We start from the raw sequence: 52,580 nt of genomic DNA on the forward strand, positions 1-52,580 counted from the left end.
AGAGGGATTGAAAGCCTAAAAGTCTACCTTCAGGTTGGATATGTTGTCCCTTTGAAAGGAATATAAAGAAAGCTGGAGAGGGATTTCTTACAAGGGCATGTAGTGATGGGACAAGGGGCAATGGCTTTAAACTGGAAGAGGGTGGATTTAGATGAGATATTAGGAATAAATTTTCCACCATGAGGGTGGTGAGGCACTGGAACAGGTTGCCCAGAGAAGTTGTGGATGCCCCATCCCTGGAAGTGTTCAAGGCCAGGTTGGATGGGGCTTTGAGCAACCTGGTCTGGTGGGAGGTGTCCCTGCCCATGGCAGAGGGGTTGGAACTCGATGGTCTGTAAGGTCCCTTCCAACCCAAACCATTCTATGATTAATAAAGAGTCATTTTCTTCCTGTATTTTGAATTTTATGGCATGAAATTAAGTCTTAAGACTTCTTTTTAAATGGTTTTCCAGTATTCTGGAACTTCTGCTATTGGAAAACAGTGTTCTTCATTAGAATTCCTATTAGACTGTGCATTTTTTTGTCTCAATTACCATTATGAAACCTTATTTTCAGCTTTTATCTTACCCTTATTTGGCAATTCTATTAGAGAATGTTCTTGGATGCTTATGGTGCTTTTCAACATCAAAAAGCAAATGAGAGAGCACAGTTTTCAAAATTTTTATAAACCCACCTAGAGTGACTTGGGGTCCTTCCTAAAGAAGGCTTGGACCGCAAAATCACTTTTCCTATTATGCCAGCTTTCACAGAAGATATAGAAAAGCCAAGTCAAAAGGAAGATGTACAAAGTCAGGTGACTTTGCCAGAGTCACACCAGCATTTTGTGACAAAGGAGTGAAGGAATGGAGCACATATATTTGGGATCTATTCGGTCTGTATTTGACTGTGGAACTTTCCTTCTAGGAGTGCTGTCTAATTACTATGGTACAAGAGTATATATCAATTTTTATGGCCTGAAAGATTAATATAAGAAATTATTTTTTAAGATAAAAAACTTTTCAACCTTTAAAAAAATCTGAATTAAACATGCAAAGACAAAAATAAGCTCAGAAAATAGTGTAACAGTATGCGCACTGTGCACTTCTTTGCTTCTTTTTGCTTGTTTGTAAACTTGTTCCTTGTTCCTAGCTTGTGAGAAGCAGGTAGGTAAGCCTAGATTCCCTTGTAGGAACACTGTAATCTGTTTTTAGGGACTGAATTAAGGAGCAAAACCATTAAAAATCAAAGCAATGAGCATCCAAATGTCTGTTAGTGTTAAGGGTAGAGGGCATTTGGATTTATTAGTTGAATACCTGTGAAGCAAATACCTAAATTGAATGTGAACATTGAATTTTAACCTTATGACTTCTGTAGCTTTTAACTTGTGTACCTTGTTTTTCTCATCATTTGTTCTGCTTCGTCTTGAGCAGGAATACAGGCTCTCGATCTGCGGCAAATTATGCTATGCAATAGGAGGTGCCCCAAATCAAGTGGCAGGGAGTGCTGCTGCTTTCTTCCTACAGATCTACCTCCTAGATATAGCCCACGTAAGTAGCACAAGAAACCTTTACAGATTGTAGACTTACCTCAACTCTGATGTTGTCAACAATGCCCCTGGAAGGATAAAAGGTGAATTAGCTAATAAAGCCTTGTTATCATTGCCTCTAGCTGTTCAGGATCCTGGAAACTGCATACACTTGTCCAGAAAACTTTTTTTTTCTTTTTTCACTGGTTTCATTTCTGTCTTGAAGTGGCTATTGCTTGCTTTTAGATTGGAATCATTAGTAGAACTTTAGGCACTGTAGAGCTCACACACTTGCAGACACAAGAAAAAGCAGTTCTCTGTGTCGAGTCAGCATAAGATATGAGACATCTGAAACATTAATAGCACCATGTTGAGGTGGTGAAGTTTTGTTCATTTGGTTTAGTTAAAAATCACTGCGGTTGCATCCAGTAGTCAACATAATTTCACATAAATTTTCTTTGGTATGTCTAGGGTAATTTCTTTGCAAAGAAAGCTGAATTATCCTTCCTGAAGGTTCTTTGCTTCCAGTCTGTGGCTTTCTGGTGCAGAAGCAGACCTGGTAAAACAAAGCAGGAGGAGTCATCCCATTCATCTGACTTTCAGCTGCTCCAGCTAGATTTCAGGACAGCAGAGAAACAAATAAAATCAATCCATAAGCATTTTTTACTGTTTTGAATTTTCTTGTATGTCTGCGTGGTAACTATGTAGGACAGATAAAGTAGTATAGGATAGAAAAAAGGATTTTAGGGAGTTGAGGCTAAATTGCAGGGATTGTGAGAACAGCTGTAGATGAAACTACATGAATGGCTTTTGGCACTGATGACTATTTTTATTTGATGTTCTGGATCAGATATCACTATCCATTTGCTGTCTAAGATGTAGAAAGACAGGATACCATGATTTGGCGGGTGGAAGTGTCCAAAAGACTGGATTTATGGTTTTCCTATAAAAGTCTGATATCAGAAGCTCAGGTGTGACTTACTTGATAAAACTGACAAAGCAGTAAGATGGGCATGTAAAACTGAGATCTTGAGTGTCTGGTTGAGATCAAAGTGCCAAGATCTAGAAAAGGGGCCAGTTTTGGACAGCAGTGTCAAAGAGGTCAAGTGGCTGGTGTGGAGTCTGAGGGGTTGGAGGTGGACCAGGTAACTGGGAGATGCAGCAAGGAGGTGGATGTGGCTCTGACTGCAGCTGTTTCACGCTTACATCAAGGTTGGCAATACAAGCCGTTTGAGATGATGAAGCATGAACTGAATGAGAAAGACACTAATACAGTTTTCCCGGGGTGCTTATAAATACGGCAATTTCCCCACTCTGCTTATCACAGAAACTGAAAATTCTTGAAGCTAGGGACCATTTATTTCTGTATGTTTTTGTGTACAGTGTCCAGAAAGCTGGGGTCCCATTCTTGCATCTTTGGGCACTACCTAAATAAGTGACTTAATAATTTTGTTAACAAGCTCATACTGAAACCCAGTAATTTTGCTTAATGTTTGTAATGATACACTTACTACTTCGTTAAGGGGCTTAATTATTTGTTCCTTGATTGTTTAGTTTGTTCTCTGAAGTAATCCTGCAGGGACAGGATTTATTTCAAGGGCTGATAAATGGCTCTGAAATCCTGGGTTTTTTTCCACACATTTTCAGGGGAGAGCATGTAATTTTATAGTCACTACCCAGGTTTAATTCTTGCCCACTTAGAGGGCAGAACTGTTCTAGCTCTTTGAGAGACTGTGAAACTTGCTAGGTGTAATCTATCGTACATAAGCTGAAATCTTTAAGAAAATTACATTTGTATTCTTTTTTTGTATCTTTCAGTTTTTCTATTTGAATTCCATGTTCCACCTAAATTACCTGAATAAAGTACAGACATATAAATGTAACTCCAAACCACACAGGATCCTTGAGTTAAATTACTAGAAAACACTAAAACCTCTGATAATAGGATCCTGGTCTCTATTCCTTTTGAGATGGTTGAATTTAACATATTTTATCTTGTATTTTATTAACATTGAGAAGTTTCTGGCATTGGTGCTGACAGACACTGTCTAGATTCAGGGCCTAAGAAAATGCAGCCAAGGGATGTTTAAGCCCATACCAACAATGAAGACAGGGTGACTACACAGACTCCACTCCTAAGAGAGATTCTTGTTTTCTTCAAGGCTTTCTTCCACCTCTGTTTATCTAATATCCACTTCCTTTCTGTCCAAGTTATCTGAACAAAATACCGATGCAAAACCCACGTAATTTGAAGTTTTCTGTCCCTGTATCCCTCATAACTGTAGTATTTCAACCTCTATATCTTTCTGACTGCTCTTTTGTACTTGTTTTGGCTGACCTGTCTCTTGAGAAGCAGTAGTGACTTCTGAGTAGTTCCAGTGCAGCTTCCATGGCAGGTCTGCCTCGGGGTTGGTGGCTACTTGCCACCCTCGCTCTGGGAGGGCACAAGTCAGCAAAGATGGATGAGGTGAACATCAGCAGATGGCTGTGGGACACAGCCTGGTGCTCATCCCAGCCTTATCCTACAGTGCAGCAATAGGATGTTTGGAGAGCCACTGTCAATACCTGCTGGAGAGTACCATTCCCAATCCTTCGCTATTTACAAGATTTCTAGGATGGAGTCAGGAAGATTGTCTGTCCCTGCAATTTCACCTAATTTGGGCTAAAATTTCACAGGTGTGATTACAAAAGTGCATAGCACCTGCCTTTTACAAAGATCATCCAGGACATTCAGAGACTATTGCTTCCTTCCTTCACCTCTGAGGGAATACCTACAGCAAATTCAGTGGGCAAGGGACCTGCGCCAGCTGGAAGCCGTGTGATGCTGCCTAGGAAGCAATAAGCTCTGCAGAAAAGCAAGGGGTACTAGCTCAAGCTTGGTGTTGTCAGCTGCATTCACCAGCCTTCCTGCTGCGTTGGAACACTGATAGCACGAAGCAGCATGTAGATGAAGGGGTTTTGTCTGCTGTCGCTGTTACAACCACATAGACTGTTCCAGCAGCCTCTCTCAATGATTGATTTAAGGAACATTCATGTTTATATAGATCTCAATGGCATTTTTCAGGCCTGTAGTTTCTGTGGCATGAACTGAGCACTCAGAAGGGAACCCGCCTGTTTTAACCATTGTGTGGTACAAATTCCTAAGCTCTCTACAGATATACATGAAAAATAGCTACATTGCCTGAGACAAGCCATATTTCTATGTAGGCACTTAAGTATGATCTTCCTGGGTTAACTTCGAAGGTTTTTCTACTTGGCCATTTAATTCTTATGTAATCCCTGAACATTTTTCAAGTGAGGTTTGTTGGGCATGTGCTGGCAACTTTGATTTGAACAGATGTGCTTTATGCAGTTCAGTTGTCACAGTTCAGTTCTGAGTGGATAAAATCTGCTGTGCTACAACCTCTTCCACAGCCACGTGCCACCAGCTGGCAGCCTTGTTGGTAATCTCAGGAGATGGAAAAAAACATGAATGCATGTAAACAGCTCCCTCTAATTTTTTCTAGATCAGGTCAAGATAAAGATGTGGGGAAATGGGGCTGTGTGGGGAACAAAGTGAGGGGATAATTACAGAGGGACTCTGTCATGTTTTATGACTAAACCAAGGACTTTAGTCTAATATTTGACTGACTCATTTTCGTAGTTCTAACTGCATTCATAATCTCTCCTTCCTTGCACTTTTCCCGTCTAATCCCTTCTTGCATGGTGCCTGTCTCAGTGTCTCATTTGTTTGCTATGGGTAACCAATAGTAATTTCTATGACAGCAGCAGACATGTTTTGTAAATCAACTATCATTATTTAAAACACTGAGGTGTTTTTTCTGGAAAGTAGCTTTATGCTGTTTCATTGTATTGTGAAACAATGGGTCTTGTTTACAGTATTCTGTCTGTACTTTCAGATTACTCCGTTTCATGCCTCTCTGGTGCTGTTCATTGGCAAAGCCTCAGGTGCAGTTACTGATCCTGTTGCTGGCTTTTTTATTAGCAAAAGTAGATGGACAAAAATTGGACGACTTATGCCTTGGTAAGCATAAATGTGTACATATATTTACACATATATATCTCAATATTGTGTGTGTGTTGTGATTGTACAGTCACCTCATTGAATTAGATTCATTTTTCTTTGCCTGTTTCCCAGACAACAGTGATTGTATTCATTCTACGTATATAAAATCAAAAAGAAAAATTGTCATGTCATCTGTTTCCCTTTAACTTGTTTACCCATGAAAACACAGAAGAGATTGTCTACCATGGGAGACACAAACAAATAAAGCCAAGACACTGCGTTGTTAACAAAACTGGAAGCTCAGATCTAAAACTTCGTTGAATCTGTAGTTGAATTTTTATCTTTGTCTAGATTTCTTTAGTTTGACTTCACTCCTCCACAAAGTTGAAACTTGTTTCTACTTGTGTCCTAGTGTGCCGTCACTTCTCACATCAGCCTTCCAGGAGCTCCATTAACTTTAATTCTCTAGATCTTCCAATTCAGTAAAGGATGTGTGCGTACACGTGGAACAAATGTGACACTGTGGCATTGAAGAGCTCAGCAACCAGCACTGCACTGACACTCCGTTACATTCTTCCTTACAGCAGTCAATCTGGTCCTTCTTCTCTTACATCCCCAGAATGAAAGTACTTAATTTAAAAAATCACCATGACTTTTATAATGAATGACACGCTGTAAGATTTTGATCAGTGTTTCTAAAGGCACAGTGTGATGTTTCACTGTGACATACTTAACCCTTGTATGTACTCTAGCTAGTACACTTGTACATGTGCTGTCCATGTGCTATAAGGAGAGTTTAGAAGAATGAATGTTAGTCATATAGGAAGGAGATTGACTGGTGTGAAGCAAGAAAATTGGAAGGGATTGATATACATTAGAGAAACCCAAGCTCGTCTATGCCATAGGGCATTTATTTGTTGGGTTTTTTTTTACATTTTGGAAGTCAAGGGGAGACTGAGTAACTTGGGAAATGGAGCAGTGATGAAAGACTCCTTATGTCATGCATCATAAGGATGTATTGTAAGATATTTTGAATCAATATAAACCCCAAACTTTATTCATAACAAAAATCCAAGAGTAAATGTGGTATCCTGAGCAAAGAAGTTGAATTTTCATGGAAAATAAGCCCATTTTTTTAGCTGATGGTTCTATTGTTGTCATGTGGTTTTAGGGCTACACAAACTTGTCCATGGGCAGCTTATATCTGACAAAGAGTGGAAGGCAAGTACGTGTTGGAAGAAGGCTGAGATCAGCTGCTCTTGGCCCCAGCAGGAACAGGGCCTTCAGGTCAAAGTTAAGCTTTTTGTCAAGAGCCCCATGGGAAAAGAGGGGCTTGCTGCTGTTTCTTTTTTCAAGATTTGGTTAGTGGCCAGGTAAATGGAGTGCTTTTTAATGAGCACTGAATTAAATGAGTAACAAAGTTATTAAAAAGAAAGAAAAAAAAAAAAGACATTTTGATGCAAACGCCATTAGATGTATTCTGATGCCTTTTTTTTTCTAGTTCCTGAAAATACTGCAGATACATGTGTTTGTTGTTAGTGTTAAATCAATGTTAGAATAACCCCCATGCTAGCACAAGCATGAACTTATCATCCCTTTGCACTGTAAACCAACTGCTGCACAACTTGCACTTCTTACAGGAAAAGTGCTTATCTAACCCAGCCTTTACTTATACGTTCATCAAACAGCCACTTTCTTTCCAGAAGGATTTTGTCTGTTTTTTTGGTAATGGTAACTTTTTTTCATGGGAATTTTGTTCCTACGCTTTGGAGATCAGACCATATTTATACAAAGGAAAAAAATAAGTCTTCCATTAGCTTAAAAATATTTTCTTAGTTTGAAATTATTCCAACTTCTTCAGTATCTAGAGTGAAGGAATGGAACTGGCTTACTTTCCAGCAAAGCAGGAACATTAGTAAAGAAGGTGAACATTTAACTATAGCTTAATACTGGACTCAATATATTAAGTCATCAATCGTTATTGTTCTCTTTTTGTGTAATGTATTTTAAAAGGCATAGCAGACATTGACTTGAACTACACAAACCTGGTCAAATATTTTGTTAAAGGAGATAACAGTAGACAATCAGATATTCAGCAACTTCAGCAAGGCTCTGAAAACTCACTGACATTAATGAGAAAAGGAAAATGTAGAAAGAAAATGAAAAGGGGGAAGAATATTAAGGGGGTTATTGCTGAAAAGTTGCATGAAAAATTGACTATGGAAATATTTTACTGTGGTGACTCTGTCTGGACACCAGTCTGGAAGAGCTCACACTTTTGGAGAGGAAGGTAGATTCCCTGAGACATGTTAGGACTTTATCCTTATTTGTGTTTTCCATGCTGACCAGCTGTGGGTGAACTGTGGCCTGGGGACTGGAGGGACAGAGAATACCAGAACCTGGCACTTTTAAGTGCTCAGCTCCCAGTGATGCTGTCCATCCCAAAAAGCAGTGTGGGAAAGCCATTGTTTTACTAAACTATTTACCCACATTACTCTTTTGTATTCCAGGTTTTCAGTTCACGATTGCAAAATAATCAGCTGACCCCCAATGTCAGTAGTGCTGTTGTGAAGGGATTAATCTGTTTTCTCTTTTATGTGTTTGAATATTTTTTTTTTGTTGGGATCGTGGTCATCTAATTACATTGTTTAATGTCTGATTTACAAGAATACAGGAAAACTCTGACGCTGCTGCAGCTCAGACTTTTAGGAAACAATAGCATTTGACCACTTCTTCCATATCATGGAGTTTGACAAGTGTTGTTTGCCTGAATTTTTAGACTAACGTAATTAATTGCTGGTTAATGGCAATGTCTGAGACTTAAGTTTCTGTGGTTCTTTTTTTAAAAAACTACTTTCCTCACCAGAAGATGATCCTTTTGTGTTTGAAGTGATTAGGAATTTTGCTATTGAGTCAAATGGAGTGAATTATCATATACCCAAGTAGATACAGACTGTAGGAACTTCTGCAGTGGGCTGTCCATTATCTTTTATGCTGTTTTCAGCATTTTTAAGTGTATCAGTGTATTTGCTCTTGCTTGAATTAGCAATGAAGATGCGAAGTTGAGAGGAAGACTGAAGGCATTAAAATTGGGAGAGGGAGTCCTTGCTAACAAGTAGGCTCATGTAAAAATTGCTGAAGTACAGGAAGACATGGGACAATAGAGCTTAGTTTTCAGTGGTTCTTTCTAATAAATGTGTAGTCTGAGACGTACTAAGGAATGGCAACATAGGTATGCTGTTACAGTGCATATGTAAGGAAATTGTCTGTGTTCTGAGTGGGATATTAACTTAAGTATAGCTCTTTTCCTTCAGATTTGCTGGGGTTTTTCCATTTTATGGAAGTACTTGTATACATTTTACATTAATCCGTGTATTTAATGCATGCTAATGTTTAAAACTTTAAAACATGGCATTATTATATTTAGGAAAACTGTACATAAAATAAATTGCATTATATTGATTATTAGCAGGAAAATGTAATGTGCTTTGCTATCATTATGTTGAGATTGTTGACATGTATTAATCTTGGCACTTTGCAGGATGCTGGCATGTACACCCTTCACAGTAGTGTCCTATTTTTTTATGTGGTACCTGCCTCCTTTTGTATCAGGAAGAGTTGCGTGGTACCTGACTTTCTACTGCCTCTTCCAAGCACTGACCACAGTAAGTAGATTACAGGTCACGATGTTCTCAGCAGTAACTTGTTTGTTTTCTGTCTATGTTAATGCATTCAGATTTAGTAAACTGGAACTTCACATTTGATTTCAAATTCTAGTGCGTTTAAGTGATAGGCAGGTGTCCTTTTATCAAACTCTCCGCTGGTTGATGGTTTCTGCCAATGCTTTCTCTGGCAAATGACCTGCTAATTCAGACAGGTTACCTCCACTTTCATTGGCAGTGCCCTAGATACTCGACTCATTCTTGTATAGATCCACACATTTGGATTCTGAATTCCAGTTATACATCTAACTTCTCATAACTTCTATTTTCAGGAGCAGATTAGGAGATCAAGTAGGTTTGTGGCTGTAGTTCTGGGTGTTTCAACTCAAAGTAGAAGGTAATGAAAAGTCGGGGTACTAGAGCTGAAATACTACTGATAGTAGTCATCATGATATTTATGCCTGAATAGAAGAGTTTGAGCACATGAATTTTTTTAATACAACCCAGAACTTGCAATATTTATGCAGAAACCATCATTTCAGTGGATCCCAAAGAACTTTTCTGACACGTTCCATACTGTGCACGTAGGTGTTGCATCACTCCGTTTTGCCTTGTAGCCAATATCAAGGTGAAACAAGGCATCTTCCGTGCAAAGCCATGTCACACAGCAGATGAGGACTGCAAGTGAGATAGCTGCATTGCAATTTGGCAGGGTGTATCCTGGCTGATTGAATTTCACTGGATTACGTTTTGAAAAAGTGCTTCGCAAACATTTAAAATGTTTACATGAAAACAAATGTTTCTTGTTTGATTTTGGCTTTTCTTCTGTTTACTGACCTGTTGGACCTGGGAATTCTGTATTCCTGTGTTAAGCTGGAATGTTTCCTTAGGTCCTTTGTTTCCTCTGTAGAAAGATGGTCCAGAAGATATTCATAATGGCTTAAAATAATTTTCTTCCCTCTCTTGAAGGAAAAACACAGGTTTTCCATGGCAGAGCTTTGAAAGCTTTTTATTTTAGTTCAACACTATAAGGACAGGGTCTCACTCACATCATGAGCATCCAAAAGGTCAAACCTTTAATGTTGAATAGTTATTTTCAGTGAAGTACTACTGGAGATAAGGCCTCTCCCACAGTAAAAGTGTGGCTCATTTACCCAACATTGCAATAAATATTACCAGTGTATTGTTTCCACCAAGATTTTACAGCAAGTTATCAATTGCATGCTAGATACAGTGCTGTAAAAATAAACAAGCAACATTCCGCGTCTACCTTTTTGTCAGTGTATGGACGTAGCAATTGGGTGTTTCTACCTACTCTTAACTCTAATCAAGGAGTGTGTGGCAAAATAGTGCTGAAGACAAAGTAATTTTCACAATTATCTCCTGCAATTACATAGTGAGATGGATATTTGAAATATTTTGGGGATTTATACAGTCTTCTGGCTTCAATAAAGTGGAAAATTGTATTGTCTTCCTTATGGCTTTGCTTCCTGTTAGTTAACTCAAGCTAGGAACATGATAGTCTCCTATTGCAAAGAAAACTAGATGCTTTATAGCCTAGTTATGAGGGACATTTTCCCAAGGAAGCTGAAGGAGCGCAGAATTAAGGTAAAGCCTCTTGGTAATTTATTATTTGTGTTATAAAAAAGATACTTTTTTTCAATTTCATATGCTTTACAAGTCAGAAAAAAAAGACAGGTCTTTGTGCTAAAAAATACAATGTTCTAAAGTGAATTCCAAGATTGCATTAAACTATTTTCCTGGATATCAAAGGAATACAGCATTTACTCTGGCATTTCCTAAGTGATGTTCTTTCTTTGCATAGTTATTCCAAGTACCATATTCTGCCCTCACCATGTTTCTCAGCACAGACCAGAAGGAGAGAGATTCTGCAACAGCATACCGTGAGTGTGATCTGGGCTTTCTCATGTGGATTAGGGCTGAGTTTTATTTAAAATCATTCTTTATCTATAGGAAGTTCATAATGGTTTGTGTCCCTAAACTGGATTTTTATATGAGATTTTTAATATCCGATGAAAAATATTTTGTGTTATAAATGCTTCCATTTTTCTAGCTAAATAGGAGACATTAATGTTTTATTGTCTCAAATTGTCTGATTAGCTATAAACTCTTTTTAGTTTATTGCTAGCCAGATGAAACAATAAAAATCACTCTTACCCAAGACATGGTAGGGAATAATGATTTCATTTAAAGGTGATTTGTAGGGGAAAAAAGTAAGTGCTGATCTTCTTTAACATTCAATTAAAGAAAGTCTGAAAGTAATTTTGAGTATTTTCTTTCCTTTTTTCTTTTTTTTTAATTTCCTTAGGTTTACATGTTTCATGTTATAAATTCAAATCCCAAGCCTGTTTTCTCCAAAAAAATGTCTAGAACTCAGAACCAAGGCAGTTAACCTCACCAAAAAAGGAGAGTAATTTTGTGTGCATGTTCACACCAACTGAAATCTCTTTTTATTTCATCTGTGTATATTTAATTCTAACGTATATCAGGTAGTTTAAGGACAGATCTTGCTGTAATATAACCAGCACTCTAACTGTGTTAGTTAAAAGAATGAGGTCTTCCAGGCCGTATCTCTGGCTCTTCAACAATCAAAACCAGACAAAGTTTTTGCTTTGAAGTAAATTGATCAGACCAAAAAAGTGCAATGAAACTATTTTCAAGATTTCTTGTATAAATTATAAATTGAATATAAGAACAGTTTCTTCCCTTCCTCCTCTCTTCAGCTCTGTTCTCATGCCTCCTTTACTATGTAAGTGCTGTCTCTTATGGCCACCAGCATTAAGCAAGGTAAAGAGAAAAGAGTCAAATATCCCATGAAAGACTTTTCTATGTCTTAACTTGTCCTTCAGTGTTGCTTTAGCATAACTTGTTTGTGTTTGTTGTTGCATTTTTTTCTCTTCCTGGCAAGAGCCATTTTCACTTCCATTAAACCTTCTACCCCTCAACATACTTGCTTGAGTATATTGAAAACTAGACCACAGAGGCACAATGAAATGACCAGAATTGCTAGAAATATCGTGTCAGAAATTCTAGATACAATATCCTCTGAGCAACCCAATCCTCTTCCAGCCACATGGAACAGTTGTAATTTGCATTATCATCAGCTATCTCAAGAGAAAGTCTGGGCTAGCAGTCATAGGACAGGACTAAACAGCGGGAGATTCCGGTTGTGTTATATTCTTTGGCACTGACTGTACTCTGAGTCATCTGGCCTAAATTCGAACTAAATCCATGTACCTAGTGTTTTCTATTGTCTGGTTTTATGTCTTCAGAGGCTGTGATCCAAATAAATGTGCTTTCCTATCTGCTAGTCCTGTGCAAGGCTTCATAGGCCTGTGAAATTTGTGCTCATAAAAGCTGTTGAACTCCATGGCTGAGACGTGTTACACACTTATAGTGTCACTTTACTGTTCAGAAAGGGTTTAACTTTGGAGTGTACAGCCGTTTTCCTATGCCAAGTCAGCATGGTGGAATGAACCATGGTTTTGACTTTTCAAATGTTGGTATCGTTGTATATTTTGAAACTATATTTGTTTGGAGCCACGTTTTCTTGTAATGGTTATGATTATGTGAGAATCTTTTTTTTTTTCCCTTCCTTTCCTATTTTTTTTTTTAACATGTGTTTTACTTAAACACTTTTGCTTCTCTTTGGGTTTCATAAAGAATTATTCTTGTTGATAGACTTTCCTGGATACAATCAGTTGTTCAGGTATTTCTTCAACTGATTAAAGAAAAACAGCTGTGTAATATGAAGTGTGCTTTTAAAAAAAGGTTGGGATTAGAGGATCCGTTACCCTCTACTGGAGACAAGCAGAACTGCGTATTATAAATTTTGTCCTTACCATGAATGCAAGGTAGAAACACTGGATTCCAAAGTTGCTTTAACATAAATCCTACTTATGTTCTGGGCAAATTATAGCCTACTTCAAGGTATGATCTGCTTTCTGAAAGATCAGCTTTCTCGACTAAGGTGGAAAGTAATACATTATAAATTCTGAGCACACAAGAACTTTGAAATATGTCTGTTTCTCAGCTCTTGCTACTTCTTAGAAAATAAGGTTTCATAATGGTTGTATTTCTGTTGCTTCTAATGATGCTTCTAAGTTTTATTCTACACAATATGTAGGTGGTGTTCTGAATGAAAGGTGTGACTTGAGCGTGTTGTCTTTGCACTGAGTAGTCAACAGTTTGGAAGCACTACAAAGTCCAACTGAGACTAGTTTCTATCTAAACAATTCAGATCAGGTTGAGGTTAGGATTTCCACCATCTACCAGCATTTTTGTGTGTATGGACTGAACTGTAACATAGCTAGTAAGATTGGATATGGTTTGGGGAAGAAGCTTTTTTTTTTTTTTTTTTACTTCCCATTGATTTAAATTGATGTTATGTAAAGTCTCAAATTTCCCATTCAGGAGGGTTCTTTGTTTGGGAGCAATCGTTTAAATGATCCAAGTCTCTTAGGGAGCGTCTCTTTCCTTTTCCTTACTTGACCTTCCATAGCTACATGTAGCCCTCATTACTGCACTGTTGGAACACCTTGCAGGCTGTATGTGTTGCCTTTGCTCAGCAAAGAAGTACTTTCATTCCTTTACAGGGATACACAGAAAGGCATATGTCCAAGGTCACCTAGGAAGACTGTTATAGAGCTGGGAACTTGAATAAAGCTGAACCTAGGACCTTTTGAAATGCCTGTCACATCCCAGAGAGAGTATGATAACCATCAGGACACAACCCACTCCGGAAGCGGCCGTTCAGAATCCCCCATGGTACTTCTGAGAAAGTAACACAGGACCCCTGGAGCCACTGAGAGAGAATAAGAAGGAAAAAACCTGATGTTTAAGTCAGAGAAGAGCATTCTCTCATAAACAGGGAGTTTTAGTCCCTGTTCCTAATCTGTTCATGTATTCAACCCTATGTATCTTTATGCAAAATGCATAAATAGTCTCTGGAGCTAGGACAGGAATTCAGTTTATCTCCCTGTCATGGGGATGCTGGGTATGGCCATGTTGTGTGGAAACACAAATGGCAGGCTGGAAATCCCTCAGAGTGAGAAGAGTCTTGAACCCAGATTATTGACCACTCGTCTGTGACAGAGCTGTAACAACTAGCCACCTTGTTGACTGATTTTGAGTACATGAAGTGTGAGCTGGATGCCCATAGTTAGATCTTTGCTTTCCCAAATGGAGGCTTTAGTAGTTTTTTCAGATGATCCCTTGTTCTTATGGTACTTGGAGTGTTAGTGACCTGAATCATTCTCTGAGGCTGAGGTAGGTAGTTCTGTCTGACTGTGGCCTTGGGCAGTTAAGCACAGCATCTGCTGTTTCCAAGAGCTTTGCAGCTGTGTTATTTCCAACATAAACCTGAGGTAAGTATCATTTTATTTTACAGTTGGAGAACCTAGAGGTTTGATCAGATAAGTGACTTGAAGTTTCACAAGTTACTGTCAAGCTTGAGATTAAAAGTCTGATGTTACGGCTCCTAGTCCTGCTTTGGAAATGACATTCAACATTTAAACTGCAGTTCCGCTCTGGTCCTTGAGATGAAAGGTTTCTATGTTATCCCCTTGTGGCTCTTAATCTCGGCCACATCCATCATGCAGCTTGTATAAAAGAGGCTCTTCCATTGAGGCTTCTAAGAGCTGATCAGAAAATAGATGACAAAACTCTTTTTTCTTGAAACTGTTCTATTACTGACCTTCCAGTTCTGCTGTTCTTGATACTGCTTTTCTGCTTGTTCCCTGTAAAAGAAAATGGTTTGATAAGATTTCTGTTCAGTGAGACAAATGAGCAAGCTTGCAGACAGTGGAGGAATCAAGTTCTCATCCTTGCTGCACATTTGCTCTCCCTTCTTTAGGAATGACCATGGAAGTGCTTGGGACCTTGATTGGAGCTGCACTTCAGGGGCAGATTGTGGCCAGTGCTCATGTCTCTCATCACTGCACTGTGAACCCACCAGTAAACACAAATGGCTCCTGGCATGACACTCCTGGCTTTCCAGACCTCTCAGACCCCCTGTCTCATCAAGTAAGTGTCTATGGGAGAACACTAAAATTTCTTAGGGGGAGGGGTGGGAGTGTTTCTGTAATACCATATCATATCATCTAGCTGGATGAGCATGAACATGACTTCCCTGAAATTAGTAACGCTGGAGCTGAGACAACAACCTTGTTGCAAACAAGGCTTCCAGTCTGTTGTCTTTGCAACCACTTCTCAGCGTGACAGCAGAATTGCATTGAGGAGCTTTGCTGAAGATGTCAAACTGTGAAGTAGCTAGGAGTTGTGTGGCCATCCTTTGTTTTCACTAGGGGCTGATTTACAGGTCAGTAGGAAAAGCTTACTTTACCCTGCCACAAATACTGCATTCAGTTCTGAGGTCCCCAGGACAAGAAAGACATGGACCTGTTAGAGCAGGTCCAGAGGAGGCCACAAAGATGATCAGAGGGCTGGAGCACCTCTCCTACTAAGAATGGCCAAGAGAGTTGGGGTTGTTCAGCCTGGAGAAGAGAAAGCTCCAGGGAGACGTTAGAGCAGCCTTTCAATATATAAAGGGGGCTTATAAAAAGATGGAAAAAGACTTTTTACCAAGGCCTGTAGTGACAGGACAAGGGGTAATGGCTTTAAACTGGAAGAGGGCAGATTTAGATTAGATATTAGGAAGAAATTCTTCATGGTGAGGGTGGTGAGGCAGTCGCACAGGTTACCCAGAGAAGCTGTGGATGCCCCATCCCTGGAAGTGTTCAAGGCCAGGTTGGATGGGGCTTTGAGCAACCTGGTCTGGTGGGAGGTGTCCCTGCCCATGGCAGAGGGGTTGGAACAAGATTGTCTTTGAAGGTCCCTTCGAACCCAAACCATTCTATGATTCTATGAAAAAATGGTGGCTATAGCAGGATCGGTTCCGCAACACTGCTTTTCAAAGTAGTTATCACTAGGGATCTCCTGTAAAGATTAATGGCTGTTACGTGAACGAAACTGTAAGTCCTACTTGGAATCTGTATTCTTGTGAAACTACAAAGCACTGTTGAAAGTAAATCCTTGGTAACAGGCAATTAGTGGGAGCAGGGCTCAGTGCTTAACGTATGGAATGAACCTAGAGATCCATGCTTGTTTATTTCATTTTCCACAGCAGATTTTTCCTGTAATCCTGCACAAGTAATTTAATCTCTTCATGCTTCAGTTTGCTATTTTTTGAGAAACAGAGGTGGTTTTATATGTGGGAGGAAATCCTAAATCATGATCCAAACATCAGTGAACACAATTTGATAGTCTTCCATTGTTTCCAGTGGTCTTGAAACAGGTCCTGAATCGAGCAATTACCTTGTGTAGTGTTTTTTTCTGTTACCTGTGAAATCAACAGTTTGTTGGTTCTATTTTACCAATTGCTAGATTTAGTCTTTCTTTTTATATTTTCATCTGTTTCTCTGTCAGTGCAGGTACTAACTGATATATAAAATTCCCCATGAAGAAGATTACCTGCCCTGAGTCTAATCTCAGGGACTTGGTGCAAATCAGGATGTACGTATTTGTGCTCTGCTTATTTGTTGAATAAGCAGTTGAACAGCTTATAGTTGTTAGCAACAACTATATAGTTGAACAGTTCCTATAACCACTCCAGCAGCAGTAAAACCACAAGCTAAAGGCATATTTTTATGCATGCCTTGAATTTGCATACCCTGGTGCCAGCACTGTTAGTCCAGGAAGGGGACCAACCCTTGCCTCCCCCGACTCCCAGACACTATTCTCTGCCTCTGTGCTACCAGGCATTTGGTTTTTGGCGCAGGTCATTGTAAGTCTTCTCAGAGAGGTGATCTGGGAAACTGCCTGGGGAGAGCCAGGCTGCTTCTGTAAGTGACCATGCCATTTTATGGCTGATTAAAACATTTTTGCAGCTGCTTGTTGGGTAACTTCTAATGTACATTTTAACAAGACACACCACAGGATCTTGTTGTCCTTTTTAGCTTCTAGGATGATGGCTTGATGTAGAAAACTATTGTGCTATTACAGCTCTGTGAATTGTCAGGAGGAGTAGTTTGAAAAGTTGTGGAGCAAAGTGAATTTCATTGCACAGCAGATTCCCTGTCTGAATCTCCTTTGTGCCATAATCACCAACTTCCACTTTCAAATCTCTTAAATGGCTTTCAAGGAAAAAAACAAACAAAAAAAACCAACATGATCTTGATTTATTTCCTTTCTGTCTAACCTCATGTGCTTTCCTGTCCTTTTTGAGGTAAGAGCACACCCAGTTTAAAAGAAGACCTAGTGAATGATTGATATTATTATTTTGCTCATTATTAAAGAAAGGAAGTGGAAGAAATCGTTATTTCTAAGCTCTGAAGTTGTTACTGTAAGTTTAAGAGGGGATCTTTCCTACTGGAAACCAGGCATGAATGTTGATATAGTTTGTAGATGGGCTAACAAGTTTTGGTTAGGGTCACAGAATCTTATTTGGCCTACCATGAATGTCCTTGATAGTTTAAACTCAAATTACACTTAATGATGACCTGTGAAAGAAAGCATTTAATTCAATTGCTTCAAGCAAATTAACAAATACATAGACACAAAATATAAAATTCGTAATGGAGTCCTGTTACTATCCTTTTTTTCAGCCCCTTCTCTCCTGGATAGGCTGCTTTTGAGGCTCAAATTACATCATTTAAGTGAATTCAGCTATCTACAATACTGTAGTCTGTGCAAGCCAAAACCAATAATATAAAAGTACTCATAAAGCTCTATAACCAGCGCTTATTTTATCTTTGATAACACAGTATAAAATAAAATATTACAGAATACTAAAGCAAAATAATTTTTTAAAGCTTTATTCCAGAGTCAGTGTAATCAAAGTTAGAAACAATAAATGTGATCTGATGGTGTGGGAGGTATCCTTGGAGGCTTGGTTCTCCTGGCTAACAGGAAGCAAAGATTTCTGAATTTGCTTGAGTATTTCACTAAGTAGCTGGGAAAACAAACATGCAAGCTTCCATATTCTCAAAACATTGGCATGAAAGTGTGATTTCTAAAATTTACTAGAGGCTAAAGGAAGTTTTATTATCGTTATGTATACATGCTGTAACTGTAGTAATTATGTTTACATCAGTACTGAGGCCTTTCCCACTCAGCATGAAGATACAGATTGCAGTCTGTGTAGCTAGATCAACCAGACTTACTAAAAGTTATGTTTTTGCTGCATGTTTTTGATAGATGACTCTGTATGTCTATAGCTAGTCTCAAAATAAACAAATTTTTAAAACATTCAGGTTGACAACACAGTAGCCCTTTTGTTCACAGCTTCTTTTTTTTTTCTGCAAGAAATATATACTTATGTGCCTTGGATTTATCCTAAAGTAGGTGTTGTTTATAAATGAGCTGCAGAAGTGAACATTATTCAGAGGGGTAAAAGACAGTTGGCTGTATGTAGCCAGGCATTTCTTCATTTGCAGGTGACTCACCAGAAGGAGACTGAAATTTTCATAATGACTTGTCATTCTCCTGTCACAATTTCAAATATGTCTTTTTCTTTTCAAAGGCAAAAGTTTATATGATTGCAGCAGGTGTCATAGGAGGTGTGTATCTTCTTGGGATTGTCGTTCTTTTTCTTGGAGTAAAGGAAAAAGATGGTAAGATGTATTTAAATATGCCTAGAATAATAATTGTTTCGCATTCATCTCTGGAAAAGATTGTTATTTTATGTATTCTGCTCCTCTTAGATCCATATGCCTTAAATTCAGACAGAGCAATTCCTTTTTGTAAGGGGCTTGGACTCACCATGAAGCATGGTCCATATGTGAAGCTTACAGCTTCATTTCTTCTCATCTCGACAGCAGTTCAGGTAACTTCAGACTCTAAGTCTTTGTGTTGGCTTCATTCCAGTCCCAGCATGGGAGAGTCTGCAGCAGCTAAAATGCAAATAACCTTTGGCTCGTGACGGGAGGTGGTGATCTAGGGGGTGGTGCCTTCCCCTACAAATCAGTAGGGAACCAGAGTCCTTTTTTGGTGTCTGGGGTCCTGTGTGGCTGGAGATGGTTCTTTCAAACGAGAAGCAAAACCAAAGTCCTGACCATTTAAAGATGGCTTCTTTTTTTTCCATAAAAGGTGAGGAACTAGTCCTGGTGACCCAGATTGGGTCGTTATATGTTATCCATCTACAGTCTCCTGTGGCTTCAGTTGCTTAGAGAATGCTTTTTCTCTTCTCTCTGTTCTTCTCTATAGTGTGTGCTACTTTAAACTATTGCCCCTTTCCTTTGCATAGGTGGCTGTTATCAGATAGTGGCTGAACTGGTTCTTATGGAGTCTTTTGTGATGGAAGGCATTAGGTCAGAGTAAGATGATGTTCAGAGGCAGGAGGTCTTACCTGTTGCAGAGCTGGATAGAGCTAATTTTCAGATGAGGACCTGCAGTTGAATGTGACTCTCGCAAAAAAGATGCAATATGTCCTCCCATAGGGAGAAGCTGTGGAAAAACTTAAAGCCACTCACTAAGAAACCCTTACATCCCACAGTCCAGCAGTCTTTTTAAAGCTTGATTTTTGAGCTATGTTCAGCTCAGTAAATATGTTATTTTAATATGAACCTGTACATATCAGTTGAAGTTGCCTTTATTTTGAAAAGCAAATAACATTCACATTTTTGTCAACAGACTCTTAGTCACATGAGCCATTGATCAAGTGAGTGTCAGGACAGAGGGCAAGAACCGGGCATGCAAGAGAGCAGCGCTGCCTTCACCAACAGTCCTGGTGAATTAGTCAGTTCCTTGGAATGGCTGCTTAAAACTCTGTTTGCCAAAGAACTGCTAAAGTTTCCTTTTGGCCTGGATTTGGGCATGATTAGTAGGCTGTCCTTTAGAGCATCTGTCAGTTCTTTCTGGAAGGCTCAAGGGTGAGAAACAATAGCAGAAGCATTTCTGTTTACATCTGGGAGCTTCGGGCACTGTGAGCAACAGCAGAGACAAGGAGAAGTTGAAAGGTCCTTTATGGTCCAGATCCTTCCAGCATCCATTCAGTCGGTAAGGATACCACGCACATCTGGTTGCTGGCAGCCAACTACTTGCTGACAATACCCAGAGAAGAAAAGATCTTCTGTCAGTCCATAGCTCTTTATTTTTCTATTTGTACAGACTGAAGGGAAGGTGTGAGGGGAGGCAGAAGCTGGAAGTTGTATTACTCCAGTTCAGCCAGCATGAGCAACCTTTGCTATCGTTATTCAAGGGAGGGACATTGACTTCGTGAAATTTAGTGAGTGGATTACTGGTGAGCAAAGGAACAGGCAGGTAAAGATGCATTGGCCATAATCCCTCAGTATGATATTCTACATCTAAAATGAAGGTGGCATAAACTGAGATGCAAGCTAGGGAAGGCATTGGTGGCAATGGAGAAGGAATATTAACTTTTATCCTAATTTGTATACAGAAGATTGACCACTTATAATCTACAAGCACACAAAGCAGCAAGAGTTGATCATACTGCTGTGATATGAGTATTAAATCCTCCTTTGTCATTTTACTTCTGCAGAACTGCTGGAGCTGGGCTTGTACAGTATTCTGGTGTTCAGAACTCCCCTGAGTTCTGCAAAACCATGGTAGCAGTGGCTTCATCTATTGTAACACAGTGCAGCTAGATCCTCCCATTCAATGAGTACTCAGACTTATGGAGATACCTGACCCAAAGCTACACTTTATAGCCAAGGTTGTATGCAAAACCAGCAGTTAACTGCTTTACTACAGGAAGTTGCCATAAGTGTAATTCCAGCTGAAAAGTAACTTGTTTCGGAGTCAGAGCTTCTGGTGAAAGATTTATGGCATTGCTGTGGAAAAGGAAGGGCAATTTCTTGCAGTAGTATGCAGCTGTGGCTTTGACAACAACACAAGGCAATTGCAACATAGGGAATAAAGCCTTTAGACAGAATCCTCTCATAAGGCAGTTCCTGTTTTGGTCATTTTTATGCTGTATTAGGTGCATGGTTTACCTCTTGCTTACTCCCCAATATTATTGGCACGTTACTCCAGTGGTAGCGTGAGAGTTATTACTGCTTTAAATTGTTGCAAACAAGGGAAGAATGAGACTCCCAAATCCTACATTTAACAAATCAGTCACCAACTATGTTTGGCTAGTATGGAGTGTGATGTCATTTTTGACTTAATTTTCCTTTTTATTTTGGTGGTCACCAAATGTCTTCAACAGCTGGAGCAGAGCAACTTTGTGCTATTCTGCACTCATGCTGCTGATCTTCGTAATCACTTCCAGTATTTGGTGGTGACCATCTTGGTGAGTTGCACTTCTTTCCCATACTTTTATTTGATAGCTGGTTCTTGCTGGATTTTGGCACAAAATAACAGAAGACAAGAAGAGTTTTGTGTCTAGGCAGAGCTGTTAAGAAACTACACCATCTTTTGCATTGCCTATTTGAAATAAAGCTGGTGTTCCATATTGTACTTCTAAAAAAATAATGGTTTGGAGCTTTTAATTCATTCCTTGTTGCTTTTACCTGTAAGTCACTTTCTGCTCCTATAAAGGACAAAAGCTGCTGCCAGAAAGGAGGTCTGGAATTTTAGCTGCTTTTTCTCTTTCCCCAGTCTGATCTGTTGAAAATTGAACAACTTTTATTTGAGCATTCATACATATGAGCCTTCTGGGCTAGGCAGCTTGCAAGGATAAATATTTAAAATATCCAGAGATATGAAGATTCCTCCCTAGAGCAATTGGCAGTGTGATAAAAGGATCTTTTCGCACAACCATTTTTCTTGATATGCAGAGATAGAATTTTGCTTGCTTAGGTGATACACAACTCAGTTACACACTGCTCCTGTATTACATGATTTACTTTGATTACAAGTAGTATTAGTTGAAAACCGCCATTTTCATCCTTCTGACCAAAGTCCTTTTAACACAAGTAGAACATTTAATGTTGCATTATTACTGGGATATGCACGTACTGCACTTTGAAATATTTTGTAGAGAATTTGTCTACCCTATAGAGTACTGCAGCAGTCATTTTCAGGGAAGCTGTTGCATGATTTCTGACCCATTTCGCACAGAGACTTTGTGGAACTGTCTTAGGGGAACTTCATTTCCACTTCTTGGTCACAGCCTCCCACCCTTTCTACCCCTTTTTGATTCTTCCTTTGCTGCATTGTAAGACAAATCTTTTCCAACGATTAAAACGAAAATGTTAGAGAGCAAGGGATAACTATGGGGTATCTTAAGGATCTGCAAGTAATGGACACCAAGAGAGACAAGAGACAGCAGAGTTAGAGCCAATAAAGAGTGGAATGTGACTGTTAACAGTGTAAGTCATTTGTAAGACTGAGAGCAGCAATAATTCAGTGCATTGGTACGATGTGGTCGTTGCTGCTGCCAGGTGAGTGCAGGATATGAAATGGTAATATTGACTGTAAGCGACTGTTTCTCTTACAGGTTGTTCCTAAGAATAAACATGTAGTATGGGATATGTACTCTATGTCTACCTTAAGATAAGTGTATCTTCAGCTTTCTTCCTGTACAACGGGGCAGAGCTTAATTCACTTATCATTTGTCAGATTCAGATAATGAGACAAAAGGCATTAGCACAAAGTAGGACTGTTTGTAATATGTTTGAACTTTAATGACTGTGTCATGTGTAGCTTTAACTGCTGTGGCTTACATTAGGAAAAAGAAATTTTAAGATGCTGCCTTTTGATATTTGACCATGGAAAACCCTCTCATGTGTAGCTTTTGTTTGTAATAAATAATAGTAAATAAAAAAAAAAAAATCACTGCAAGGATGAGAAGAAACAGGAATCTGCAAGTTCACCTTCCTTTCAGACCATAATGTAGTAGAGAAAAAAGATGTCTGTGAGCTTCACAGCTGAAGATGACGGTGGCAGTAAGCACAGTACAGATACGTTTTTTTTGTCAATTGTAGGTATCAGCAGCTGTGAGCATTCCCTTCTGGCAGAAGTTTCTGCAGCGATTTGGCAAGAAGTGTGCAGCATGTGGGATTTCGGTAAGTAAATCCTTTCAGGAAAAAATCTGCTTGTGCTCACTTCATTTGACAACTGGAGCCACTTCAGGAGCTCTTTCAAGTGCTTATAACATTGAGCTACACGAAACTTGCTCAGTTTCAGAGTTTGTTTTAAATCGTTATACCAAATTTCAGACAGATTCCAAGTTTCCAAGAGAAACTTTGAGAAATGGATTGATACTGAAGGGAAGTCCCAGTTTGTTTAAGAATCTGCACAAGCTCTGCATTTGACTGCTCTTAGAAGTGAACCCCAATGAGGTTTTATAAATTCAAATCTGTGTTGTCTCAGGTTGACGGGTTATCTGTTGTACAAGGCTTGCTTTGTCTTTGTATATGTTTCTGAGTTGACTGCATTTGTAATTCAGTCACAGAGGAGGAAACAGAAGTCTGTTATGCGTCCTTCTCTAGAAACGTAAGAAGGCAGGGGTGCCCACATCCCTCTGAACAGAGATGGGCAATTATTAGTGAAGTAAAGAAATAGGTGACCTATCTGAAAAAAGAAGCCTAGTTTAACTTTGACACAGCTCCACAAAGCCAGCTCAGCGAGCCTGCCCTCGTCTCTGATGGATTATTTTAAGTCCTTCACTTAGTGCAGACAGCAGCAATTTTCTGTCATCATCGTCAGTGAGTCATTGTATAGGCCTGTTCCTCCCCATTTTTCACCTGTTTACCTTCAATTACTTATGAAAGAGGAAAGAAAAATTGTCTGCCTTGTGCACAACAGAGCATGAGGACTTGGAAAATCCAGCCTGAAGCTATATGTGAAAATCTGAACAAAGCTGAAAAGTTCAGATTTGGTAACAATTGTTGAATATAATTGGACAGTTATAATTTTTTTAATTAAAATCTCTGTGTTGGAATGACTTCCAAAGAGTCAGAAGTAACTTTAAAACCCGAGTTCCAAATATGCTGAATCGTTATGTGTTTTGAAGTAGGCGTCTGGAATCCCAGCCCTGTCCTCATTTCTTTTAACCACTTGAGCAAAGAGAATTGCCAAAAGCAGTATTGGACCATTGACTGGACCAGGGAATGCAGATTTCCTCCTTAGGAAATCTCCTCCTCTGTCTACTTGGCTATGAAAAATGCTTTCTTCAACCAACTTGGCTCTATAAATTTAGTTTAAGATGACTGGAAAGCCTGTCAGCACCTCTGTAAACATGGTGTAACTTAATTTTACAGTTGAGTTGCTTGACTGTATTATGGTCTAAGTGGGGGCTGGATTGAAAAAAAGCCACCTCTCTATTTCACCTTGTAGGCATTTCTCAAGGGACTCAGTGTGTGCTCAGTGATGGATTTTGTGTCTGGCAATGCATCACAAGGGCTTCCTATGCTACCACCTTGTGTGATCTGTACAAGTAATCTGTTCTCTCTCACTGTGAAATAAAATCACATCATTTAAGAATCCTGTGTTTGTCACTGGGGAATGTTCTTCTGGAAGGGAAAGAGGGGAGAAAACTTGGGTTTTTTTCTCCAAAATATTACTCAGCTTTCAGGGTGAAGATGTAATTTGAAATTCAGCTTCTTGAAAAAGATTTCACACTGCTCCAGACTAATTTTTCCTGTTGAAGTGTTTCTATGTTGAAGAGACACCTGAAAGAGTATAGAAGTCAGGGTAGGTAGAGAAGTAACAAGAATCTTGGCTTCCTTCCTTTTTATTGCTTACTTTTTATTCATTCCTCCACAAGAGGTGACCAACAGTCTAAGTACTGACTAAGTATCAAAACTTCCTAGAAGCGTAAGGCCTAGACTTTCTGGAAGTACAGGGTCATACTCAAGCAGGATCCTTGATAGCGTTCTTCTCATGGTCAGGTTGGTGCACAGGCTAGAAATTATTCTCTTCTGTTTATTTGCTTCCGCTTCCATGTGCAGTGTTCATTTAGACTGCTCTGCCCTCACAGGGCAAATGTTGAACTTAGAATCAGTAAGTCTCTCAGCTGGTGACTGGAGGTGAAGGTGTCATGAGAAATTTTAAGAAGTTTTGGTAAGGTGTCTAAAAGTGGAAGACTGCGTTCTCACACAACTCTAGGTTCCATCCTAGCCAATAATAACTTTTGGCTGTGGGGTTTGGAGGATTTAGTAAAAAAATAAAATCAAAAAATGCCCCAAATCTTTTCACCTCCTTACACATACTCAATTGTTTATTTGCCATCTATCAGCACTGTGCAGCACGGATGCATGCCCTTGGTGACTCCTGGCTGTGCCACCCCTTTTCCACTCTCCCATTGCCACTTCCACTCACATCCTAGCTGCATCTTTTCCTGATTTGCCGTTCATAATGTGCTGCTGCACAGACCGGTACCACCTTTCGCATCCCAGTAGCGTCGCCTTCCATAGTGCTGTCAGGGAATGGATGGAAGACATGTGATAACTGTAGGATATAATTTATGACTTGGAGGGCAGCAGCCCTGTGACTGGGGAGCAGGGTGCCAATAACGGAGTATTTGCTTTACAAGTAGGAAAGAGGGAGATGCATTAGCTGTTTATTGCAGCAGGAACACTGCCCCTGTGATTGCACAACCGTTGCATGAGTGAGACTTTAGGGCATTGTAGCCTCAGTCCTGTGGGCTGTGCTTCTCTTTCGATAGAAAATTACAGTTACAATGATTATTATTATCGATCTAGAATTTTGTCTAAGTGCTTTGGTTTCTGAGTGGGTGCCCCATGTGGAGCATAAGACAATCATAAAATTGCTTATAGGCAACATAAAATCTTGTATTGCTGGAGTGCTCTCTTGTGGTGAAATAACGATTTTGCCACAACGTTGGGCTAATACAAGGATTATCTGTCTGTGCTGGGAACTTGCAGTCAGGAAAGGTGATTTTCTGCCTCCTTAGGTTAGGAGCAAATGCTTTGGATGGGCTAATGCAAGGATTATCTGTCTCTGCTGGGAACTTGCAGTCAGGAAAGGTTATTTTCTGCCTCCTTAGGCTAGGAGCAAATGTTTTGGATGGGAATGCATTTAAGACATAAACATAATGGATTAGACTGCAGGACTCCCAGAATCACTTATCATACAGAACAGTAAATAGCAGTGCTTAGGGGAATCGCTCTCTGTGAAAGCTCTTCTCATACCCTCAGCTCCCAAGCTGCAAGTATAGAGGATTGAAACACTTAATGTTAAACTAATCCCCCATCATTAAAAAGCCCTGTAGATAAGCCCCTGGTTCCAGATTCTACATGTGCTGTGCCCATGGTTCACAGGCAAGGGAGATGGAGCATGTGATGGGTACGGGACAGCTGGGCTGTATGCATTCAATCAGCATTTAAAATAGTGGATTTTCAATCCTGTAAGCCCATTGCTTCAAGTTGAAGTTGAGGAAATCTGGTGGGTTTAAGTATTGCCAGAAAACAAATCCTGGCATCCCAAATCAGTTTGGTTTTGAGGGTAGCCTTAGTGACTTGTGCAATGTCATGAGCATATCTGGCTGTGTGGAATGGGAGTAAACCACACTGCCTTCTTGGTTTTACCTATTGCTGACTACCTAGATTGCTTAAAAGTGGTCATTGGAAATGAAGATGTAAGCAAACTCTTTTTAGTTCAAGACTCAATATGATCTGCGAAATGGGATATTTACAGTTTAAAATCATCATTGAACCCCTGCCCTCCTCTTGAAATACAGTGTGATGATGTTTCAAGGCTTTGTTTCTCATAGTAAATTGAATAGTTTCACTGGCCTAGAATAGAAACTGGTGTTTGGTCATCTCTGTTGCTGAATTGGCAGAAAAGTCTTAGCACAAGCTGACTAGCAATCTCCCAAGGAGTATCTGGGCACAGTTTGAGAACTAGGCTGCTTAAGGGCTCTTCACAAAAAGTATTTGTATGGCCACACTTCTTTTGGAGACTGTGACTGTTTAGGGGTATGAATGTGGCGAGGGTCTGCCAGTTGGCCTCACGACTGATAAATGAGCTTTTGGGACTGTTTAATTTACTAGTGCAGTTATAGCCCTAATACTGCTAACAGAAAAGGCACTACCATGGCTTGTCCTATTTTTCTGTGATTCTTCTAGATAGATAAATACAGATTGGCTCAGGGCTCTTTGGAAATGCCAGTTCATCAATATACTGAAGTGTTAGACATTGCTGTGCGTGAACTGTTTCATAACACAATCTTATATTTGGAAGGGAACAATCTGTATACCATTGAGCAATGCATGCTGTTAAGTTAGATATACTGTTTTTCTTCTTCCTCAGTGGATGATTCCTTTTGCAGTGATGCTAGTGACCATTCCAAACCTGATCCTGGCTTACTTTGTGGCCTTTGTCTCTGGTCTGAGCATCGCAGCATCTCTTCTGTTGCCATGGTAGGAGAATTCTACATTTGAGGTGGGGAAGGGGTATATGTCTACATTACACATATAATCTACTGCATGGAATTTGCCCCTGAAAGAGGCAGAATTTGGCAAGAGTCACTTCTTCCAAGAATCTTTTTCTGCTTTTATAATAGATGCTATTTGCAGTGAAGTGACTTCGGTTGCCCTGTTGTTAACAGATTATGTCTACTGTAGCTGTAGCTACTCTTTGTACATAAGAGTATGTGGATGAATCAATAATCTAAATAGCTATAGAACTTGTGATAACAGTAAATCAGTTGCTTAGGTTTGGTTTCTAATGGAACTACAGGAACGATGAAGTCAGATAAATTAATTAATGCTGAGCAATTAAGAACATAGCAGAGGAAACATAAGCCAAACTAAGTATCCCTACTTGAGCAGTCCTCTGTTACAGATCAAATAACACAAGGATGTGATTAAAAGAAACTGAGAATTCAAGGTCTCTTGCTCTTGAGGACTGAAAATATGTGGCAAAAAAACTACATGACAATAAGTAAGATGGGACTTTTCCTCTCCAATGAAATAATTATTACTCAGGTCAGATTGACCAGAAAGCAAGACTGTTGCGGAGAGAGCTGTTTTGCGTTACTCGTTTGCGCAATGCCCTGAAAACTCCAAGAGATCATAGAAACATAGTTTGAAATAAGCTGTCAGACTACATAAGCTTTTCTCCTCAGAGGGCGGGAAGCCTTTTTTCCCAACAGTAAATAATGACATATATTGGAAATAAAATGTCAATTCACAACTGACATTTGAGCAGCTTCCATTCTGAGTCTCCATTACCAAATTCAGTCTCTTTGAAGTAGAGAGAATAGGCCTCATTGGTTTCTGAAAATTTTGTTAGCTTGTCAAAAGAGTTATTTCAAAGTGAAACTATTCAGAGATTGAGAGTCCCTTGAAATCTTAAGAAACATGGTTTTTTGTTCTTTTTTTTAATATCACAGCTTCTGATTGGAATGACAGTTGATCTAAAGAATTCTGTCACTTCCCAGCAAGCATTTGATAGTTTTCCTTTGTAATATGTGGCCATGCATTTCTTACATGGATTTTTGCCCTCCTGTCCAGCAGTAAGACTTTTTGAACTTTATCCTTTCATGTGCATAACTACATCAACCAGATCTTAAAAAATGAGGAGGTGTGTACTCTTTCAGTAAGTTTGGACTTTGAGAAGAGATTTTGGCTTGAGTTTTTCTTTTATCTTGCTTGTCTCTAGGTCAATGCTGCCTGATGTTGTTGATAACTTTCGCCTGCAGAATCCTCATGCAAAAGGACATGAAACCATTTTCTATTCTTCTTATGTTTTCTTTACTAAGATGTCAGCAGGGATTGGCTTAGGAATTTCTGCAGCAGGACTGGAGTAAGTAACACTGTGTTTCCACTTAGTGGATCTACTCTGAAAGCATTCTGAGGTTACTCTGCGTTTACCCTGTGGAGTTAATTGCCTTTTTACCCTGAGCCTGAAAGTGCCAGCAGCTCCAGATGGCTGACCACTAAAGATGGGATTGTTATCATCTAGGCTAGACCACTGAGCATTAAGTCACCTGCCCTAACGTGACTGAAAGACCTGACTTCCCTTTAGATCTTGTCATGTAAATTTTAGTGGCTTATATGAATAAAGAACTAAACATGAAAGCTCAGCAGATGTAGGTCCCCTACAAGTGATACAGCTGCTTTGTGCATTCCCTGTTGCACCTGGGTTGGACTGTGTATATGAGCTTGTAAGTCTTTACATGGATTGGAGTGCTTTCAAGGGTGCCTAGTGGCCTGTTCAGCATAAAAGGATCACCTGACTCCTGCATAGTTTTAGGGAACTGGACACTGATCAGAGTCAGGAAGAGAGCCTTTCTCGCAGCTCTGCCCATCACCTAGACAATGTCAGTTTGGAAGCTGCTTCGTGTTCTCCTTCCACTTTTGCCTTGTCTGTTCTGACTAGACAGTCAGGTTGAGAAAGTGGTCAGCCACCTCCTGCCCTGCTTTTGTGCATGACCTAGCAGAAAGGGCCTTTGCCTGTAGCTACTACAGCACACAAGCATGCAATAAACAACTAGTATTTCAGACAAGTTCCCTTCTCTCTAGCCCTTGGCTCCCAGTTAGATTTTGGTAACCAGAATGTTTTACTTCAGAGCCTTCAGCTGAAACTGCTAAATAACAAGCAGTGCTTGGCTGAACATTTTGGGCTTAGGAATTTTAGATACTTACTGCTAACACCCTCAAACAAATCGCTGTTCACCAATTAGACCCTTTTCAATTGCATTCCAGTTAGCTCCCAGCAATTTGCCAAGGCAGATGTTTGTGGGAGAACACAGAAGACAGAGTGATGCCAAATGAGCTGTAGCTTTCATAGGTGCATGTTCAGAGGAAAATAAACTCATTCCACAAATTGGGAATGGGAATTAGAGTATATCTGCAGTTGCAGGACTGCATGGAAACCCTGAATCAATGAACTCTAAGTGTGTACCTAACTCTAAGCACTTGAGTAAATTTGTATATCTTGAGAAGAGTGCTTAAGTGTGCATTTAATTTAAAGTTAATTATTGCTGTTGAAATCGGTCAGATTACTTGCATACTTTTAAAGTGGAGCCTACGTTGCTGAATATTAATAGGAAATACATAACAGATCAATTTCCTTACATGGGATTCAGTGTTCCTCTCGGTATTTAAATGTTATATAATAATAATGAGAAAATACAAAGGTAATGCAGTTATCTGAAATCAAGCATAAAATCGAGATTTGAAAAACATTTGAAACATGTAGTTGGGGGGGAGGAAAAAAGAGAGGTGTAGGAAGAATGGAAGAAAAGTCTTGACGAGTGTTGGGGGAAAGAAAGGAGCCTTCGGATGAACAACTGCCTCTTAGCTTTGGACATACACACACCACTGTTGTTTCCCTTTGTTTAGGTTCACTGGGTACAAGCCAGGGATATGCAGGCAATCCAACGATGTGATCCTCACACTGAAAATCCTCACTGGAGTGGTCCCTGCTATCCTCATCCTTGTAGGTTTATTTATACTTTTTTTCTACCCAATCACTGAAGAAAGTCGCAAAGAAACAAAGCTTGCACTTGAAGTGTTAAGGTAGGTTTGAACTGGCAGCAAACAGCAGGAACGTCACCGCAGCATCTCTTAGTCATACTGGGAAAAAAATTATTAACTACCAACATACACCTCTATATTCCTTACAACAAAACATAACACTCTATTAGTTGCATTAACTGAATGGTACCATTACATGCTCCAGTATCTTATTTTTGCAGTGTAGTACTACCTACTTAGGGGACCATTTATCAGATACACCAGCTGCTATATTTTACTTTTTCTCTGGAGTGGTGCACAAAGCGCTATTGCGGTACAGTGTTTCGAGCCAGAAATGAAGAATATTCTACGTAGATTAAATTTCTGCAGAAAATGTGAATAGTTACAATTTACTTGTATATAGAAGAAAATGGGATTATTGACTGCATTCTTGGTGTTTGTGGTGTATAAGAAACATCCAAACCATTTAGAGGCGTAGGCAGGAAAGATCGTGGGTGAAAAAGAAAGGACAGCTTTGAGCTGTTCTTTCCCTTTTCACCCTATCACTCTCCCTTCCTCCCCTTTCCTCCCTCTCCAAAGAAAATCTTGCCTAGCTCAAAATCATCCACCTCTGTCAAATGAAGCCTTGGTTTACTAAGGACATACGTAAGAACAGTCTATCTAGCAGACTGATAGATTAAATTTCAAAGTATGTTGTTACTCTGTCTTGTTTTTATTATCCCAAGTTACTGGAATGGGAAACAGATTTCTATGCCAAGGGATCAATTCCAGGGCCTAAGCAAGGGTATCTGGGACCAATTCATTGCCCTTAGGTATCCAAGATACCTGCATGGGCTTGGCACATATGCCACAGGCTGCTTTCTTGAGTGGCAGCTGCAGACTAGAAGGGACCGGCTAAACAATCTAGAATGGGACTAGTCCCTCTGCTTAGGTACTTCAGTCACTGTCCATAACAACCACACCTTGCTGGTGGTTTGGGGTTGCCAAACTGTAGCTTGATTAGTTAGCAGTAAAAGCCAGAAGTCTGTTCACATATCATTTGTTCTGCTTTTAACAGAAGGAGCCATCAAAGTACGGAGAACCTGGATGACCACAAAGACGACACCTCGGTCTGAAAGCTCTGAATACATTGACTTTCCAAATACAGTCTCACATCCCATGCACAGACTCTGTGAGTCTTCTGGGTCATTTCTCTGCTCACGTTTTATCAAAAGGGATAAAGGATGATTCTGACACAGTCAGTAATGAAATCAAGAGAGGACACCACAGTGCAAAAGATAAAACTCCATGCGTTGTGCTAAAAAAGACATTACAAACCTTCAGGAATGTAAGCTATTGAAGGCTTGGGGGTTTTTTGTTTGTTTTTCACTCATTAACGGAAAGCTGTGATCTCATTGCAACAGGAGATTCTATGGACTTGTAGGTCAAGGGAAAAAAGTGTAAATGTGATGCACCACCTAAATTTTACCTCATGTGATATATTTCACCCTTAGAGCCTGGGCTGGATTTTGAACATAATCTCTACCTATAAGTTCCACACTAGTGTGTTTGGAAAGCACTTGGGAATCCCGAAGTATACTATATAAAGTTAGGATTTCATTTGTTCTGCAGTGAAGCGAATCACTGATACAGACATGTTTGGAGGATTTTCTCAGAAAGAGTTTTTCTGAATGAGATTTTGATGTAATTTAACTTCACAGATTTTTATTTTTTTTTTATGAAACAGAACCTTACATTTCCCATTACTAGACTTCCTTGCTTCTGAAACCTGTAAATTGATCCTTGTCAGAGAAAGAGTACTTAACATTTTTGAGATCAACATCTCCACACAGGATACCCAAAATCAGTAGTCCCTTCCAAAAATTTGACTATGGCATTCAAATTTCTGTAACTTTTGGCCTTTACGTGATCATGATACTCTCCCATTTCTCATGTGGTTTAGGCGCTCTGCCTCACCAAACAACACGGCATGGCTCTTAATCTCAGCTTGCACACAGTGTTTTATAACAATAAGGCTACACCTGACTTTTAAATGGTGATTTTTTTTTTCAGTCAGGGATGTCATCATGCTTCAGGTACATTAAGTGAATGCATTTCATAGATGAAAGACACACCTAACCTCAGGCACTTTCTGTAGCACTTAAATTCAGACCTGGTCATTCTGGGCTTCTTTGGTAGTCAGTGGAGGTACAGAGACTCCAGAGGCTGGCTCCAAGCTTAAGCTAAAATGGCTGATCTCTGAAGACATATCTAAATCTGGAGGGGAGAGTGATGAATCCAAGAGTTGAAAGCTTATTTGCCTTGAAATTAGCACAATGGAAGATGAGACATGAATTTACAGCCCACTGGCTTCACTGTATGAATATGTAAGAGGGTGCCTTTATTTTGTACTCAAAGTGCCTTCGGAGGGCTGGCTTGCCACTGTTTGGGAGCACTTGCAGTAGGTGTCACTGGAGGCAGTGACCACAAGTAATTAGCTCAGGGCCATCTGGGAGGTGACTCAGTGCTGGGACTGGAAACTGGGAAAGCTTTTACTGAAAGACACTGGGAAGTAAAATCGGTGCATGCACTGAGTGTCTCATTAAGTTTAATACTGAAACCTTTCCAGGCAAGTTTGAAGTCTAAGACCTAACGAATTGTCCTAATTCAGCAAAACACTTAATCATGAGTGAGCTTTTAAGGATATATTTTGAGCGTGTGTGGGTGAGAGTTACTATGTTTAAGACTTCAGTTGAATTGACATCTAAGGCTGGGTCGGTTTTTTTTTTTGTTTCGGTTCTTGGACAAATCAAGATTTGTATGCCTGGGGCATATGTGTTTACGACAATAAAAAACATAAGCCTGTTTACAGTTTTGAGTCTGGAATTTGAAATAGCAGATTTACTGCACTTTGAAGTAGGTAAGTTATGTAGTAATATCACATAGCTCCAAAACATCACAGAAAACAGTCTTGGGCGTTTGATTTATTCTGTAATATTCGTGTATTTCTGAATAGTTGTCTTTAAAAACAATCAGAAGTCCCAGTAAAGGCTGTTCAAGTTTTTTAATGGGTTATGTTTTCAGCTGCTATAAATCTGTAGCTACAAGGCAGGGGATCCATGTCAGTTTACATAAGCTGAATACCTAGCCCAGTGATTAAAGGGTTGCAGAAACTGCTGGCTGTGGTTGATTGGAGTAATTTGAATGTGGCTTAAGATATTATTTCTAAATCAGTTATGCAGTTGCCTCTCAATTGCACAACACCCAGTCTGAATTCAGTCTCTTGCAAGGTAAACTTAATTGATTGTAAACTATTTTCCTCTTCTCCAGAGAGACAATGTGATATTTATCTAACAGATGTACTCAGTTCTCACTTTGCATATGGTAGCAATAATGGGAACTGCCAAAATAAAGTAGAAAGCTTCCATAGATGAAATGTAGCAGAGTATTTTTATATTTTGAAAATATCATTATTTTATTTGGTTATCAGAGTTGTACTTTTGTGAAGAAAATTAATGTATTTTTGTAAGTAAAAAGAATGGAAGAGTAAGTGCAATGTAAGACTTTTTTTTTTTTAATGTTCTTTTTTTAGGGCTCAGTGCTGGTGCTGTAAAATGAATTAACTTTGTATGTCTCCTTGTCAGTTTTAAATTACATGTATGCCTTATATACGTTCAGAACATGTGACTCGAGCAGATTCTTATATTGACAGCCGTGCAGATTAAATGCTAATCTAATGTAAACCTCCTGCCTTGCAGTGATTGACAGTAACGAGGGCCAGGTTCAATTGTCAGGGGTTCTCATTCAAGTAATACCCAAATACAGTGGTAAGAATGTGGGAGACTGGATTAAACCAGCTGGGTGCCTAATGGATGGTACTTCCCCACCTGCATGCAAGCAGTTCCAACAAATGGATTTACACAAACAGAGGAAGAAAAGGAAAGGATAATGGAGTTGCCTGTCACTGGGTAGTCCCCTGTAAGGCAAACCATGCCCATTCCTTGCCCTTGCTGAAAATTAGTGATAGCAGCCCAAATCTTTTATACTGGGCTGATGGCTGGTGTAGTCAGTAGCTGAGCTATTTGGCAGTCTTCCAGTTTCACCCCCCTTGTAGTTTCTGCCTAAAAAAAAATGTTGAAACCTTCCAAGGTTTTACCGCCTTCATGAGTGTTGCTGCTGGTGATCAGTCTCACCGCAGGTGACAGCTAAGCACGTAGGGCAGCTGCCGTTCCCCACCGGGCACTGAAGGAGGGGTTGCTGTTAGCCACCGTCACCAGCTGTGCATCCTCCTAACCACGGTCTCCCACCTCGCTGTACCCTGTCTGCCCCTGAGCTTGCTGACCTGCCATGGCTTAGGTGGATTAGATCACTTGTGCTGAGTCGCCCACTTTAACAGGTGAATACCACCTCGGACATCTGTCCCTGCTGAGTCCCTGAAGGCTGGGACCTTTGGTGTCAGGTCACTGGGGTTTCAGGAAGGGCTGTGTAGATTTGAGTACTAATTCCTTAAGTCACTCATGCACCTTATAAGAATTGCTGCTAGATTCAATCCCTGCTGCATCCTCTTGTCTTTATTCACCTTCTGCATTCCAACTAAAGTAGTGGAAGTGGACAACATTTTAAAGACAAAGCCTGCTTTTTTGGGTTCATAGTTTGTTTCCAAATATCACTTCTTCATCTCCTTTTCTACTTGCCTTTCTGGGCTGTAGATAGATAATGCAAAATTAAATCAATCTTCTTGAAAGGAGGAGTTTCCTTAAGGGAAACTCAGGTCCTTTTAGACCTGGTATTTGTTTTCCAGCTCTTTGAAGATGAGAAAGAGAAGGCAAGTTAGTTTGAAGTCTCATGCAGTAGGGTACAGCCAGTAGCATTCTAGCATATAGTGGTCAATCACATACCTTGTATGAATTTTGTACCATAGTTATGTAAAATAAAAGTCTCAAAGTGATACGATAGAGTCTTTCCCTTCAGAAAACTTCTAGACTGATTGATGGAAAGGTCAGTTGGATTCATACAACTGGCAGGTGAGGCTGGGAGTTTTGTTTTTCCTGCAGTTTTTGAGATCACAAGTTCCTCGTGCTGCACTGAGTGCTTTGTTTTACCTTAACTCTCTGCAAGACCGTGGTTCAGATACATAACAAGAGTGCTGAGTATTATGGTTACAAAAATGTGTATATGTTGTAGGCTTAAAATATTAAATCAGATAGCTTTCACATCATTAAGCACCAAATCTGGTGCATAAACCAGATGCTAACTCACTGGGAAGCTTTATTTGAAAGACAAACCAGCAGCATGTGTCTGTCCCTGAGGCAGAGGAGGACACTGTTTGCTACGTTGCACCTGAGAATTTACAGTCTATGAAGATGCAAATTGGCATGACGCACAGCTGAACAAACGGAGACAGAATGGTCCTAGAGCTGTGGCACTCTGCAGAAAAGTTGGGTCCTCAGTATCATTTCTGAGATGTTTACAGAGCAGCAGTCTCTAACCCGAACTGGAGAGCAGCAGTGCTGTCGGATGGTGGGGAAATGTGAATGCTTGCTCTAGAGGTGTGGAAGCAGACATAAATCTTATTTCCTGATCTATTTCTTGTCCCAAATGATGTTAGACAAGACTGTGCATTTCAGCTATGCCCTTCAGCTTTCTGTCCTCATTTTTGCTGCGCTCTGCTGTAGGTGGCGAGAAGGATTGCTCAGGCCCTATGGAACTGATGGTCGCTTGCTCAGCTTCACCAATGGAGCTACACTTTGGAGGCCCAGCACCCATCCCCTGCCAGCTTGTCTTTGCTGATGTACGTGGAATCATCTAAAGGATTTCCTTCACACCTTAGTGTTCTCCCTCATGGACTTTCATCTCTTTTACCTAGAGGATGTTTACACCTGCCTAGGGCCAGCTCAGGCCACCAGCTTGTCATCATGATGATGGAACGAGGTTTACACTGGCTGAGATGTTTCTGTCCAAATCGGCTGCAGCTCAAGAGGAAGTGTTCCCATTGTGTTTCCAAAACAAACTCGCCTTTCGGTCACCTTCAAAGTCATCACGAAGAATCTGCTCATTTGCCACATCCAACAGCTTCAACAATTCCACTGGTGCCGGCGATGTTGGATTGTGAGTCTCAGTGCATAAACGTACCTGCAAACATCAGGGTGGGATGAAAGCAAAACTGTAGCCAGCTCCAGAGTCCTGGCATAAGTCTCAGCTGTGCTGAGCTGGCCAGGCAGAGAGAATGGGCAACTCCGGAATTCCTGAAGTGACTTGTAGGGGTGCAAGAAGAGCCATAAGAAAAGAAAGGTCCCTGAAAACACCCTGTAATCCTCTCCTAAGGGGTCTTGGATTGACATCAATGACCGGGTGGAAAGATGTTGGATGTGGAGACCCAAATGCCACATGCAGAGCAGAGGAGACTCAGAGAATCAGTTAACACTTTCTGGTTACCAGATACTCCAACACTCAGCTTGTCCCTCCCTGATTCCCTGCCTGATCCCATGTTCATACAAAAGCAGATGGATGGAAGAAACAGCAACTTGACCCAAGAACTGATCAGAGACTGCAGCAAACAGGGCAGAATTTCAGTGCTGCAGGACTCCTGGGAACTGGGTAGTCAGCAGAAGTAATGCTATGAAAGCTAAGAGAGATGTTTCTTAATTATTCTGCTGTGCAACTGAGATAACGAGGACCTTGATAAAGAGGGCACAGTTAGAAAACATGCGGGGATGTTGGCTTTCTCTGCGACATAGCACAGAAGGGAATGTGTTTTGATCCTGGCGCTGTGAGTACTGATTGCAGGCTTGGTGTCTGAGGACAGTAACGAGCCGGTTAGGAAGTGCCTGATAGACTCGCTCAACACAAGGAGAACCAGTAGGCGAGTGTAGAGTGTGACCACAAAGAACTCACACGAGATACGCAAAGGGAACCAGAGTTCAACCTTTCTTTTTGTTTCACCTTTCTTTTCAGACCCCACCACCTCCTCTCTAGTTGCCAGCAGGCAATATTGTACTTGTTGCCTACAGGGTGGACTTGAGTAAAGGAAACTGTACAATAAATCCAGGACTGTGACATATTGCAGGGCAGGCTGAATTAATCCAGAAATTAATTGAAACTGGACATAGTTTTGGAGTAGTTAGTGGTGGCATTTGGTAAACACTGGTGTGCCTGTGGCACCTGCTTGGGTGCTTGCCCAGGGTCCCCAGAAAGCCAGATGTCCCTGGAGAAGTAATAAAGGCTAATAGGAACGAGGGACTTGGATCTCATGGGACAAACAGGTGATGGAATAGGCAACAGGTTTAATCCATCAAGCCCATTCTGTGTTGGGCATAGACTGCTACTGGAAGATGATTCTTCCCACCACCAGCTGGGGTTGGAATCCCACTGCGCAAAAAAACAAAACAACAACAAAAAATAAACAAAAAAAAACAAACCCCCAAAAACCCCACAAACAAAAAGGAGCTGCTAGGTGTACAGGAAGTACAGCACCTGCCCGTGTTAGAAGAAATAGGATAGAGGAAAAAAACCTCCTCACTTTCCAAATTGCTCCTGTACCTCTATGCTTTTCTTCTCCACTTGTTTCACTTAGAAAACTCACAGCTGGTAGCTGGGGATGAATGATTTGATTTGCTCCTGAAGCGTTAACACTCCCGCTGGGGATAAAGCAATGGAACATGCTGGAATTTGGCAGCAGAAGGTTTCTGGCTTCAGGAAGCTTTGATTTATTTTTTAATGTCTTTGATGCCTGGTTCTGAGAAGCCATTTTCTTGGTGTTGTGCTCTTGCATTCTGCAGTATGGAAGAGCCAAGGATCTTTGGATGAGATGATTTGTCATCTACTGGTCTATGTGGTGGTTACCATGGGGCTTTGTGGCTTTGCTTTCTTCCCTTTCCTTCCCCCTTGCTAAGAAGAGAGCAACAAAAAATAAGAAAAATAGGAGGTGCTGACAGTAAGTAAATAAAACCATCCAAGATGAATTTCAGAACACTTGAGAATAGGTGTTTTTTCCTGAAAACAACAAAAGTGATTTTTAAAACTGAAAGAAAACCTCTATGCAGCTCAGTCCATTTTAATTGCAACCACTCTGTGGCTGCTCAGTGGCCATGGGAACGGTAGGACTGGAGTCTCACGCTACTGGGAGAAACTTCTAGTAGAGGTTCCCAGCAGAGCCACCAACAAAGCTGCCCCAAGGACAGCTGACCAATGTAAAGAAGACATCATCCCTCGAGGCTTCAAATTAATCCTTAAAAACTCCGAGGGCAGCTTTTCAATGCCGTTTATTTAGTCTCCAACTTACCGCTCACCAGCAGGCAGAGGACTACAACGAGCACAGACCTCCAGCAGAGATACTAGATCTCGGAGTGAAGATGGTTATCGGCTCCTGAACTTCACCCAAGCGTCTGGCTGGCCTCAGGGGAGATCCTGGCTCTGAAATTCCTGTGGAGCTGTGGACCTTCATTGGGAAGCTGCTTTGGAAGGGACAAGCCTCTGTTGTCTGGTCGGCATCAGTGCTACTGCTGGATATTCATTAATGTTATACATATGAAGAACAGAATAATGCTGAAAGAAATTCCAGATACATTCCATGGACCATATGGATAATACCTGTAAATAGAAGATATATTAGAAGATAGAAGTAATAAGCTATTAACTACATATGACAGTTAGACACATCGTATATAATGACCACATTAGTGTATAACAAGCATAGCAATGTGTACATCTGAAAATGTGCTTACAAGGAAACTCACTTTATCCCAGGCTAATTTGGTTTTGTGACATTGAAATGGTAGTTTTATTGTACCTTTTTATTTTAATGAGGTTTAATTGATAGAATCACGTTGCAAGTTCTTTTAGTGGTTGCTTTTAGACCTAAAGGATACAACAGATAAAAGGACATTCACATTATTACCTGGTTTATGAATGTTAATTCATCTTTTTAAAGTTTGGGGACATGGTAAACAGAATAGAAGTCTCTGATTTGAGATAAAAAAAATTCATTTAAGGTTTTATCATTTTCAAAGGGACCGAGAGCACAGGCTTTCTTTGTATGAATTTAAACAAAATCCACATTCAATCAAGAACCATCAGAATTTTCAATAAAAGAAAATGAAATGAGAAGTCAATACATGAAAATAAGATTTTTACTAACATGTCATCAAAGAGATTTTGAAAACCATTATCTGTGCATTTCTGGACATAAACTTGAGTGTAACAACATCTCTCTTCAAGATCAAGGGAAATTCTAGCAAGTGCTTTTTATCCCATCCCCAAGCTTACATACATCAGACACACCATTCCTCATGGTCACGGTATCAACTTGCAGCATCTGCAACTGTGGACAGAGAGAAATCTGCCACAATGAAACCAAGCTCAGAAAAAGACTTAAAACCAGGCAAATTAGGAACTCTACTTCAAAGCTAACTCCCAGAACTCATGCTTTCACACAGCAGGAGCGAGCCTGAAGTTGTCCTGAAGGTAAGTAACAATGCACACGAGTAGGATAATGGCTCTCCTCAGTTTTCCACTTGTTTCTTCACTCTTTTTTCAGATGAGAGGTGTTCGTTAAAACAAAACTTCAAATCTCTAAAGTTTTATGTATGTGTGGGGGTTTTTTTAATGTAAACTTTTCTCACCCTTTTGATGAACTGTCTGGAAGAAGTGAGCTCATTATCCTACTAAATTTATTCATAAATAATACTTGGTATACTTGTAGCATTATGTCTCACATAACCTATATTAAAGGTTATTATTAACCCATACTACAGATGAGCTGAAGTAGAAAAGGTACTTAACTTACCAATGGTATCCTAGCAAGAGAGCAACAGCCTTAGTTGTAGATTGTGCTAGTTCCTGCCCCCAGCCTCCTGCATTAGACCATGGTGACTGCCAGCTGCTTGCACATCCCTCTCCAAAGTTTTCAGCATTGAAAAGTAAAGTCTCATTACCCTTAGTATTATGTTTCATACGTCTTCAGTCATTTGGGCCTTTGTTTAATATTCTGCTTTCATATAGACCAGCCCAGAGGTTTAGAAATGACTTCTTGATTAGAAATAAGCAATTCTCTTAATGTAAGGATTTCATTCATGAGATTCCTAGGGTGGTGTTTCAAATGCAGTAGTTGTCCATGTGCACATAATACACCATGAAGACCTAGCGTAATCCCTTCACCGGACTATTGACAGCTTTTAGTGAGTGACCTGCACTTGCTTTGCCTGCTCTAGCTGCCTGCCACAGCAATGCCCTGTGCCCGTGTGGTTCTCAGTGCTCACCTGGGGAGCTGGAAGAGTCCTACAAATCTGTCTGGTGCAACCTGAGACTGAGCGTGCTGCTGGTGAGAAACACTTTCTTCAATCTAGAAATAATACAAATAGATAATTCCAAAATAAGCAGCTAATTTTTATCCACCTTTTGGCTGCGTAATAAAATTGTAGAAGCAGCATTTGAGGCATGTGCAATTCAAGGCACCCTCTTGGGGTGAACAGGCCAGCGCAGGTGGCAGAGGTTTACTGCAGAGCCAAGAGCACTCAGGTATAACCCTCTCCTCCCGTGGCTTAGTGGGGTGTTGAAACCAGGAACTGGCATGAAAAAGGACTGGCAGGCAGCTGAGAAGAAACATGGACCATCCCCAGCATCCAGCCTGCTTTGAACATGCACCCAGTGCGGGGGCTCTGAACTCATTGACTGTTTGGTAAGAGTAACTGACGGTGGACCACCTCCTCATTAAACAGCAATGACTACCCAGAGCAGACGCTTGCTGTGTACGGGATGAAGCCCACAATTGCCAAATTATTTTACCTAGTTTCCTTCTCTCCTGTTCATCAAAAGCTGTTAACTTCTAGTTGCACCACCCAACACCAACTGCTCTTGGCAGCTTTCTCTAAAGTTGTGTCTTTAATATTGTATTTTGTGGCCAGATTTTTTTTTTTGACAGTGGCTAAATTTCAAAACAGGCAATAAAAAAGAGATTATATTAGTCCTGAGACAGCAGCTTCAATTCTATAATCTCGTCACTTGAGTCCTTCTCAATGCAGTGCCACTGTGAAAGCCTGATAAACTGCTTAATGTTATCACGCTGTAACTTTATGGGTAGCAATCTTGGATTACTGTCTTTTCAGTGGTGCAATCCATGCTACATCAACTTGTGCTGTTTTCTAAATTTCACCTTCGCCTTTTCTCTCTCTCTCTCACTACAAAAGCCCATAGAACATTTTCTTCGGTCAGCCTTTAACTTGGATGTTCTCAAGGTGATGAGTTATTGGACTTCCCTTCTGCCCATTCAGCATGTATTAGCTATGAAAATTAAAACAGATTTATTGAAGGCAATACGTTGTTAATATTAGCAGTATTGTTTCAAAGGTAGTAGGGAAAAATTTCAATATGAAGACAAAAGATGTTTAGAAATATTAACTAGCAAATGTTTGGTTACTCAAATGTAACTAAAGTAATTTTATGCCTGTAACAATGTCCTGGGCCTGGCTGGGATGGAGTCAGTTTTCTTCATAGCAGCCTATACGGTGCTTTGGGTCTGTGCCCAAAGCAGCGCCGGTAACACACCAGTGTTTTAGCTGTTGCTGAGCTTTGCTTGCACAGCATCGAGGCTTTCTCTTTTTCCCGCTCTGTCCACGCAGCAGAGGAGGCTGGGGATGCCCAAGAAGTGACAAGGGGACACAGCTGGGACACTGACCCCAGCTGCCCAAAAGGATATTCCATACTATATGACATCATACTCAGCAATAAAAGTTGCAAGAAGGGAAGACGTTCAGAGTTACAGCCGCGGTTTCCCCAAGTAACTGTTACACACAATGAAGCCTTGCTTTCCCACTCACTGCTGAACATCTGCCTGCTGGTGGGACGTACTGAATGAACTCCTTATTTTGCTTCACTTGCACACATAGCTTCTGTTTTGCCCATTAAACTGTCTTTATCTCAACCCAGGAGTTGCTCTTGCTTTTGCCCTTCCAATTCTCCCCCTCGTCCTGCACAGGGGAGTGAGGGGGGGCTGGGTGGGAGCTCAGCTGCCAGCTGGGTTCAACCCACCACAAAAGGCGATGCACATGCCAGCCACTTCCCCAAATCCAGACCGAGAAGCAAGCACAGAGAGGCATGACTGGTGGGCACAGGAGGGGAAAAGGGCCTTGCTTCTACACACTATGGCTATTCCACATGATCATACTTTGTTCCAAACTTCACAGACCTAAATTAGTGCTTACAACCTTCGTAACACCAGTGCAAAACCAGACGCACTTCTGCAGGCACTATTCCTAAATAACACCGGTCTAATATTTCAGGCCGTGACAGAAGCGAGGAAATGGGGGACAATGCAGTGTTTTCAAGGATTTCTTTATTATGCAAGTTTACTATCATCTAAAAACACTAACATATTAAAGACCAAGATGGAAACTTTAGCTTGGAAGCTTGTAAGAACATGTGTTTTCAACCACTGATACAAAGACCTGGTCTATACTGCAAGAGGCATATTTAAAAAACACTGCTCAATATAAAAAAAAAGTTAACGTTTCCAAGGATCAAATACATAATTTACAGTGATACACAACAAAAAAATTATGGAAATCCACCAGAAGATTAGAGACAGACTGTTGTTTAGAATTTGCAGTCCTGTACGGTAAATTTCAAAGTCTCCCATCATAAGACAGGCATTACAAAATCGCTGTCAAAAATTACATTTCACTGCTGGGCTGTTCCGAAGGACTGCTGCTGTCTAAAGCCTTGGCGGAGCAGTCTCTGAGGACTTCCAAAGAACTCGTGATATCCAGACTTTCCGAAGAAGCGGGTCTACACCCTTCTGTAGAACTGATGATGTCCAAAGTTTTGGAAGAACGGGCACTGTAGCCTTTCGTACTGGCATCTCTTATGACTATCTCCTGCGTGGATGTAAACATTAGCGGAACAAAGCCCTCACTGTCCGCTGTCAGAACAATCCAAGATGAACCTGTGAAGACAGGTAAATGTCTGTTTATCGGTTTTCCTGTAATTAGGTATGTTTAAGGTATAAAATGTATTTCTTCCTAAAAGTTAAATGCTTCTGTATGTTCACAGTTTTTCTAGCAAAAAAACAAATAAATGGGGAGATACAGGTTGTATAGTCTCAAAAATAAAGGACAGTTAACTATGCAAAACAGCTTTCTGACCAATTCTGCCACTAGGAGATGAGACTGTAATAAATGCACACTTCAAATAAGGAGGAGGAATGAAATTCTGAACAGAATTCATATGCATCCAGACTTGTTTTTAATTAGGTGTGAAGCTACTTCACAGTGCTTAAGCTGTGCAGATACTGTAAAAAGCAGAAATTTATTAAATTAAATGGCAAATTAATATCATAAAAACAATTTAGAAACTGCTTCTATTATGTAATTTCAATATAATTAATTTCAATAAATACAAGGAAGAAATACTGTACTATACTGTGCAAACCCCATGTCTCTGGTCCATTTGCTATTTGACTTCACATCATCATTAGCATTATTTTTACAATTCCAAATCGTTTACTGAATCTGAAACACCGACTTCTTCCAATTCATATAAACCAGAAAATTTTCGTACTTGTATCTGTTATGTTGATGAAGAGATAAAATAGAGCTTGTGGGGGGTGAGGGAATTCAGAGAAATGTTTCCAGCTGTTCGTAAATTTACATTATGTAACTTCACGTCACAAGTAAGGTCATGAGAAGATTGTAGCTTAAAAGCACGCAACCCTTTAATCTTTTGGCTTAATGTCTCGTTCAGACCAAACTTTAAAATCAATACAATTCAGAAATTTGAAAATACCATTCCTACTTTGCCCATTTATTTAGTAATATTTGTACAATTAATAAAGAAACCTACTTTAATACTGTTCGCTTTTAAAATTTATCTAGTAAGGCTAGTCATACGCATGATGATTACTCATTCCAGGGCAACCAATTCTGTTAAGTTTACATTTTTAAGGTAAAAATGACAGGTCAAAACTAATGCAGGTAATGGGGATGTTTTTCCTGCCAGAAAGAGAAGTTGTTCAAGTCTTATAGCTCAAAATAAAATTCCAGTCTGAAAAATTAAGAGATCAGTATCTATAAAACTGCCTACTGTTATCACTGAGTATATCACATGTTTCTGGGTTGTGCCACAACATTATTAAAATAATCACTGTGTTTCAATGCAGGTAACTGATCCTGCAATAGGAAAACTACTAAACTAACATAAGACAGTAGTAAGAACCTTTTCAAGATTTAATTGCTAGTGAATTATCTGACTACAGTTTTATCAAAGTATTGGAATACTAAACGTATTCCAACAACTACTTAAAGAACAGTAAAACGTGCACAAGGGTAAGAACAGCAGCACACTTTGGGATAGTTGCTCAGTCATCTGCAAGTAGGCAGACAGCAGACACGGTAGGCAAGTAGCTGGAATATTGTACAGAGAATATCTGTAGTAGTGAGAGATCATATCCCAAAAGTATGTTTTCTACTTTTGCCAAAAGTAAGACATTTAGAATTGACACATACACAGACACACAGGATACGGCTGGGATGAACGGGTAACAGCAGAGAAGACCACAGCAATAAGAAAGGTAGTTTTCTTCACAGCAAAACCTGAAGTGAAATGCACTGCTAAAATTTATAGAGCTACTTTTGTGTTTATAAAAAAACATAGGAATTCTTAAAGGAGAGTGAATGCTGGAACTACAGATTAAAATATAGAAAACTGTATTCCAAAACAAGCCGTCAACTCTAATCTCCTCATTCCTCAGACTTCTCTATTTAAAATAGCTGAAAACATAAATAAAATACCAGCTGACAGTAATTTTCCTGTATAACTAGCTACTTGATAGAGATATCAACATGTAAAAGTTTGCTTTTTTTTTTATAATGTAAAGATTCTTCTCAGTAAAAGCCCAGAGAAGAATCTTCATGTTATAAAACAAATGAGCAAACTTTTATTAATAACCTTTCTTTTTTTTTTTTTTTTTCCAGATGGGATTATGCATATTGCTACCACTCATATGCTTAAAGTGTTTGTATTATCGGATAATTACAACATACCATGTTGCATTTCTACAAGAGAGAGATTGAATATCTGCTGGACTATATTTAGATGGAGTTTACCGCCACAAAGAATAACAGCTCGTCTTTCATCTGAATCACTTCTGGAAAGCTGCTTCTGCAAATTCAAGAAAGAATCATTAGATACCATGATGTATATTTAAGCAGAGATGTCAAAATGGCATTAATCAAAAACAGGATCACAGACATGCCTTCAACTACATTATTTACAGAAAGTCAAATGCTACTTTCATTCAGAGCCATTTGCAAGATTTATACTTTAAAGTCTCAGCTCTCAAAGAGACGATCTGTGAATGATAGCAGCAAGTAACTGTGCCAATTCAGCATGTGTTGGAACAACAGGAGAGGAAATCATACACTGCTGCTGAAGAAACCCTGAGCTTCATCCACAGCACAATCCTGGCTCTCATCCCACCACCTGTGAGGGGCATTTTCCTGGGGAGTCTGTAAAGCTGCAGGTTTTCCATTCTCCCACCTCCCTGATCCACAACTTCAGAAGAGGTGAGAACTCCTGCCCATGAATATTTGGGACGAGGTACAGACTAACAAATCAGAAGGGCCTGTTTGTCTCACCTCTGACCATCACTGCCCCAAGCCTTAAAATCCAAAAAGCGTCTTCAAAGAGTATCCCCCACGGGGCACAGCAAAGCATTTTTAAAATCTGAAAAAAAATCAGTTGTTACCAAAACTACAAACTCTGTCTTTGCGTAGAGTAAAATTCACACAACCATGTCGCTTCCCAGGGAAACCTTGGTAACATCTCTGGGTCATGACAAAAACCACAATAAAGTAAATTCCGACCCCTTTTCCATGCTGTGGATGGACCCATCCACCTGCAAGGAGGGCCTATGGTAGAGGGGAGGTTGGAGATGCCCTTTGCCCCCGGCACTGATAAACTCTGCCCTCTCAAAGACACTGCTTATTTGGGACATTTTGGGTTGCCTCAACATTTTGTAAAATACAGCTAATAACTTGGGTAGTAGAAAAACGGTCAGGGCTCAGCACACAAGGTGAGGATCCCTGTTTGCCTGTTAACGATTTCTGAATCGAATATACTCTGACTAAAGTTAAAACACAGCATTTTCTGCCAGACTTTCCAATGTCACTTGTAATTCAAAAGTCAAATGCTTTTCTTGTCACAAATCATCAGTGATCGAAGTATGTAGGTAAAATTGTAGCATTACTTTAATTTGTGAAGCAACCGTACGCAAGCGTAGCTAATCTAGCTCTTGGAACACCAAGACAAGTGGATATTAACTCTGTTTCCAACTATACGTAAAAAGAGAGCTGAATATAAAAACCTAACAAAAATTTGTGCTACCTCAAATTAAAGCAGGCTTCTAAAAACAAACACCTCATCAACCAGACACCAGACATGCTGAGGGAAACTTTCACTTTTCAGAGTAATGCCCCATATATAATTAAGATTTAAGAGAGCTAGAAAAATTAAGAGTTATTACAATTATTAAATGTTTACAATGGAAAGCAGTGAAGAGAGTAAGGAAATATGATCTAGGCCCTAAGAGTTCAATGCTACAAAAGTTGAGAATAAGAACTTTTTGCAATAACAAAGCTTAAAATCGGAGCTTATTGAAAGGAAAACGGCAGTTTAAATGACTCTGAATATTGACTAAGGTTTGTTAATCTGAGTTCTAGAAGAGACCTCATAGACTCGTGCCATGTTTTGATAATCAGGTAACTGACATTTCCTAGCATGAGATTTGGAAGTGTCTTCTTTCAGCCAAGGAAAGCGTCTTTCCTATGAAATTTTATTTTAAATCCATTTTTAAGCTATGTTAGTGGAATTATCTATTGCATCCCTAAGGGTCTCTTTCCTTCTCCGATGGTGCTCTCAATACTAATTAGCAACATTTCAGTTTCAGAGCCAAAGCATTTTTCTTTTTTTGTTTCACTCTCCATTATTTCAATTGTCCTCACAGGAGGATGGGAGATTGATACCAGTTTCCATACATGGAAATTTTCACTTGTCTAAATCTCTAAACAGAAAACTTCAGAAGTCGCCTAGGAAAAACATGACCTTCCTAGAACTTCATACAAGTCTTTAATTCTGCAACTGAACTCTCACGTGTGGGTTCTCTGGAGTGTCACGGGCCACTGTGCAGAAGGAGAAGGTACGTCTGCCTGGGCCAGAGCCAACGAGCTCTGCCCAGTGAGAGGTGGGGACTGGGAGCTGCACGTTCCGAATATTACATCCCTTTAAAAACAGTGAAATCCTGCAGAGTAATGAGACTTGTAACGTTAGTCCCACCTACAGGAACAGGACGGAAATCCAATCCCATTGACCATTACATGATAATGGTCTTCCCCCCTCCCCAGAAATGCTCTGGTTTTACCACTGGTACAGATAGCTCTGCAAGAACTAAAGCATCCATCTGAAATGGCAATAATTTTAGATACATTAGTTTAAGTTTAGATTAAAAAAATTATCTGAAACACTTCCCTCATTCTGTCTCCCATCAGAAAAAAATACAAATATGTAGCTTTAAAAGAACTGCAAATAGGGACTGAGATGCAATGACAGAAGAGTAGCCAAGACGGACAACAAAAACAATGCAGGCTGACGTAAAGCTTAAATAAGACTCCTATTGGATTCACCTGCATGCAGTGAGACCATTCACATGTACCAAATTTGCACGTACTAACACTCACAGGGTCTTACCCTTCCTGTGCATAATCTGACAAGAGTTTCATGTTTTAAATCCGTACAAAGAACATACATCCATAAACAGATTCTATCGTTAAGGCTTCCAATATGAAAATTACCTGGCAGGTGATGTTAATAAAAGAGGGTTCCTGAAAAGATGGGTACACTGGAAGATTTCTCTTCCCAGATTTTAGCAGCTCGGTTAACTCACAGAGATGATGCTGTAATTCTGTGAAGTTAGCAGACAGTTTGTCTATGTTTTTTGAAAAGTAACTCGCCTCTTTTTCACTTAATAGGTTATTCTTGTAAGAATTTGGTATTTTGGAAGCTGCATCTGCCTGCCTTTTTGGAGATGTCGGCTTGTTAGAAAACACCAGCGATGGGGCAGACAGTGCCACAGTTCGATTAACTGGTTCGGTGTCGAGAGACTCAACAGCTGGAGGAAAATTCATGGAAATCTTTTTATCTTTGAGGTCACTCATGTTCAACAACAAGCTTTGTTCATAAACAGGACTCTTAATTTCCTCAATGAGTTTCCTTCTGCTGGTAGGGGACTGAATGGCAGCACGATCTGGTATCAAGAGTCCACGGCTGAGAGGGTGAACATCTGTAGAGAGATCATGAGGTATGTTTGAAAGCTTCAAGTTGGAGCTCCCATTAACTGATGCAGATGCTGAAGGACCCATTTCAAATATTAGTTCCTTAATCATCAATCGGATCATGTATTTGTCTGATCTTGAAGAGGGAAGAAATGCAGGGTCAGTGAATTTTTGTCTTCCAACCAGTATCAGTAACAATTTATTGGTCAAAAAGCACAAACCTTTTGGTTTCTCATTTTTCTCTAGCTGAATTTGTTGAATATTGGGTAAATTGGATGAAGTCAGGGAATAGACCAAAATAACGTTACAAGTGTTGGAGGCAACCGATACTGTTTGAGTTTTGGGATCAAAAGCCATTATATCAGGAACGAGAATGCCTGGGATGCTAACTTTTTTGGTAGAGGTAACCTTTCTTTCAAAAGTCACCAAGATGAGATGTGAAGAATCTTGGCCACTTCCTGTTAGGTAGTCCTTCGGCCTCAGATGAAGAAGAGGACTGGAATCAGCACCCTGCTTGCTAGAAAGTATGTGAGTAAGATCCACAGGAGATGTAACAACAGACAAGGGCTTCTCAGAGTCCAGTGACTTTTTGCCCCCATCCATGGAATACTCTTCCTCACCGCATAAGCTGGACTGTGAGGGGAAGGACTCTGTTTCAATGCTCGCTGGAACTTCAAATGCAACACCAGCATTTAAGCCACAGATCTTGTCTAGAGGAAGCTCAGTGGCAACGGCAACTTGGAAATACAGAGTAGCTTCCACAGCACAGATGTAGCCTCCCACATCAAAGATTGGGCAAAAAGAACAAGCATTCAGAGTTTTCTGAGCATCATCCCAAATATAAGAATGAAGAGCACTGCCTACTCCCACTACTAAGCGATTGCCTTCCTTCGTCCAACAAGCGCAGTGGATGAGACCGCTGCCTTTAATATCTGCTTTAATTCTGGAGTTGTTGAGATGAACAGAATGTAAGACAGAGGCATCCCGTGTAGTCAGCACAGCCAAGATCTCCTTCTTCGGATGCCACACACAGCCTTGGGGGAGCACTGGAAACGGCTCGCTGATGTCGCATATCTGAGAAACTAAGAGCTTATTTCTTTCTGTAGCATTAAAACAGAGCTGCCAAACAGTGATGTGCTTTTTATGCTGAACTGCGAGCAGAGCTGGGGCATCAGGAGGACACGGGCCCCAATAGAGTCCATGGACATGTTCAAACTGACCGACAACACTCGAGTCACCAAATTTTGGTTCTCCGTTATGAAGGTGCAAAGCAGTCAGTATCACCTGTTTCCCATCTGTCCAGGCAATACCATGCACAGGGTGAATTGCTTGGTATAAGGCATTAAGGCCAGTTCTCAGAAGCTTCGCCTTTCCTAGCTCCATGATTTTTAATGCAAGACATCTAAATAAATTAGAACAAAAAGGAAAAAAAAATTATTGTAGAGGATAGATGACAATAACTGCATGATTATTTAGCTTATGACCCTGTCAGTGCTGGACTCCTCCTTCCAGTGAAGTCAATTTACACAAAATGTTCATCTATGCTTAATCCTCAACCCTAAAATTTTTTGTTTATAATGTTTCCACAATGAAATGCAATTTTAAGAGAAACTTTGCTGTTTACATAGGCTTAAGTCTGCTGCATTTTCATCACAAGACCAGTCCTTTCATTTTAATTGACAGGTTCCTGCTTCTCAGAATATTTTCAAATGACTTCAGTATTAAAAATTTTCAAAATATCGCGTCTCACTCTCAGCTGCATCGACCATTTGTGATCAGACAAAGTAATCCCTTATGAGTATAACAAAGCATTAATGTCTTATCTATAAATCTGATCCTGTATTAAGTGGGTGAGAACGAGGCATTTGTATGGTTATTCCAGAAAGCTCTCTAAAAAACGAAATGCAATTTTGAAGAAAGTTAGGATCAAAGCAGATTTTTCTGAGGAAGTGAATGAGAAAATAATTCAAAAGAACTTAGAACACAGGAGGGGGACAAACCCATCTACCTCAGGCACGAGCCATACTATGATAGCACATGAATGACTCACAATCTTCAACATCCTCTAATGCAGTGATTATTTTTTTTTATTTTCCTAAGTGATTCAGCACCTTTTTGTGAAAGTTCGCAACCCACCTTGTAGCTCACTACTGTTTGTTGGGTAGAAAGGATGAAAGCAGTGAGCAGTTGACTATGCCTGCAGACTGGTATTTCCTGAATATACCTGAATATCCATACACTTTAAATGCTTTTTTTTTTAAATAATAATATCTGCAGTAATTCTGGGGACATTTTTATCACTTGGCTATTGCTTTAGAAGTACTTTTTTTCATAGTGTCCTGCAAAGTAGAAGTTACTGTTTTACAGGTAGAAAATAAAACCACAGAAAACTTTCATTTCACTATTTTTGAAAAATGGGTTACATGATTTGCCTGATGTCTCACGAGAAGCCTTTTCAGTTCTCGCTACGTAGCGTAACAGCTTCCAGAGGGAGAACAGGAAACTGCCAGCAATCATTCTCTGTAATCTGTAACTAGGTATCTGGGACACCCAGAAGCCATTTGCAAAGCACCAAAACTTCAGAGGGGTTCAGGATTTTACCCCTATTTCCAGTTTTTGAGACGCGAGCAAGCCCTACTCTGTGCACATAAGCCAATTCAAAGGAATTGATGGTTTCCGCACTTAACATTCTCCATAGGAATTGGCTCAGCTGCAAAGCCATGGCACAGAATGAGTTGCAGCTTTAGTAAGAAACATGAAAAACAAGAAGAAAGCGTTTGAGAAAGGCAAACTGTCAATCTGGAAGGGTTTATCACAATGTGCAGGGCCTGGCACTACTTGGTATTTTCATTAACTGTTTGTAGATGACCCCAAACTTGGAGGAAGGGGATTGGAAGAGCAGATTTCAGAGATGAAAATTAGACAGCAAAAATCATGTTATGATTCTCAAGCTAATAACAAGTGCAAAATAACATACTTAGTAAAGAAAAAAAACCACAATCCATGGATACCTCTTCAGGAATAATTCCCTGGGTAGCAGCATAGCAAAAAAGGATCTAGTTTACAGTGGATCACAAATTGAATATTGCAGTAATGCGAGAATGTTGCCAAATAAGACAGTATCATTCCGGAATGTTTTTAAGAGGGATCCCATACACAAGGGACATAATTACTGCACTTCCTGTGGGGTAACAGTATCTTCAGATATCTCCAGTTAGCTCTGGAGATAACAGTATCTCTGCTGGGGTAATACACCTAGTTCTGAGTTAACAGACCAAGGATGATGGAAATGCTTAACAGAGCTTAGGGACCAGAGAAACACGAGAAATGGGTTCACTCTGAAGATTGTGAGTAGAAACTTGCAAACACCCACCAGTCTGCTGACAAAAGAACAGTGACCCATTGTTCTCCAGTTCTACTCTGGATAGCCCAAGATAATAATCAGCTTAGTTTTGACAAAGGAGATTTACATCAGCTATTAAGGAAAAATTCTAACCATAAATGATAGCTAAGCATTGAAGCAGGTTACCTTGAAGAGGGGGAGAAGGCACTCCATGAATTTCATAATCTGTAAGAGCCAATTAAGTAAATGTCTGTCAGGGATAAGTTTAAGTACACTGGATCCTGCCTCACAGTAAGACAGCACTCGAGATAATTCCCAATCAACTTCTCCACTATCTACCTGGCTCTCCTCTAAACTCCAGTATAACTGACCTCAATCTCGTTAAGCAACCGCCA

At 40.0% G+C, this 52,580-nt stretch overlaps 2 protein-coding genes across 2 annotated transcripts; one reads left to right on the plus strand and one right to left on the minus strand.

The window, feature by feature from the left end:
• Positions 1-1,128: 1,128 nt before the first annotated feature.
• MFSD2B (major facilitator superfamily domain containing 2B) lies at positions 1,129-31,661 on the plus strand (the record flags this gene model as incomplete). Its single annotated transcript, XM_009700854.1, has 14 exons — positions 1,129-1,142; positions 1,410-1,526; positions 5,404-5,528; positions 9,052-9,175; positions 10,998-11,076; positions 15,048-15,217; positions 18,714-18,804; positions 18,895-19,016; positions 21,363-21,446; positions 23,083-23,163; positions 27,374-27,483; positions 28,727-28,870; positions 30,412-30,588; positions 31,604-31,661. Coding segments are annotated over 14 exons (1,496 nt in total), but the record flags the coding sequence as incomplete, so codon positions are not given.
• Positions 31,662-42,835: 11,174 nt separating this feature from the next.
• LOC104162186 (chromosome unknown open reading frame, human C2orf44) lies at positions 42,836-50,229 on the minus strand. The gene is made up of 3 exons (XM_009700853.1): positions 48,363-50,229; positions 45,558-45,675; positions 42,836-43,462 (listed from the first exon to the last, which is right to left on the minus strand). The coding sequence occupies exons 1-3, from the start codon at positions 50,223-50,225 to the stop codon at positions 43,191-43,193; spliced, it is 2,253 nt and encodes a 750-aa protein (XP_009699155.1). The 5' UTR covers positions 50,226-50,229; the 3' UTR covers positions 42,836-43,190.
• Between the last annotated feature and the right edge of the window lie 2,351 nt (positions 50,230-52,580).

Source organism: Cariama cristata, unplaced genomic scaffold (assembly GCF_000690535.1).
Source record: "Cariama cristata isolate BGI_N322 unplaced genomic scaffold, ASM69053v1 scaffold20015, whole genome shotgun sequence".
NCBI lineage: Eukaryota > Metazoa > Chordata > Aves > Cariamiformes > Cariamidae > Cariama > Cariama cristata.

Coding starts and splice junctions, on each gene's coding strand:
- LOC104162186 (XM_009700853.1), bottom strand. CDS start 50,225: ATGGAGCTAGGAAAGGCGAAGCTTCTGAGAACTGGCCTTAATGCCTTA. Junction 45,676..48,362: donor TTATTAACATCACCTGCCAG/GTAATTTTCATA, acceptor TTGAATTTGCAG/AAGCAGCTTTCCAGAAGTGA. Junction 43,463..45,557: donor TCTTGTAGAAATGCAACATG/GTATGTTGTAAT, acceptor CTGTCTTCACAG/GTTCATCTTGGATTGTTCTG.